The 61,885-nt window shown below is 32.0% G+C and overlaps 2 protein-coding genes across 2 annotated transcripts; both read left to right on the top strand.

Moving 5' to 3' along the window:
- Positions 1-1,253: 1,253 nt before the first annotated feature.
- LOC134727535 (uncharacterized) lies at positions 1,254-16,098 on the top strand. Its single transcript, XM_063591916.1, has 14 exons — positions 1,254-1,361; positions 1,514-1,556; positions 3,949-3,975; positions 5,054-5,323; positions 6,710-7,036; positions 7,709-8,059; positions 8,646-8,699; positions 9,495-9,782; positions 10,584-10,646; positions 12,447-12,504; positions 12,854-13,181; positions 13,610-13,825; positions 14,736-14,862; positions 15,169-16,098. Exons 2-14 carry the CDS (start codon positions 1,514-1,516, stop codon positions 15,810-15,812), a joined length of 2,796 nt encoding a protein of 931 aa, XP_063447986.1. The 5' UTR covers positions 1,254-1,361; the 3' UTR covers positions 15,813-16,098.
- A 16,526-nt stretch (positions 16,099-32,624) lies between these two features.
- LOC134727534 (uncharacterized) lies at positions 32,625-35,068 on the top strand. The gene is made up of 4 exons (XM_063591915.1): positions 32,625-32,796; positions 33,892-33,917; positions 34,578-34,707; positions 34,914-35,068. The coding sequence occupies exons 1-4, from the start codon at positions 32,724-32,726 to the stop codon at positions 35,066-35,068; spliced, it is 384 nt and encodes a 127-aa protein (XP_063447985.1). The 5' UTR covers positions 32,625-32,723.
- The last annotated feature ends 26,817 nt before the right edge of the window (positions 35,069-61,885 follow it).

Here is a 61,885-nt window from a genome sequence, read left to right as displayed (position 1 = left end):
TGGTCCGCATATCCTGCATAGTTTTGGACAATGTTTCGTGGTTTTTGTTCGCATAGTATTGATCACTAATGCATCGTTTTGGTCGGCATGGTATAACATGTATCAGACACTGAAGCGTGGTTATTGTCTGCTTAGCATTGGACACTCATATATGGTTTTTGTCTGTATAATATTGGACAATGTTGTCAACTTGTTTTATACGGAATGAAAGGAAATCCGTCGTTTTTTGATACGTGATGTTTTTTGTTCATTTAATTTTTTGAAAGGTATCTGTCTAGAGTCCAGTTTATTATTATATATATGATACATTGAACTGAGAGTTTTGCTATACTCGACAATTATAAGAAAAATGACAAGGAAAACTCGAAAAACATGAAAAGAGGGAAGTGATATATTTCACTATATTTTGTGTCGTTTTATTCATATAGCTTTTAATATGTTTAAAAGGTCTACGTATTTTCGCTGAAGTTGCTCTTAGATCATTGTAGATAGCCTTTGTTTTGAGCCTTAGGAATAGTGGTTCATGTTTACCATTCCTCTAAAATAGATGCATATTTATCTCAACACATCATCTACGCACAGAAAAAACTGTGCACCTGGAAAAGTTTTAAGTCATATCACATGTATCATTCCCTAGATAAATAAAATTCAAAAATATTCTATATTTTAGAACAAAAACACAATAATTGGTGATTCAAGGTGAGACCCGAGTGGACCATATCAAGTAAAACCAATGAGAAAACTTCACAAGATAGTTTATGTAATTTTATTATCTTATGCAATGATGAATTAACACAAATGCACTGCAAAATTTAGATTTGCTAAAACATACAATGCATACAAAATGTATTCATCTAGGGCATGCCATGCCTTAAAATTTTATTTGAGGCGATAATTTTTCTGTAATTTTGAGTTGAAAATGCACCCATTTTATCCAAAGTGTCGATCCTCATTAACATAACATGCATAATGATCCTGATGAACCTGAAGGTAAATTCAGAAAGCGCACATTATTAATAAAGTATTACTTTCAAACCATTTGGCAGATCTGTTTTTGTTTGTGTTTGCAATATTGAACTGTTCCGTTAAAATGTATATTTAATTCCATATATTGGGACGTGACATATACAAATTACATTGTTAGGCAATCTATATATATATATATATATATTTTTCCATTTGCAAATGTCAAAATGATATTCTATTATATATCAATAGTAATCTCCCCTAATGGCCTTGTGTGTTTGCACAATGAAATGATAATCTATTTTTAGTAAGGAAATAAACACAAGATCTATGTCAAATGATTTTCCGAAAGTTAAATCTTTATTTTGTAAACTGTTGATGATAAGCAATACCAGGTATATATCATTTAGCCTATTCAATTAACACAATTACAATATTAATTATTAAATTATTGTATTGGTTTGAATCGCTTGTCTTTGAAATATGTTTAATATTGTTTTGATGACCTACTTGACTGTTGTGAAGTAAATATCTTGGTATTTTTCAGATGCCTATTATCAAACCTGATTTACGATTTATAATGTCAAACGGTAAGAAACACTTATTTGTGTATTTTATTTATAAATACAAACATGACACACATTGTAATTTAATTATATACATTATTTCATTTGCACGCGGTGATTGAGAAATACACGAATGAGTTTACTGGTTTGTTTTATTTTCCTTGATAAGATGTTATAAACATATATATTCATTGTGAAATATACATTACATGTGCCTATGGTAACATAAGGAATAATACGTTCAATAACATTATAGGTAACACATTTACTTATATCAGATTCATTGATAAAAACGGTTAATGTTTTCTTCTTTTGAAACTACGTATCTTAAACACTCGGGGGGGGGGGGACTTCCTATGTAATGAGTGGTAGGGATGAGCCGCTGGAATAGGTCGAGTTTTCATGCATTATGATATATGAATAGGGTGATGAATTCAGATTAAGTATAGCAATAGGTTAATATTATCACTTGATGGATTATATCATAAGTATCTGAAACTAATCAGATGTCCGTATTTATTTTTGATGCGGTTAAACAGCAGTCAGCTATTTGTCAAACTAATTAATCTTTATTTATTTTAATGTGGGTTTTCCACTGAGGGTAGTTATAGATAGTTATAGTTATAGGGGGCACTTCAAACGTTTTTTTGGTAGTGGTGAGTAACTGAGACATCAAGTACCCCACCCTTTTCATATATTTTTGTTGTCAAAAAAATATACCTTGCCATATACTAATTGACCTATTGATATATTTGGATATTTTTCATCTTCTGGTACATTAGTATATAAAAAAAATTGAGGTCCCGGTCATTGTCATGTTCTTGTTTAGAAGCAACGCAGTCGCAATGATCACACCTTGCTTTTCCAATAAATTCGTCACAAAACACTTTCCTCTATTTACCGCTTTTATATTTTTAACTATGAAAACATTTCAATTTCAAAAGACAATAAGATATATTTTGTCAGATAAATATAGTAACACTCTAGAGAGTGTCACTTTTACTGAGTTTAACATTAATTAAAAACTGATAAAAAGTTGCATTTGCCGTACCCTCTTGAAGGACTCTGACACATTCATCTGGAATTTCTTAAATAATTGTTTTCCTGTTTCATGTATACAAACTTTTGAATGTTGATAAGGTGCAAATGTCAAAATGATTGGATTTATTGCATCTATAACTCATCTCAGTGAAAATACCACATTGAATAAATAGAGTGTATTTGGTTTGACTAATAGCTGATGCATTTACGACTGTGGTTTAACCACATCAAAAATAAATACGGACATTTGATTAGTTTCAGATACTTATGATATAATCAAGCAAGTAAAAATACCAACCTATTGATATACTTAAACTGAATTTCGCACCCTTTTCATATATCACGAAGCTCATCCCTACCACTCATTACATAGGAAGTGGCCCCGAGGTATCAGAAGATGAAAAATATCCAAATATATTTATAGGTCTGTTTTTGTTAATAAATATATGGCAAGGTACATATTTTTGATAAACAAAATATATGAAAAGGGTGTGGTACTTGGTGTCTCAGCCGCTCACCTCTACCCAAAAAAGTTTGAAGTCCCCCCCCCCATCCCGAGCTTAAATATGAGAACCAGTAAGGTCGTTTATCAAATATGTTGTAATCAAACAGAGATTAATAATTTATAAAAGGGGGTTGTATGGAAACAATCATGTCCACTTGTTAAAGGTCAAAATAATAAATGTAAGAAATCCATTAACATTAATGACTTCATGCAGAACACTTAATTTATGTGTTAGTAAATCGAGTACAATCTCGATAAATTTGCTGATTCTCTAGACTATTAACAAATCTGAAAGCAAATCTCTCATTTAAAAATTAATATGATGAATTTATAGATTAGTCATAGTATCTGTCCATAAATAATGCATCAGTTATACTTGAGAACAAAACTATATCAAATATAGTGGTATCACATTTTGACAAGCAAAACATATGACAGTTTAAAACAAGCAATACTACAAATGAAGACACATGTCAAATGTTATGCCTTGGCCAGCCTCAATGTTAGAAGTCTGTCGTAGTACAATACATATGGAAGTTTCTTTTAATTTAGTCAAGCACATATTATTCTTCATTCTATGTCAAATATAAGTCAGATACAATATATGACAATTAAAGTATAAATGGATATTATTTACTGTATCATTGGTAACCTGCTTTCTTGTACGGTCTACACCAAATGATTTTAGACCAATAGCAATACACAGTAAAAACAAATGATATTATATATTAAGTGATTCAGCTATTACAACGACTTGAAAGCAATATTTATGTCGCGTGTTATGTATAAACAATTATGATTAAAACACGAAGAACATAATATACTTACTTGATGATTAACGATTGTTTTTCTTTGTTCTAACGATTTCAGATGATTCTCTTGAAAGTTTGATTAAAGGTAAGTTATTTAAATTTTAAGATACACGAAAATTCGAGAATTGTATCTTGGTAAGGATCTTATACACAACGCTTAATTCAAAATAGCAGATCAAGTTTTAATTGTGTTGGCGTCGCTTTCATAGTTTTTGAGTTATGTCGACCCTTTTTAATTGTTAAATTGCTAATAAGCAGCGTCCATAATCTTAATTTATATTGATGGAACCACAATGCTTTTTCCATCAAAATCAGATCATGCATGATTTAAGGTGGTATTACTTTCACCATTCTCGTGTTCTGTCACTGTATTAATGGGCAATGTGGCAAGTTTGCAAGTTCTGTAATTTATTTCCCCTAATACAGATGTTATGAACCTAATAAACAATGCGTATGACGACCAAACACAGATCAAGGTCGAATTGGATGGTGATACTTCGTAGTTCTTGAGTTATGTTTCTTTTTTAATTGGAAAAGTGCAGACATTTCTTTATCTTAACAAGCAATATTCCTTGTTAATTTTAATAAATCGTGACAGCTAAAATTTATAATTTTATTATCAACATCATGCTAAAAATAACAAAACCCGAAAATGTCAAATCCAAAACCAATTATTAATCAAGATTACATGATAAGTTAATAAGGTAAAACACAAACCATTTACAGTAACCATAGTTTAAAATTTATCATCTGCAACGAAAGATAGTTTTTTATCTTTTTATTTACTTGTCGCTAGTTGTTTAGTGACTCTCCGTGCTCCCCTTTATTTCATTCCACCAAATTATGAACTGTCAAAATCGTCTTGTCTGTGATATAAATGTCATAGTCCCTTTCTCTTTTATTCCACTAACAATCAAATGATCAATTTATTTCAATCCCTTATGGATTATGGGTTTATTTTCAAAGATTACACCAATTCATAGTGTTTTGTTTTTAAACAATCTAAAAAAAATTGAAATCAAACCAATGACGTGTGTGTGCTGTTATATTTTTGGTTACCAACAATGATGTTCCTGACGTATTTGTCGGATTCTTAAACATAGTGTTTAGAAGATGCGTTAGGTTTTTACACTTTTTGAATTTAATTTATTTTAATATTTAAGGTACTGCACGTAAGAGAATAAAGCAGAACTTTTGCTGTTTGAAGCAGTGTCTTGTAAATTGCAATATTGATGGACTTATTGAAACATCTTATCAAGACAAGCTTATTAATTACGCAACATACAACAAAATGAAAGATTTGCGTGGTTCTGTCTTGCAAGTTGAGGCTATTCTGAAAAGAGTATCTGAAGCAGACGAAGAGAAATGTTGGAAATTCCTGAATCTGATGGCAAATGTTACAGGTTTTAATTTAAGAACATTGATAAAGCCAGGTAATTGAATTTAATTATTTGAATTGTTTAAAGTAACATTTTAAAATTTTCCTCCAAATTATAATATTCTTCTTCTATACATATTTAATTCCAATTATGGAACACCTTTTCGTTGGAATTATTTCCAGATGAGGAGTTATAAAAGTTTGTCGCACACATAAAAGTTTCTAGTAAACGAAAATTATATACACTAAAATCCAAAGTTCACGCTTTAAAATTTATATAAAAGGACAATATTTATTTTAAGTGATATAAAATTGATATGTTTTGTTAAAAAACCTAATTAATATGACTAAAAACAATTAATAGTAACTTATATTACTTCCTATACTTACATTAACAAATTATACAATACTTGATGACACAGAATAAGTATCAAAAATGAAAACAATACAACTTTAGTAAAAACGCGAACATAATATATTCCTGGATTTTCATTAAAACAAACACATAATATATTCCTGGATTCTCATTAAAACAAAGTGTTTGAAATGCTTTTGAAACGGAAAGATCCCTTAAGCCTCCGGGTTTTCTATTCTCTATGAATATAATATTGAGGTTGATTTACATCGAATGACCTCGGATAATCCGTTCATTTAATTCATACGATATGAAAGTATGATTGGAACAACCGGAATAATATTATGATTTTGCTGAACAGCTGACAAAAATTATATTTATATTTTACAACGACTGTGTACTTAAAGTGTTGGAAGAACGTCACATTAGAATTGCTGTTATATTTTGACCACTGATCATACAAACATAAAGAAGTTTCTGGTCTTTAAACGATTTGTATTTCGTCATCGGGTTTTTTAGAGTTTGTATTGCTTGCACAAGCTCTATAACAAATTGCCCACTTTGTCGCCTTCATGTTTTTTTTCTTTTTCTGTATACACACTGAGTTGTCACAAGCGACACATGGTAACCATAGGCAACATTCATTGCATTGTCTGTTTGTCTTCGTTATTCGAGTTTTGAATGCTGATTTGTTATCTGCGTCTGTTTTGTTTCTGTACATGCTAGGTGTATAAGAATGCTGAATAATTTAATCAGACTACTTATATTGTACCTTAGTGCTCTAATGCACAAAATGTGATTATGACTTTGCCTCAAACAGTGTTAATGCAGCCTCGAACTTGTAGTGAAATGCACGGTATTGTTCCATACGATTATATAAGACAACGCAGTGACTTTGAGATGAAGACCTGACTTAAAGCGGTGACCTTTCATAATTTTCAAATTGTTAACTTTTACGAAATATTATTGAGCCGATTATTTACAACGAAAGCCTTGCTTATTGAACATGTAAAAATAACGATATGAGTGTGATAGGTTGTAAGTAATTATAATTGTAGCTTCATTTGATGATTCTTGTTATTTCAGAAAATACTATCCCCGAAGAGTCAAAACAACGATTTAAAAATGTGACCAAAAGCTGCCTTCAGGAACATGCAGAACATATAAAAGACCAGTTGGAAATTAAAAGGATCCTGGATACAATGCTAGAATATGACGTCATAACAGCCAGAGAACATGACGAAATTCAAGAGTCGAAAGGTCGCAGAAAAAAGGTCGAAACGTTCATCAACTGTGTTTTTGGAAAATCAGAATTAGATTGGATTCCTAAATTTCTGCATGTTTTAGATCATGAAGGATATTCAAATTTAGCCGAACAACTAACAAGAACACGACCTATTTCACCTATTCAAGGCAAGTTTAATATTATTGATTGTTTCCAATATTTTAAATATTATGGCACTTTATGCGACTGTCATACACATTGATACAAGTTAGAGGTTTAGCTAGCCATCAAAAGCAGTTGAATCCGCCATTTTGTACATACGAAAAAGTATGTAACAAGTTAGTAATATGAAGTCGTTAGCCATTCGTGTGATTCGTTTTGAACTTTTAATAAGGCACTTTCTATTTTGAATTTTACCCAGAGTTCAGTTCTTTTGTTATTTTACATTTGAATAAGTGCTTTGCAGCTGAACAAAAAAAAAGGTTGTAAGGGTTCTTCTTTGTAATTGTCTATTATTCAAAGAAGCAATATCTTTAATACTCTAAATATTTTGGACACACATATCTCCATTCATGCTACTGTCTTAACCATTTTTATGTTATCGTCACTGATAAAAGATAATAAAGTCTAATGAGTAGCAATTCTGACGATTTAAAATCAACATAAATTTCCAGAGTCTTCGCGTTATAACACTTGGTATTTGTATGTTAATCAATGATATCTCATTGATATAAATGACATCTAGATTTTTATTTTTAGGCAACCAGCAATCAATTTATCTGTTCATTGACATTTTATGTAGTTCGATTACTAGTATATGTATTTATTTTTTGTTATATGAAAGTGACATGTATTTATAGATCTTTACATTCCACGTGGACAAACACGGAGATTGACTGCCCGAGTGAGAGCGCTTCCAGAAAACGCAGAAAGACACTTGCTTGCAAATGGTGGTGTTCTTGTAGACGCAGCTGTTCAATCTGTATTTAACAGCCCTCTTCTTAATTTGAGAGAGGGATCGATATATCTCTTACTCAACATTTCAAAAGACAAATCATTTGAAATGCGACATACAGCAACCGAAACGATGACATCCTTAGTACGGAAGATGCTTCAAAGTGATAAAGTAAAAGACAGTATTACAGAAAAAACTTTCGTTTTGATAGAAATTGACGAAACTGCTGAAGATGCATTTCTAACTGAAACATTTGGTAAGCGATCTCTACTACATGTAGGTGAACATTTTATGTGAAAAAAAACCTTTTTGTTTAAACTATATCTGGACATTGACACACGTTGGTCTTCCCGTTTGCATTGATTTACACTAGTCATGTTTGGGTCCATGTATAACTTGCTGTCGGTGTAAGCCAATGCCCTGTGTAAAGGACCATACATTGACATATAATGGTATGGTCTGTCTTGTTAGTAATTAGCATAATTCTCGTGTTGTTATGATTGTTTAATTGTTATATATGACACATATGAATTGAACATGTGTGTTGTGTTACTGCGATAAATACAGAGGGGTCAGATCTAAACTCTCTTTAGAACTTATTAAATATTATGCCATTTAACTATGCAAATCAGTTAGACATTCGTTCAACTTAGGATCGAATTTTAGGCATCATTGGCAGAACCATTCAAATGTCAAAAACCGTCGTTGGCTTTGAGAACATTTGTTAGTTTAAATGGGTTGATTAGTTTAAGGATCAATGCCGATTTTTTTTTTTATCAACCCAAGATCACGGAACACATTAGATATGCCTTACATCATATATCATTGTCTGTTTTATATAGATGAAGAGCTGGTTTTGACAAGTGTTGGACCAAAGTATGAAAAAGAATGTTCCAGTAAGTAACAAATCATGTGAAAATTTCAAAGTTCACAAAGACCCTCTCTTAGAATTGTTTTTGTTTTCGTAATTACAAATATGATTAATACTTAACTGATTATAGAGGTAACATAATAATCCTGAAAGATATACTCAAACTCATAAATTGAAGACAACTTGACATCTCTATAACATTCACAAAAATATAATAATTTAAATGAAGCTAATATTTTACTATTAAACGTTAAGGGTAACGTTATAAAACTTGAATATAAAAAAAAATAAAGTTTTCTATCAAAGGAATAATTTAATTTAGCTGTATTTTGCAGAACCTTCGGATTTGGGGTCTTCAAAAATTGTCAACTTCTTTACTTTTGTAAAATAACCTTTTTGGTAGGAGCATCACTGATCGCATAGTTTTTGTTGTAGGCGAACCGAAACCACCAGTAATCAACACTTCAATGTCTGTTGACATACGTTATTATTGCTATGGTTATAATTACAAATGATTAATTAACTGGTTAACATATTTTTCTCGAAATACTTATGATTGTTATGACCAGTACAATAGATTATCGTACCTTTTTTTTTAGCAAAACCTTTCATAATTTATGATTTTTAAGCTTTACAACTGCGTTTTTTGTTTTTTGTTTTTTTCTATTGGAGCATCACTGATGATTCTTTGATAGACGCAACGCACGACTGTCGTACACTTTTTCTATCCTGGTGTATATGCTGATTGGTTGATTAGACACACATTTATATATTGCCAGTGTAAGTTAAAATGAATCTGGTTAACTACTTTATATTTCAGGATGCATACAAAAGACCATTATAGATAGCTATGATTTTATATTGGATGAGATTGAAACTGATGCTATTATAGAAACATTGAATAAGGTGGACACCGTGCCTGATTTTATTCAACACAAGTGCATAGACAATATGGGTAGTTTATCAAGAACACAAAGAGTTGGTATATTTCTCCAATACGTTCTTACACGTGAAAGTTTGCTTAAAACATTCATGCAGGTGTTGGTTGACCAGGAGATAGACGTGGAGAGACAAATGTGCTCTGAATGTAGTGGAATACATGTAAAGCGTAAGTAAAGGATGTTATACACGTTATACATGTACATACATTAAAGAAAACAAACTTTCGAGTCGAAGTTAGGTAAAACGAAAAACTAATGGAATATTAACATATACACTTATCATCATATTTCTATGATGTACAACCCTTGTTGGAGATATATTATTATATATTGTTCAATCAGCAGAGATCCTTATAGTATAGTGTTTTTATGTCTTTGGAAGGAAGAATTAGTGTTTGATTAAACATATATTATTGGAAAATATTTCTTCGAAAATTCGCATTAGCTTTGAATCAAACTATTCGAAAAATTGTGATTAACAAATGACACCTGGTGAAATTAAAAAAATAGAAAACTTGTTATTCTTTAAATTCAAATGATATTTTCCAAAACAAGAAAATCAAAATAGATACAAAATGTGCCTGTGTAGTTATAAATCTTAACAAATGAAATCACTTGATTAAATGGGTTCAACACACTTCTCTTTGATTAGTTAAATTACCTTCATAAGGAACGACCAAACCACCAAGAATGGAATGACAGGGTTTTTACGAGGAGTGTATGCGTACATGATAAGTACATGGTTAAAAAATAAAACAGGATGATTGTCATATTCAAAAAGCGAAAACTTTATCCGAAGGCACATGTTTCTCATTAAAAATGAATCCCATTGAAGTATTATAAACGTTTTTAATATCTCATATACATGACATATACGTGAAGTTAGTAAATTAAAGGATTTGTATTATTGAAATGATCGATTGACATGGTACCAATGTTGAAACTTTTAGAATATTATTATTTTTAAGATTCGTTTGCGGACAAGAAGAAGAAACGGGCATTTCAATTTCAAATAGAGAAAGATGAATATGGTAAGAAAGTAAAATTCAAATATATTCTCTCTTAGCGGTTTTCTTGATTTAATGAATCCATGATCGTGTAAACACAATTATGAAGGTCAATAATGTATGAAATGTTTAGACAGGAGTAAATATGTAGGAAGGAATGGACCTTACATACCATCGTAATACGTCATAGTAAACTTTACCTGAAGTGTATACAAGTATTTATTGTTTTTCCAAACCATAAAACATCATGCTATTTTTGTAACAATAAAAGTAAAAAATCGATGTCTTATATAAATTAACGTTATGTTACACAAAACAAGACTGATCGTTTTTCCCTACGCCTTTATCACCCGGTTAAGTCAGCTCATATCAGCTCAACACAGTTTAAAGCAAACTCGCCTAAAAGGTTCAAATTGCGGCTCGCGGCTTATATTTTACGATATTAATGTGTAGACAACCTGATTATATATACTTATCGTCCTTCTCTACGCCTATATCACCTTGCTCAGTAGCTCTGTAATTCTCGTATCACGGCTTTGAGAAGAGATCAGGCATTATCAGTGACGTCACAATGTTATAGGAGAAGTTATTTATTTTAACGATATTAATGTGTAGACAAACTGATAATATATGCAACAATTACTATAGATTATCGGGTTTTCTACACATTGATATGGATCAGTTCACATTGATAAGTTGAAGACCTTTATTAGTTTGTAACTAATGAGAAAAATCTTATGTTTTTAAAAATACATTGTATTACATCATATTTAATTTAAGTAAACTAATAATCATTATGTTAGAGTACAAGGTAACACCATATTTCTGTTCAAATGGAAATAACTCAAACTTATTCAATGAACCAGTAATGATAGCATCAACATTTCAATATAACTGTTTTTATAACGTCATTTGTGTTATGACAGTAGCTGTCACAGTCGTTATGTGGTATTTTGTTTTTGTTTTGTGTGTTAATGTTTAGAACCGTTCGGGATTCAGATTTTCAAATATCCAATTCATTATAATACTTTTTGGAATTTTGGATCCTCAATGCTCTTCAACTTTGAACTTGTTTGGCTTTATAAATATTTTGATATGAGCGTCCACTGATGAGTCTTATGTAGACGAAACGTGCGTCTGGCGTACTAAATTATAATCCTGATACCTTTGATAATTATCAATTAGGTAATAATCTCTTACAAATATTCGCTCACAATACAACTTCAGAGCTGTTTTAAGCTTACAGGTTATGCCAATACTTGCTTTACTGTTTACGCAAGAAACTTCGGTTTGCTGTCACTCGACAGCCTCTTGTTTATAATTGTTTTGTTTTGCATTAAGCTGTTGGTATTCTCAATGGAACTATTTTACACATCGGGGCTTTTTGTAATATGCGGTATGGGTGTTTTTCTTTGTTGAAGGTTTATAGTAGTATCGTATTGCTTATACTCCATTTGAACTCATGTCAATAGTTGTTTGCCGCAAAAAGTAAATTCGAAACTTTGACTTGTCTAATTGACAATTGAAACTTATAAGAAATACAACAAATTCTAAAATAGTATAAACAAGTGCAAAGATAAATCAAATCCAACAGAGAACACCATAGAAAATCAATGTTCGAGTACCTTTGATCAACCGAAGATAAAAAAGTACATAAAAGTGAAATGTTATATATATCTAAAGTGTAACTGCATAGGAAATTCAAAATTCATTAATTACTACATATAATACGAAGAGTAGTTAAGCCGTTAATTGGTGTATATGTGTGCTATAATTTTATTATTTACATACACATTTCTTACACTTGTACATTCTTATCTACAGGGGAAATTATCGTGCAATATAAAGATATAGTTCAGGAAACTGACGAACTAGAGTTAGTGTGAGTGTTTTTAGATTTAATGTTTAATTTTCTTGAAACTTTTTGATGTACTAGTAAGTTACACGGTATGTAGACATGGAGCAGAATGATTGCTATGAAAATTCTTGGTTACCTTTTATATTTTCTCATAAGTAATCTAGTATCCAGAATATCATTTTTTTGAAAATATAATTTCCCGATTATGAGATTATATGTCAGATAAATTGTCAAATAAAATAGAGAATGGAATTGGGCATGTGCCACAAAGACAGTTAACCGACAAAGAGCAGACAACATATATGCTGAATAGCTGAATGGTATATTTTCTAAATTATCTTAATTAATGTAAAATTTGTATATCCTTATATAGACATGGCAAAGCGGAAGAACATCTACCAATAGAAGTGACAGTTGTGGCAGCTATTGACATAGGGACGAGCTATTCAGGATATGCATATTCAACTGTAAAAGCCTACCAAACTGATCACTTAGATATAACATGTAATCAGTCATGGAGATCTGGAGGGAAACAACTTATTTCGTCTAAAACTCCTTCTTGTATTCTGATGACAAGAGGAAAGGAATTAGTTTCCTTTGGTTACGATGCAGAAAAAGAGTATGAAAATATAATTGCCGAAGGAAACGAAGAGAGTTATTACTTCTTCGACAAATTCAAAATGGCTCTTCATAAAACAAAGGTAATTATTGACCACATTTTAATTTGTTTACGAGAATGTGCAGCCACTGACAAACGCAAACGCAAGATTGCCCTTATCATTTTAATATCTTTTTGATGGATTGATGAACAGAAATTAAGGTTTCGTATCATTTAAATATTATATTCTGTATTGTAATAATTTGACATACGAAAACCACCCAATTCACAGGTTTGTAATCCAATAATACTGTACTAAATGTCATCGATTTGTAACAATAATTAGAACTTTCTTTAACTAGAACAAATTGTTTTTAATTGCCAAGCACAATATTTACTACTTGTATGATAAATGTATACAAATAACCTACATGTAATGTATTTAAAATTACAACCCAAACAGTCAAATATGGTTGTGCAATCGTACATAGTATGTTTTTTTTCATTTTTGTGTTTAATTCTGTTATTTAGCTTGAACCTGATCAGATTGAAATCAGAGATGTTCGTGACCATACAGTTGTAGCCATAGATGTATTTTCCTTGGCTATTAAGGCTTTGAAAGAAGATCTTGAACAGCACTTAATTGAAAGAATTGAATTTTCTAGTGAGAATATTCGCTGGGTTCTAACAGTGCCAGGTTTGAGAGATTTCAATGCTGCAGAATTCATGAAAAGATGTGCAGAAAAGGTTTGTCAATTTCCATGATTCTATACATTTAAAAAAAGTATGTAGATGAACGTAGCGGAGTGGGAATTCAGTTTTACCCATATCCGTACATTCGGACGTCCCTAAATGGTTTCCGTTCTCTATTTTAATTTTGCCCCACTCAAATATTATTAAATTTATGCACAATGCCTATAAAAAAACCAGATCAAGTTCGGATTATGGGTTTCATCACTTATACCTTTCTAAATTTGTGCCCTTTACCAATGGTGAAGTTAGCTTATTTTTCAGTTCCCTTTCTTTAATCTAGGTTCACATCAACCAAACGTTATTAATCTTATACACTTATTATTACAGATCAAGTTGGCGTCCCTTTCCTCGTTCTAGATTAATGCCCATTTACAAACGAAAAAAGGCTGTTTTTCTAATATATGTTTGCATCGCCCAAATATTATACAACATGCTCATGATGCTCATTACCACAATATACAGATCAATTTTGAATAATATGGCGTAAATTTTGTTTCTACTTTACAAAAAGTTTGCCAATCTCATAGATCGCAAATAAACTGACAACGTCATGGTTTAAAAAGAAAAAGACAAACAGACAAATTATATCACATTATGCTTTTGACCACAACAAACAGATCAATTGTTTGGTATTTTGGTCGTGACACTTTTTACCGTTCATGAGTTATTTATGTTAACTATATAACTTTTTATGCAAGTTGATTTATCATCATGTATCAGTTTATACATCCATATTTCAAAATTGTAAGTTGACTTATAGTCTATATTCCAAAAACGTTCCTGCTATTCTTTCGGGTACATATGTTAAATAACCACACAATGTACATAACTTTAATTAAGTTGAATTCGTTATCGACAAATTTTTCTTACCCAACTGTAATACAACGATCCTTTTTAATTCCAGGTAGGCATTAGAAGAGATCAACTGACAATAGCAAAGGAACCAGAGGCAGCATCAATTTATTACTTATACAAAAGTATGACAGCCAAACCTAAAATGGACAATAAGTACATGGTTATTGATGTAGGAGGTGAGTAAGCATAAACAATCAATTGATGATTCCATAAATTGTTCTTAGTTATGTTGGTCTTGTTGGTTTTCAGTATTTCCAGAATATAAAGTACATATTTCTATGTGAAAATTTTCTGTTATTGTTTGTTACATGCAATGTTGAGGAAAACTTCAGACTGTAAAATCATAATTCCATTTGATTGAAAAAATGTTATCGAATTAAATACAAAATGTATCTGAGAGGCTTAATCTGTCGAAATGATTTTTGATAGTTAACTTCCAGTCCAAAATCAACACGAATAACTATAGACTGTTTTTGTTTCAGGAGGAACTTTTGATGTGAGTGTACACGAGGTTGTTAACGAAAATCATTTACGACAACTCTGTTCACCTTCCGGTGGCCCATACGGTGGCACAACTGTAAATGAACAATTCTTGGAGATATTAACTGAAATAGTAGGCCCAGATGTCATGAAATCACTAAAAACAGAGCATTCAGGAAGCTATCTCGAAATAATGAGGGAGTTTGATTGTGCTAAACGTGTAAAGCTATCGAACCATAATAGGAAAACAATCAATTTTACGTTCCCTATAACAATATTTAATCGGTTATGTAATCGTTATTGCCACCGTCATTTTCAACAAATGATAAAGGAATCTAAACACAAAAATAATATCTCAATAGTTGGGGACAAGTTACGAATAGTGAAAGAAACAATATATTCATTTTTTGTAACGTCTGTTGATGAAATAGTAAAAGAAATATCCAGAGTCTTAAAACATGTGGACAGTGAAGTGAAAAATATATTGTTAGTTGGCGGTTTTGCTGAATCTGAAATATTACAAGACAAGATTAGAAAATCGTTTCCCGAGAAAGTGCTAGTAGTATTTGAAGAATCTGATCTTATTGTTCTGAAAGGAGCAGTCTTATATGGCCACCAACCACATATCATTGACAGAATTATATAGCAATTGTGTATGACAAAGTGTATGATATGTTGCTAAAATGACAAATAAAGGATACACAGAAACAAGTTTTGTCAGATACACACGACAAAATAAAGGATTAGATATTAAAACATATACCCCTAAATATAACGCAATAGTATTTATACGAAATTGAAATACATGCAGAAAAAAAGTATCAAGTGTTAGTGACTTCTGAGTATTTGATATAGCTCATGAAAATATGATCAAACTATATTTCAAGAATTCTGACACTTACACTATGTAACTTATCAAATTGTTGTAATTGAATTAAAGTATGCGAAATATTAATTGTAAAACTTATTTTTTTTTTATAAATTTACAAGTCCGTTTAATTTCCATAAAAGATTCAACACACCTGTAACTAGTAAAGTTTTACTCAAAGTAGTCATATTAATCTGAATAGTTCATCAATACATTTTTAGTCATCTCGTCATTTTCAAACTTATCTATTACGTCAAGTTAAGTACTGTTTAAACAGTTCCTATGCATTCAAATCAGATCTTTTCACCGAATGTTTGGCATTTTTAAGTTATTGTTTAAGAAAATAGCATATCACAAGCAAGTGTCGAATACATACGGCACATACATTAAAAGACTTAACATGAAAAGATATGTTTTTCTTTAGACTTTTCAGATAGTATTAAGATCCGAGGGCGGGGAAAAAGGAGTAATTTTCACTATGAATATTCAGTGTTTGACAATGGAGAAAAGATAATTACTACCAATTCATTTAATATCTGATAGATAGTTGCCTAATGACAAATTATATAACATCTCCACATTTTACACGATAATGACTTTTTTTTTCTTTCTTTTTAATCTTTGGATAAATGAAAACATTTCATTGACTTGGTTTTATATATAAAATCAATGTTGTCCAATTTTGGAGCTCTAAACTAGCTAGCTAGAAATATTTCAAAATGTATTGATTGATTATATAATCCCGTTCAATTTCATTTTCTGCAGTCTTGTCTACATTGCACGTAGGTGCCAAGGTTTAAATGTTGAAGGCAAAATAATAATAAAACATAATAAAAAGTAACATGTCAAAAATAAGGGTACAGCAGACAACATTGTGTTTCAATCGTAGTCACTATAAAACAAATAAATAATAACAAAAAAGCACCAAAAGACATAAAGTAAAAATCTATTTTCCCAACATAATGTTGGCTTTTTGTAATGGTTTGTGTCCCAATGCATGTAAAGGAAGTCAATTTGGGAGTTTTGTGATCGAATGGAACGTTGTCGCATTTCGAAATGTGAAACCAAAGGCTGCAAAACTTGTGAACTTTTAATAACAGATGCTGAATTCCCTAGCAATTTAACTAAGAAGTAATATTTTACCAGAAGTTACAATTATCTGAATAGTAAATCGATTCTTTTGCGGATTGTAATACGATCGGTATACGTAGGTGAAACCCATTAAAACATTTTTTAGAAAATTATCCAAAAAGACTCCCAAAATTTCATAAATTTGGTGTAAAATGACATTGTGCATGGATATCAAAACCAAATCCATTGGAAGTAAGTCATGATACTTTTCGGCTTCAATTTTTAAAACAGAATGATAAAGTACTAACGACACGCACAACTGTTTTGACAAGGTTTTTATTATAACAAGTTGTCAAATTAGAAAATTAAAGTGTGGCAGGATAAAAAGATACCGTTTTCCCTAAAGACAAAGCACATCAGCAACAATGAAAGACAGGAATACAAATATTTACAAAAGCACAGTAACAAAACGAAGGAATGTATAAGTACAAAGTCACGTTATATGTATCAGATAAACAGAAACAAAAGTTCATACAGATATATTACATAAGCAAAACTGAAAGACAAGATTCCATTTGATCATATATATTATACAAGATATAATATAACAGATCATACAAAATCTTCAAAATACAATACACAAAACAAAGTATCTGTGTGATGAAAACTAATCGCGAACCAAAAAATATTTATATAAAAAAAAAACATCATACAAAAATATGTAGGAACTTAATCAACATCTGAATTAATAAAAATAAATTATTTCAGAGCTACATATAATGCATTTATGTATGATGAGTTAAAATATACATATTTCGAGCACATATTTATATTATTTCTATGTTTAATTAACAACAACATAACCAGATAACAACATGTCAACCTTACGTACACAGAATATGATATTGTTGAACGATTTTGAATTGTAAATATGCAATGTACTATTATTAATAGAGTCGTTTGGGCATTTGATATTCATAATCAATACATCAGATTTCTATTTATATTGCTCCAAAGTCAACTTAGCTTCCACAATTCTATTTGATTTAACATTTTTCCACATGTTACGTTATAATGGGATGAAGTGATGCGAGGTAAGTGAAGGGCTTTTATGTAATATATTTGCCATTTGTTCATGTTTTTACGTATGTTGGTGTTATGATATCTCTCATTGCATTGCATTATGCAATTACATTACATTTTCAAAATAATTGTTTAGCCCCTGTTAAAAATAGAGAAGATTTTTCTTATATTAAAAAGTATTACACACAGAAACGGACTTAAGCATTTGACAAAATCATATGAGAATAACAAATATAACATCAAAACCAAAAACATAAATTTGGGATAGGTAAGTACCATGACATGTCTTATAGCAATGTGAATTTACACTCCAAAAAAAAAAAGAGAAAACAAAAGACACAAAGGAAACACAACGTTAAAATGCAACACATACAGAAACGAACTATTTTATAACAGAGGCCATATTCCTGACTTGGTACAGGGAAACATGGTGGGTCGAACCTGGTTTTGTGGCATGCCAAACTTTTTGTGTAATGTGTTTAGATTTAAACTATTCTTTTATTACATAAATACAAACATTTGCATCTTTGTTTTGTAAATGCTAGACATTGATTGAATGCAGAGAAGAAAATACTGATATATTTTGAAAATTTTGCCTGGTAATATCACTTAATAAAACGTGGACTGATTATGCCGTTTTTTTCCAGTAAAAACAATATAATAAGATTGGTTTGGAAGTTATTTGGATAGGAAATAAGAAGTATAGTAATGAGGTATTATGCCAAAATAGAAACCTTACATGGGGAGAAACCTGTTTTAAGTTACTAGGTATAAGCTTTGATGTTAATCTTGATAGAATTGAAAAATTTGCACAAACAAAATGTGTTATTAAACAATGGTTAAAACGAAATATTACTGTTATTGGTAGAATTACTGTAGTAAATATTGCCTATTTCAAATCATTGGTTTGTATCTTTTCCAAATCAAGTGATGATATTTAAAAAAAATGTTATTCAACTTATTTACAATTTTATATGGAGTTCACGAACTGATAGAATTAAGAGAGATTTTTATCAAAATGATATTGGAGTTGGTGGACTTAAAATGATTCAATCTTAGTGCATTTAATTTAGCACTAAAGTGAACATGGCTAAGGAGATTATTCAAAACAAACAACAAATGGTAGAATGTTTTTTTGTCAAATGTTCATGTAGAATTTGAAAATTTTTATGGTTGTGGAAGTGTTTATATACAAAAACTACAACAAAATATCAAAAATAAATTTTATCAAGATGTTCTGAAATCCTGGCAACTTGACAGAGATAAAGATTAATATGACAGTTGGGAATGCTTTCTTGCCAGTCCAATCTGGCGTAACATTAAAATAAAAGTATCAAATAAACCTATTGTTTTATAAAGATTGGTTTGAAAATGGTATAAGGTTTATAAATGATACTGTTAATGAAAATGGGACTTTCTTCTCACTTCAGAAAAAAGAAGAAATGTATCAGATAAATGTGAATTTCATGATAGTTATCAAAGGTACCAGGATTATAATTCAGTACGCCATATGCGCGTTTTGTCTACATAAGACTCATCAGTTTTGTAAACAGAAAATTTATAAAAATGACCACATTATAGATATTCATGTCAATACCGAAGTGTTGACTACTGGGCTGGTGATACTTCGGTGATGAAACGTCCACCAGCAGTGGCATCGACGAAGTGGTGTAAATAGTTATCAAAGGTACCAGGATTAAAATTTAGTACACCAGGCGCGCGTTTCGTCTACATAAGACTCATCAGTGACGCTCACATCAAAATATTTATAAACCAAACAAGTAAAAAGTTAAAGAGCATTTAGTTCAAATTTTCAAAAAGTGGTGCCAAATACGTCTAAGTTAATGTCTGCCTGGGATAAGAAAATCTTTAGTTTTTTCAAAAAATTTAAAGTTTTGTAAACAAGAAATTTATAAAAATGACCATATTATAGATATTCATGTCAATACCGAAGTGTTGACTACTGGGCTGGTGAAACTCTCGGGGACGAAACGTCCACCAGCGGTGGCATCGACCCAGGAGTGTAAATAGTTATCAAAGGTACAAGAATGATAATTTAGTACGCCAGACGCGCGTTTCGTCTACATGATATATAATAGTATTATATCTGCTTTACATCAAGCATTAAAATCATAAATTAGAAATATTTTAAGTTCAATTCCATCTGCTGTTAAAAGACTTGTTAAAAGTTCAAAAAAATCTAAAGATATGTCTATTGTTTTAAATAAAAAAAAAAAAGTGTTCCCACTAGTCAGTAACGATGGACTAAAAATTTTGGCTTTGATCAAAATCATTGGCATTTTTTTTTACAAACTGCCATTTGTTGTCACAAAGAATACCAAGTTACAGTGTATACAGTATAATTTCAATCATCGAATCTTAGCTTCAAACAAATTTCTTCATCAAATTAAGATTTATGATAATCCAAATTGTACCTTTTGTAATTGAGAAATTAAAACATTAGAACATTTATTTTGGGAATGTGAACATACACAATTATTATTAGAAAAGATTGAAATTGGTTTCTGACCAATGGAATTAGTGTACATTTTACAAAAGAAATTTTTATGCTTGGTAACATTGTAAAATTATCGGAATACAATGCAGAAAATACTCTTTTTCTTACCATAAAGCAATATATTTATAATTCCAGCTGGTTTAAAAAAAATACTGTCAATAAACTCAGCAAAAGAAAAGATGAAATATGTGTATGCAAAGGACAAAAATATTGCTTTGTAAAACAAAAGTAACATCAGTTTCTTACGGAGCCCTGCTAGGGACATGCAAAGAAAAAAAAATATATTGTGCGCACAACTTAAATAAATTGTGCGCACAACTTAAATAAATTGTGCGCACAAAATAATATAGTGTGCGCACAATTTAAATATATTGTGCGCACAACTTAAATATATTGTGCGCACAACTTAAATATATTGTGCGCACAACTTAAATTTATTGTGCGCACAAAATAAATATATTGTGCGAACAAATTAAATTTATCGTGCGCACGAAATCCTTTGACCTTGTACATGGTACGGGTCTTCAATGTCTCCTTTTTGTAGTGACAGAATGGAGTAATGCATAAGGTTTCTTTTGAAATGGGACTAGAATACATGGAAATATTCATCACTGCATTTGTATCAACTCCTGACAGGAATACTAAAGAAGTTACGTTTATTTCGTCTGACACTTGGTTTACCAACAAATGCGTTGGAAGCCTCCACTTTATATCAGAGTGTATTGGAACGATTTGAACCAGACTTGGCAAAAGAGCGAGGAAACTATCAAATTTATGTAGACATTTGATACTATGGTTTTACCTGTTTTTTTTGTAACAAATATAAGAAAAGTACTTTTTGCACTGATGCATTATACTTTATGTCTAATAATCTCAATATTTTGTTTATGTTGATTGACTCTGAGTCTCAAGACTGACATGTAACTCAATTCACGACTTTGATTTTGTTACCCTGTTTGACGATAGAGATGGTCGTTATATTTAAAAGTCTTTACATCCGTTCATCCGTCTGTCTCTGTTTATTGTAAATGTTTTGGTTATAGTTTATGATGAAGTTTTAGTGTCACCAAATTCAATGAAGTATGTGGTTTCTTAAAAGGTATCATTGTAAAAGCGTAGAGTAATTCAAATCCACTGAAAACTGAATACACGTACACGTTATTTTGTTGTTGTTGGTTTTTATTTTATTAAAGATGAATATGTTTGATCATGATTACGTACGGTTCTCACCCAAGATGTACTGTTCGTTATTGAAATATGACGGTGTGTTCAGTCTAAGAAATTCACCAGGAAGTGTGATCAAATAAAGATAAAACTGGGTACATATAAAGCAGAAGAATCAATATGAGTGCCAATGAGACAGCTCTCCACCCAAGTCATAATTTATTAAAAGACTTTAAGTTAACAATCATTGGTTATATTACAGTCCTTATCACGGAGCGTTGGCTCACACCAAACAGCAAACTATACGGCCCAAAATGACTATAACAAAACGATAAACAGATATGAACCACACCAATAAACAACAATCACTGAATAACAAGCTCCCGACATAGAACAGTATTCTTATTATGATTTAAATTTTTGAGCGTTGTATACAAATGTTTCAGGTCAAGTTATAGTTTCATTCTGATTAATAGAAGAGGACAAGAGGTCACTTATAGTATCTATTTTTGATCGATTTCATTATAAAATTTTACAGTATGCTGTTCGTACTCATATGAAATTGAAATGTTACGAAACAATTTAGGAACAGTCAATGAAATTCCTCAGTTAAATATTTTGAAAAACAATTATGATTCATTTTTTCCAAATATGGCCCGTTTTGGGGTATCATTTATTCAAAACCTTGTGGCCCGATTGATCTCCATCGATCGAAAGAGACAACTACATAATATATATACAATGCTCATACAAATACGGGTTATATTCTTCTCATATATTTTTATGATGGTATGATACTATACCCCTAACGGGAAGGATTGTGCTTGATATTCATATGATTAAGACATAATCTTTCAATCAGTTTAATTGATGTGTTGAGCTGGCATATCAGTAACTGCTAGTAGTCCTTGTGTTTTAGTGTATCATTTTCATTTTGTTAAGTTTCATTTGTTACCTATTCTGACAACGGACACGGGCTTCTTTACTGTCAGTATTGCTGTGTGTGTGTTTTTTTTAATCTGCATTGGCTAGAGGTATAAAAGGAGGGTTGAGATCTCACAAAACATGTTTAACTCCGCCGCATTTTTGTGCGTGCCCAAGGTCAGGAGCCACTGGCATTTGTTGGTCTTGTAGGATTTTTAATTTTAGTTTCTTGTATATACTTTGGATAGATAAAGGAAGAGGTGGTATGAGTGCAAATGAGACAACTCTCCATCTATAAGTCACAATTTATAAAAGTAAACCATTATAGGTCAAGGTACGGTCTTCAACACATAGCATAGGCTCACAACATACAGAAAGCTATAAAGGGTCCCCAAAATTACTAGTGTAAAACCTTCAAACGGGAAAACCAACGGTCTAATATATATAAAAAACGAGAAACGAGGAAACAACTGTTAAGTTTAGTATGACGTCCATTATCACAGAACTAGTTCATATTTTTATTTATAGGCCAGCTGAAGCACGCTTTTGGGTGCGGGATTTTTCTTGCTGTATTGAAGAACCAAATGTATCTGAGAAACACACCTTATATGATTTGCGCGCCTTATAATTGTTTTGTACATTAAATGAAGTTTAACTATACCTTTATCATCGTATCTGAAAAACAGACCAATTCTGAGATATTTAACATTAACCAATAAACCATGAAAACAAAGTCAAGGTCAGATGATACCGACCAGCCAAATATATATACATAACAATCATTCCATCAAAAAAATATTGTTAATTTATTCCTTATAGTATCTGAAAAAAAAATACCAAACAAGAATCAAATTACATGGACCAATGAACCATGAATATAAAATCAAGGTCAGATTAATATAATTGCAAGATAGACAATTTCACCATACAAACATTCTATACCCCAAATATATGTCTAACTAAATACTTATAGTATCAGAGAAATACACCAAAACACAAACATTTCACTCTACTGGACCACTTAACCCTAAAAATGGAGTATGCCAAAGTCAGATGACACCTGTGAAGTGAACATTTAGCCATTAAAATCGTTCAATACAACCAAATATAGAAGAACTATTGAATTTGGTAACTGAGATTTTGTCTAAACCACGAACACTTTACATGTAAAATGAGGTCATGGTCAAGTGAAAACTGTTTTCCGAATTTTGGGAGCACACCATATTATTTGAGTGCGCACAGTATATTATATTGTGCGCACAATATATTTAAGTTATGCGCACAATATGTTTAAGTTGTGCGCACACTATATTTAAGTTGTGCGCACACTATATTTAAGTTATGCGCACAATATGTTTAAGTTGTGCGCACACTATATTTAAGTTGTGCGCACACTATATTTAAGTTGTGCGCACACTATATTTAAGTTGTGCGCACAATATATTATGTTGTGCGCACAATATATTTAAGTTGTGCGCACAATATATTATTTTGTGCGCACAATATATTTAAATTGTGCGCACAATATATTATCTAGTGCGCACAATATATTTTTTTTTCTTTGTATGTCCCTAGCGGGGCTCCGTAGTTTCATAACATTTTAAAATAATCAAATAATCATTTGAGGTTTTCAGAACAGTAAATAATACGAAATGTGATAATCAGTAATATATAAGTGCAATAGTTTTATAGTTATGCAAAAAAAAAACATCATTATTACTCAATAGGGGAAAAGTACAAAAATATAAATAGTATTTGACTGACTTTTTGGGTGCATTATTACATATGTATACAAAAAAATCTAGCACAGTATTATAATTCAAACATTACTATAAATGTATGTATTTTAACATAACATCCCAGTTTCTTTGTTCTAACAGGGATGGTCTGAGCCGGATCCCCCCTACAAATCACCCAGTTTGATAATCTTTGTTATCCATGATTTCCTTTGTTCTATAACATTTAGGCGGGAATTTCAAATCTACTATTAAACTTATAATTTATTATACGGTAAAAACTATCTATCAAAATTCACGTAGAAAAAATCCAGTGTATATGCTGGAATTTGAACTCAAGACTTTAGCATATCAATCCACGACACATACTACTACACCAGGACTATCGGATACGACCTAACAATAATTTAACATACTTTAAGGAAGCAAGATCTTTTTATAAGTGGGGCGAGTTGGCAGACCTTTTTCGTTAATAAGTGAGTTTTCAGACTGATTGTTCAATTTGATTTTACCCTTTTTCAAAAGTGGGGCGAGTCGGTAAAAAGATTGGGGTGATCTAACACTGACACGTCGCGTCCTTGTGAGTTAACTATTTATTACCTTTATATTTGTTCTGTTATGCAGAATTATAATTGTTTAGTGTGTTTGAAATTTTATTGCATCCTTATTTGTTATTATTATTTAATTTGAACTGTCTATTTTGTAAGGTAATTATCATTGTATTTAGAGAACCTAACTGAAATTGGTGTAATCCAAACGAGTTACACTCTCTAAATAAAGATGTTATTATTATGATGTTTATTATTATCATTGTTATTATTATTATTGTTTTATATATTAATCATTTTGTATAGAAGAAGGCCTCTCAGGTTTTGTTATAGTGGCTTATTATAATCAATTGTAATATGTCTTGTTTAAACAATAAAATTACCGTGCCTTGATGGTTTTTTTTTATACCATGTTGATGAATATATTTACAAAATGATAAGTGATAAGAAGAATATAATAAACAGTCAAAACCAGGACTTCGATAATAAAATTTGCAACTCTGAAAATATCTACAATGCAATTTCCCATCAGAACTCCTTTTACGGCCTAAACAGTTTCAATAAGTTTCAACATAGTTTAGTTTGAACAAAAACTATGTCCTAAAATGGAAAGTGCATATGTATTTCTTTTTCTTAAAGGTAAAACCATTGATCTGTGCGACATATATTTTAACGTTTGTATGCCCCGATATACACTGCAAATATGTAATACCCCTACATGTGTACCTTGACTTTAGGTTTACCACAGATTTTGTATTTGACTGTATGTATATGTATATATGCTTGAAACATACTCTAGTTATGTCTCTTCAAGATGAAACATAGAATCATATCTGAAAACCAGTACGTAAACAAAATTGATTATCTGTATATATAAGACTTACACCAACCCGAAAGAGGGTTGGTTTGAGAAACAGGTGTATCACAAAGTGCAATTTAAAGACGTGAATAGTCTTTGATCACTGTACTAGATAAAGAAAAACACACACGATACAACACAATTTATATTCTATATGACATGCAATTGACTACACTGTACGCATGTTCACAATTGCCCCATTGGTATAACTTTTAAATGAGTGTTATTTTCTTTTCAAATTACATTAGTTCGGCGGCTACAAGCATATATCAGAAGAATCATATACAACCTGCTACTAGCATGAAATTTAATTCAGATAGAGAGGCATTTAAAAAAACTGTCTCATTTTATTGTGCAGAAACATATCTTTGGTGTCTCTCATTGATACAATATATAGGACGTGTGTCTAAGTAATGTCTTATTTCTGGCATATCCTATATGGCGGACATATTAATATTATGTTTCATTCTAATATTCGGTTTTTTTCAAAATGGCCATTTCTATTTTCATTCAATTTGAATTTTACAAAGAAATGCATTATAATCAATGGAAATAATTATTGTTGTCTGTTGCCTATATGTTACAAGGGTGTCAAAATTGGATCAGAGACACTGATAAACCTACTGGATAACCTAATGTAAATTAAAAATAGATGTTGGACGATTGTAAATGAGAAAACTTTCCGTAAGTTCAAAGTGGGATCCTGTTTTTAATTGCCCTACATATGCAGTTTGTTATGAATTAATGTCTGTGTCTTTGTATTTTGGTTCTTTTTATTTTTTGTTAAAATCTTTAAACTCATTTTCATAATATGTTTACAGCCAAAACATTGTCTTCAACAACATTATAGTAGGGCCTGTCTATAGCTAAGGAGTATATCAACCATTTCAAACCTTGTACTTTAATGAGCCACACAACGGTTGCCACATGCGGAGTATTATCTGACTATTATTTCGAGACATCAAATTCCTGGGTTCCTGTTCAACAGTCTTTATTTTTCTATGTTGTTTTTTGCGTACTAACATTTAGCAATGACGTTGTCAGTCTATTTTTTCTTGAATATGAGTTTGAATGTCCCACGGGTATCTTTTTTCTCTCTTTTACAACCATTGGGTCGATGTCTATGCTGGCATACATTTTGTCCCCATGGACATCCAAAGCCAAGTAGCATCATATGCTGTATTACATGAAGATCAAATAGAATACTGGATCGAAAGTCGCCAAGTATAGCAAGGTCCGGAACAACCGTCACGATGGACATGGTATTATCTGATATTGCAAGTGTCCCCTATTTACCGGACATGACTACTAGTATATCACTAACATGATGCAGGTAGATCATAAAGATTATAACAACAGCAGTAAATTCACTTTGTCTACAGTAATTTTAGATTTTGATGAAACTTAACACCATTATCTTTTTTCCGAAATTTGAAGCCCATTGCGGCAAAACCGGAAAAATAACAGATGCTCCATTCACTAGCAATTGAAATAAAAGGTTTTATTTTACCAGAAGCAACCAGGATCTTAATTGCAAAACATCAAATGTTATCTACTGATTAGAGTGAAACCTTTGCGGACTGGTATACGTTTGTAAAACGAAAGTAAGGCTCAATAAACGTATGTGCGGTCATAGTTGATCGAACATTAACCATATTGTAAAGTACATTGTTTACCATCAATTCTACCAGCCCAATCATTGAATTTATTTATCCAGGTTTGAATCATCGAAAATATATACACCATTACTATCAATTCTTATCTTACTACTTCCTTCGCAGACAAAAATAAAAAGGACAATAATGGATTCGGCAAATGGGAACATCAACACCATATTGTGGCACTGACAAAATGGATTAATATCCATACTTGACAGTCCTTCATGAAGCTCGGTGAATGTGATGAACACTTTCAACCCTGGTTAATCAAATTAAAATAGCTTTCTTTCTAGCGCATAACATAGTTCCGCATCAAAGTAAACACGTTTGAAATTTTCCTATTAGAAACGAAATTAACACTAAAGCTCGGTATTAAGATATTAACACATATAATGCCTACCCATGTTAAAATAACCTTAGCGCATGGCATGAAAGAATAATTTCTTAATGCACACCAGTACAAACTAACGGCTATCATTTTGGATATAAAACTATTACCCCCTGATTGCACCTGTTCTGGTTCTCCATTCATATATAATTCGAAATGTTTTTTTCAAAGGTCGGAAATAGCATGAGACTAAATCCATCAATTAGGAACACAACTTCAATATTTTCAATCGAAAGTTATGTCAGGCAATGGATAACGCAAGATCAAAGACTTAAATACTCTCTACAAATGGATAAGGATGTGAGTTTGTTCATACAAATCGGAATTAAGAATCTGAATGGCTATAATGATATCAATGTTACATCAAACTTGAATATGGGAAAACACTTGTCCTACTAGTATCTTAAATTCAAATATGATTTAGTTCTCGCAGATAAAGTCCCAAACAACATATTTGTTTGTGTATATATCACATTAACTATACTGCTTGAGAAATTCACACAGTATTGACTATTCAATCGAAACCTCAACAATACTCCCACGAAACTTATTAATAAAGAGTAAATCCTGGATAAATATAAGTCTACTTTATGTTTTTTTATAATATCAACCAACGACAAATAATTTTATTTGTCAGTACTGTATTTGATATTTAAATTGCATAGGTGCCCTTATAACAGCAGTAGATTGATGGGTCGTCAGCAATAAAAGCCAACCTTCAATTTAGTGTGGAACGACCTGTTTTAATTTACAGATTGCGTGCATCAGATGTGGAAACTAAAAAAATTGAAATACACGTTAGAGTATATATAATCAAATAAAATTGAGAATGGAAATGGAGAATGCGTCAAAGAGAAACAACATGACCATAGAACAGACAACAGCAGAAGGTCATCAACAGGTATTCAATGCAGCGGGAAATTTCCGGACCGATCGGATGTAGGCGTCCTTTAGCTAGCTCCTAAACAAAAATATTTACTAGTTCAGTTATAATGAAAGCCATACTAAACACTAAATTGTACACTAGAAACTAAAAAGTAAAAAATAATACAAGACCTAACACAGGCCAGAGGCTCCTGACTTGGGACCGGTGCAACAATGCGGCGGGGTAACTATATATAGGAAGATGTGGTGTGCGTGCCAATGAGACAAATCTCAATCCAAATAATAATTTTAAAAAAAGAAACCATTATAGGTCAATGTACGGCCTTCAACACGGAGCCTTGGCTCACACCGAACAACAAGCTATAAAGGCCCCAACAATTACTAGTGTAAAACCATTCAAACGAGAAAACCAAAGGTCTAATCTACATAAGAACAAGAAACGCGAAACACGTATAAATTACATAAACAAACGACAATACTGTAACATCAGATTCTTGACTAAGGACAGGTGCAAAAAATTGCAGCGGGATTCAACGTTTTAATGGATCCATCCAAGCCTTCTCCCTTTTTCTGAAACAATTGCATAACATCACAACATAGAAAATCACAACATGTTTATGAGATCTCAAACCTCCCCCTATACCTCTAGCCAATTAATCTATGAACTAATATAGAACACCAACTTCTGATGTTACAAAATAGAATTGGACATCACCTTGCATAATCGTAAAACTTCAGTTTGTTTATAACTCATTCTAGTTCTGCACACTTTCCATGCCTCGATAGATTTTCACTAGTTCAAAAGACTATAACATTATGATTGCCCGAATATTAATAAAGAACAGATAAATTGAAAATGAAATAAATGATCACCAGCCGTTCAATTACAAACTTTACTTAAATAGGACTATTCAATAATCCTATTTAAGTAAAGTTTGCCCATACATCATCCGAAATTCTTTTGAAAAAATTATGACGGAATTATATTTCTCACCATAAAACCAATAAAGCACAGCATAATGCATATCAATCTCTGCCTCATAATCCTGCCAACCCAACCACTTCAACTTGTGATCTCAATATGCAACATCGACTAGATCTACATTATTAAAAAGAACAAAATGCAATTTTTACAACAGTTTATCAAGTTTCAACTGAATATTTGACATTTGATATTACAAATATAATATATTATCCTATATGTGGTCAGCACGCCGCTATGATCGGAAACTCTGACTGCCAAAGATGGAATGGCATATAGGATAATATATTGTATCGTGGAAAAGGCTACTAAATCCCGGCCTCCTGTTTATTTGAGCTAGTGAGGGTTTCATACATTAGAAAGATAATTCACAACAATTATAAGAAAATCCATTATGCATACATATTCACAACAAAAGTCATTTATAACACGACAAAAATATTTGAATAAATTTGTTACAACATTTGGTAGAAACATGACGATCAGAAATCAATTACATTTCGATCAACATGTTTTTAATTTTTACATGTTGTTTTGTACTTTATTTTTTTTCTTTTTAAGATCACTTGGTATAATAGTAATTAAGCTACTGTTGATTCATTAATATATGTTGGATACAAATTTTCGTGGTTTTTGTTGGTACAGTTGAACCAAGTATTCAAATGTACCACGAATAACATATGTTTGATAGGTTTTGTATTTAGAGGTTGGCAAAACTACCAAATCAAATATCTACGAATATTCAAGTTTTCAGGAATCCATTAATATGCAAGAAAATAAATAAATTCACAGTACAATCATCACCTCTGGTTACTAGTAGTTGAGAATCATGGCCTTTCTTATTCTTCATCAGTTAAAAAACGATTCCTTCAGCTTGAAGGACGAGGTGTATCTTTTTAACGTACTAACGCTAATCAATTGTGTCTCATATTCAACTTATTGTTGCGACTTTTTTTCTGATAACAGCACCTTTATTATTTAGCCCCGGTCACAACAGATCGTACGATTTTTAGTCGTGGAAAATCTATTAAATAGTTGTCATGGAACTGTAGTGCAAAATGTCATTAAAATATTTCGAGTGGTCACATCAGCTACGACATGTCCACGATGGTTACACGATGGGTACAAGACAGAAAAAAAATTGTTCTGTCGCGGATTTGTTGCAAGTCGGTCGTGCGATAATCATACGTCAATCGTGATTTGATATTGTCTATTTTTCCAGGTGTTTTTTTCATCGTATACGCGCGTTACTGTCGTGTCACTGTCGTGTCACTGTCGTGTCACTGTCGTGTCACTGTCGTGTCACTGTCGTTCCATTGTAGTGCCACTGCTGTGCCACTGTGATTCGACTCTCTGCAAAAGTTCGCGAAACATGCCAGGGTTCATCCACATGAATCTAACGAAATCACCGGCAGAATCTGACTCAAACTCTTCATCACGGTACTTTACTGCCAAAACATAAAGCGCCGTACGATCCAAGGCTTACCGACCAACGGAGTGGCGTTTCGATGGTTCCTATACTGTTTACAGGCTCGAATCAACACTAACAAGACCATATTTTGTTCTTATAAGAGTCCGACCTGGTGTCTATTCAGCAGGGTTAGGCATAATCGTTCTGATGGAATGGCTATTATCTGTAAACCGTCGACGGTTTGTTTTCCAAACATTCATTCCTGTCGTATTGTATTCATCAAAATACAACGAAACCATTTTGATGGACGAACGTATCCCTGTCGTACGACAGACAATTATTGTTGTGCGACCATCATACGAAATATGGTATTCGTGAGACAATAGTGCGACTGTATCACGTAAGTCTTGCGACAGTTGTGAGATTGTCGTACGACAGTCGTGCGACGATTATTTGATTCAAATGGTATTGACTGTTACTCACGACAATGTTTTTATCGCACAACAGTCGCAAGACGGTTGTATGAGACTTTCGTGACAGCCAGAAGACAGTGACACCACAAAAATTAGTAGAGCAAAACGGTACATTTACAATTTTCGTCCCACGATACACGACAGTACGTGCCTTGATGCGCAAAATATCGTGCGATTGTTGTACGATTGGTGTACGACGACCAAAAGTGACCCGCGATTTGACAAAATTTTATGTCGTTGAGCTGCGTAGATATGTCGTGAGTTCGTTGTGACAAGAGATTTAGACCCAATTGTGTGCAAGTTTAGATTACCACCTAATTATGTACACTACTATTTACATATATCTATACAGTCAATATGATGATTTAGGTGATTGGTGGAAATTAACTTAAAACGTAGGGACCTACAAAATTAATTCCTCAAGAGATTTGTTAATTAATTGCAGAATTCGGCATAACTATTAAATCTTCCAATATAAAGATGATGTTACTAGAACAAAAACAATTTTAATTCACTTGTCCTAAGTAGATGGGTATTTTTTTCAATTTTTTTAACGAATATGTCAAAATATGCAAACTACTGATAACAGTGTCAAGTAGAATAGAAAGGTTGAACTGGTTATTATTAAAATTGTCAGCAGTACTATATAATTTTGTGAAATGTTTTCTAACTTCAAAAGAAATTGCATTTTTTCGACCAGCAATTCCTGATCAATATAATTTTACTTAATCACACATTGAAAGACATGTACTTGTATTAACCATACAGGTATTTTAGTCAAAATATTTTTAAAAAAATCATATAAAAATGTATAAAATTAATGTTTAATAACATTTCCTGTTGACAGCTGTTCCTTTCCTTTTGATGATGATTAACAAAATAACATCTACATTCTGATTCGCCATTATTTTTCACGTATTGATTAATATTTATAGAAAGACCAAAGAATTACATAGCTGATTTTGTATACTTGTTTATTATTAAGCAAGATGGAAAAACGCATCAAACTGCTAGTTATCTGTTTTTGTGTGATAATTGCTGTCTTTGAAGCAAAAGGAAAAGGTGAGTTTTTAATTTTAAGATATCTTGTATTAACATATATTCATCTTGTGACCTCAAAAGTGATAGGCATACGTATTTCTCCAAGACAATTTTTCTTATCAATGTGAATTGAACGAATTGTTTTCTTCGTATATTTCTTAATACAGCAGCATCGACAAATTAACACTTCGCGCCAAATTTTATCACACGAACGGCGACGTTTATTGCCCATCCCTTTAACATAATTTTATCGAGATTCATTAGTAAACTTTCCGTCATGTATTGTGGTACAACTGTAGATTCTACTAACGATAAAATGTAAAACTAGGCCATTGAAAGCTGAATTATAAATAATTCAGTCTAGGTGGTCGAGCGGTCTAGGGCGATGGACACAGCGAAGGCGGTGTTTTCCCGATATCCAAATATCATGAGTTCGAATCCCGACGAGAGATGAACAAAACAGTTTACACCCGAACATTTGCAATATTGACATTGCGGTGCTGATACTTTTCATTTCTTTCTTTGTCTGAATTTCCTAACTTTGTTTATAAACTCATAAACTGTTCTCGGCAAATGATGAGCCGAAAGATTATGATGTCTAAATGTTTTGTTTCTAATCTAAGAAAAGCAAATAAAATTTTGCTCGATCACATAGATCTTTTTCAAATTGAAAACTTATCTTAGTTGTGGTCAACACACCGTTCTTTTGATGGATATCAATTCTCAATTGCGTGGTTTATAGCCAATATAGAAACTATCTGATTATTAATACTTGGCAATCAGTATTTCGATTAGTTTTATTTGATGTGTACGGTATAACTTTTATAGTCTTTGTTAACTTAGGACATCAGTAGAGAGACATGCAGTTATGGTAGATCAGGTGTTTAGATAAAATCGATCAATGATGTATGTGAGGGGTCCTAAAATATGTCATAAGACTCAACAGTGACGCTCAGATCAAAAACGTTATAAAGTCAAACAAGTATAAAATTGAAGAGAATTGAGCACCCAAAATTCCCCAAAAATGTGCCAACAGGATATTTTCTATTATCTAAAAGTTGTACACTGTAATATATCATGTATATCAATTACTCGATTCATGATATTTTTTTTCAGGTGTAGCACCAGCAGTAAAGGATGAGGTACTGCTAATTTCAAATAGATTTCATGTTATTTCTAATAGACAAAAAAAATCGTAAAAATAAACGATCGATAAAAAAGAGGCAGAAGATACCATTGGGACACTAGGACATTCAAACTTCTCAATCGAAAATAAACTGACAACGTCATGGCTAAAAACGATACAACAAACAGATAAACGACAGTTCACAAACACAGCATAGAAAACTCAAGAGGAGCAATACGAATCCCCCAAAAACTAAGGATTGATCATATGAGTTCCAAAAAGAGCACTTATGGTCTGAAACATTAATTGCCCTCGGAACATATAAACAACGGTTAAATGGCACTCACAAAAAGGGCCTTTAAATTGTATATCTTTAGTGATGTTTTACGTTTGATTCGTGATCAAATGATTATCACCTGATATCAATAAAACCACAAACAGAATTGCTATTTATAGAAAGAGACGAATCGATTAGTTAAATAGACATTTACAGTAAAAGCCAAGAAAAGAAAAGCACAATATTGAAAAAAAATCAAATATCGAACAAACTCGTGACCGACAAACATCGATACTTTACTCGTACGTATATACGGAAGTGTAATAATTAGTTGTTTTGTTGCTCGTGTTATATATCTTTATAGAGTTTTTAGATTACTGTATGTTATTAATTTTTCAGCTTCAACCATGTAATAGTTCAAAGGAATGTGGCTATAACCAGTGTTGTGTCGTCGAAAATCTTAAAGGACGGAAAAAAAGATCTATTAGTTTCGCCGGAGTTTGTAGACCATATGGGCAAATCGGTTCAGGTAAACAATTCTTGCGTTTACACTTATTGTAAAACATCGATTTTGACAAGTTATTGAAATTCCGTGATGCTTAAAATGCAATGGCTGCTTATATCAGTCCATGTTTAAAAACCGATTAAAAAAATTAAGCATAATAAAAATATCATTTAATATTTGATAAAACTGTACATTGATTAAAACAAAACATTGAAATTTATATATTGTAGTCTGTGTAGTAGAAAATCAATATGTTAATGCTAATGTGTTTCGAGGTTGGTGTCCATGTAAAAATCCATTCAATTGTAATGGATCAGGGATTACTGAAGTTCCTTATGGTGAAAAAGGTGAGAAATGTATATGTAGTTCAGATATTAGACCGTAATTAGAAGCTTTCTTCATATTCATCCTGAAAAAGAACAAGAATTAATACATGTTGTATATCAGGGAAATTGTCGCTTATATATAAATGTTCCTAATAAAATTGATATCATAACATAAGACGGTTTACTGCGCACTTATAAAGTTACGGAAATTTATCGAACTAGATATAACGGATACAACAGATACAGTTAAATCTGCCTAATATATTGGCGTGAATCTAGAAATTGACAATGAGGGTCGGTTGAAAACAAATCTTTACGACAAAATATGTGATTTCATATTGGGAACTTTCAATTTCTGTGTAACAACATTCCAGCATCGCCTGCATAAGGAATATATATTTCCCAAATGATACAATATTTCCGGGTTTGTATTTCTTATCAAGATTTCTTTGATTGATGGTTGCTGCTCACAAGGAAGCTATTAAACCAAGAGTTCCTAATGGCGGTGTTTAAATCATACATTCGTAAATTTTACGGACGCCATCACGAGTTGTTAGACTGTTATTAAATATTAGTTTCACAAATTAAAGCGGATATGTTCCTTATGATATACTACAATTCCGTTTGCTGTTCACGAATACGACTTACCGAATTAAACTTATAACAGGGCTTGTACCAACATGAGCGAAATGACGGGTGCCACATGTGGAGCAAGTTCTCCTTCACCTTCTTGATCATCTGAAATCACTCCCCCAGTTTTTGGTTTAGTTCGTGTTGCTTAGTCTTTATTTTTATATATTGTGTTTGATGTACTATTGTTTGTCTGTTTTGAGTTCCTTTTCAGCCACGGCGTTGTCAGTTTTGTTTTGATTGATGAGTTTGAATGATCTTCTGGTAACTTTTGCCCCTCTTTTATCATTTTTCGTCTTAAAGATACTTTCTGAATGAACTTAAGCCTTGCAAAAGTTATGCTTTTTCTGACTGTTTACGAAGTCTTTACATAAAATCTGTTGAATGCGTATTATTTTATTCTTAAGTCTAAGAGAACATGAACTTTTTATTATTTGTCGTTATTGGCCTTGATTTTCGTAACTATGATTACTCTCAGATCGGCACTAAGATATATTGTCTCAATATATAAAAAAGAAGATGTGGTATGATTGCCAATGAGACAACTATCCACAACTATCCTTCAATGCTAGTTATACCAAATCTTCTAATTTTTATACTTTTTAGTTTTCCATATCATCACTTATGGTTTTAGTATTATAATACTTGTATTATGCTATCAACTAATTTATCTTTGTATGATAATGAATTGTAAAAATAAACAAGACGTCATTATTAACGTTTCTCAATGATAATCGTTTACGATCCCGGTCTTTTTTTATATAGAAAAACAACGAAATACTGATACTCAAGAAAAAATGTTGCAATTTGTATTTATTTTGATTAAAAAGTGTTTTTCTGTTAATGTTTACTTTACAGATACTTGTAATCGTTTTAAACCACTAACCTTATATACATTTGTTTGATATATTTCAGCTTTTTTATTTTTCCAGTTGATTATAGGAACTTGCCTTTTAGGATTTACCTCGGAGTTTAGTACTTTTGTGATTACTTTCTATCGTTTAAAACAACAAATTTTAAAATATTGATTACAGAGAAACCAAACCTAAAATAAATTAATAAAAAATCTATATTCAGAATGTATTTACGGTAGTATGAAAAGATTTATTACTGTCTGCTATTTTGAAATATGTTTATCTAATATTCTTATGCTGTAGGGACATGTGGATAAGGAATAGATGACGACCTGTTGTTGGACTCTTAAATATCAAAGAAGATTGTGAGAAAAAAAGTCTTCTGTCAAATATCTTATATGCAATTTATTTTGTTTTAAAATGGAAATTATTATATTTGTAATAATTTGTATTAAAAATTGAATACATCTTTGGACTGTAAACGCATGCTCTTTTATTCTTCTTCTAAGCTATCTTAAGCTTTACGAATGCCACCTTCTTGATATCTTATTTGTGATGTTGTAGTCTAATATTCATAATGCCTAAATACCAACTCAAATTTTAAAGCATGCGTAAGAGGTGTTATATCACCATTGTTTTACCCTATTAGTCTTTTGTTTAAATCTGCTCTTTTCATAACATGGTGCAGAATTTATCTTTGTTTCATTAAAGAAATAATTGGCATAATAAAGTTTTATTCTGTCCAGTATTATAGACAACAATTCACAGAACATATACACATGGAAAAAAGTATTGCAACACCAAATTGAAATTGAAATTAAAAAACGTTCTTTATTTTTTCATGATATAATTTGTCAAAATAGAAGTAGTCAAAAATTATTTAAATATCACCTGAGTTTAATCAATAATTGTTGACTGGATAAGTTCTTATCTGCACATGCAGCTATTGTACCCGTAAACAGCAAAACAGATCTTTTTATCCTCATTGTTTTCAATACTTTAAATAACCAAGTTTATAAAGTTATGTGATTGACACCTTGTAATGGGTCCTCCACATGTCTTAACTGCAGCAATAAGGCAGATAATCAGAATCAGAGAAGCAGGAATGTCGCTGTAACAACCGCACGTTTTGTTGGTCATCACCATTCCACTATAAGTCGTTTTGAGAATAAAAATCAGCCAATAAACTACGAAAGCCGAGAAGGATCATTCAAAATTCAAAATTCAGAATTCAAAATTCAAAATTCAAAATTCAAAATTCAATATTCAAAATTCAAATTCAAAACACAAAACAAAACATTTTGCGAAAACATAACACGTGTTTCTGGTATGAAGAACTGTTATCCTGACACCTTTTATACAGTTCTATCAAGAATTGATCTTGACAGTTATACCCTAGAACAGCTGTAGACAGTTCTACATAGAACTGACCAAGGTTTAAGACAGTTCTACGACTAGAATTGATTTAGCCAGTTCTATTCATAGATAAGTTTTAAGAACTCTTTGCCTTATATATAAATAAGTCAAAGTAATATAATATGTAGTTTGCATGTGGCTTTAACAACGATTGTAATAACACTGAATGGTGACCAGTTAGATGCCCTAACTGCAATTGTAACGGTTTATTTCTTCCTCTGTGATATTTTATCCTGAGGATGATTTGTCACGGTAATTTTTTTCCTGGCATGGTATTTCACAGAGGAGTGAAAATCTATCTGTGTTATGCGGATAGTATGTACCGGTATATATTTGCCGTATCATATTACACAGAACCTTGTGAAATATAGTCCCATTAACTAGTATGTAAGTTACTCTCAATTAATATATACCTGACTTTAATTATAAAATGTTTCACAAAGGTAGAACAAATTTGCATAATTTATCCAAGGGAGGTAATTATGAGCAATTTATATTTTAAAAATATTAACATAATATATTCCTGAATCTATTTCATAGTGAAATTTTTCTTTGAATCTTATTTTTTATATATTCATTTATATAACAAGATGACTTACAACATGAATTTTTAATAAGACAGATAACATTTAACAGGTAAATACTATCCACCTGTTAAAATTGCTTTTGTTCCCATATATTGTTACGCTATAATTTATCTTATTTCCATATTATCAACAGCAACATCTTTGTCCCCAGACTACATTTGTATTTATATAGTTAAAAATATCATCATTATCAAATTCTTCCATTACAGCTGTTAACAGTAGTAATGCAACTATATTTCTACCTTTACGTTTTAATGTATATTTGTACTGAGATCTGAAAACAACTCACTTTTACATGTATTTCCCTTACCTTATTTAATCATATTAATTCACAATTACAATCTTTAAAATTATTTCTGGTTTTCTTTCTTACGTTTAATGATAATTTTCTTTTTAAAAGAATGACATTTATTTGAATAATAATTTGTGCAATAATTCCCATTATAATACCTTTTTTTTACAAAATAGGTTTAATTTAAATACACTATTACTATTTCATAGTGTTTGTAAATGATAAGTTTGTTTCTAATAACTATTCAATAAGTTAACTACCCAGATAGAATTTCATGGCAAAGGAAAAAATATCCCAGGGAAATATTTTCCTCCGGATAAAATAATAACAACAACTACTGTGACATTTTTTCCTCCGGATCAAATTTCACCCGGATATAATTTTGCTTTACACAATGTTGTCATTCAGAACTGTTCTACAATCCTGACAGGTTTGGTCAGTTATACAGCTAGAACAGTTTTAGACAGATGACCAAACCTTTAACACAAAAAAGACTGAAAATAGACTGACACGATCGCAGAATATTCTCGATTAAACTAGATCGACACTGCCGATCAGATCAATTCTATACCCGATTGCTCAAATTTCCACGATCAAACGTACTAGTAACTAAGATCTTGATCGGGCCTGTTTGTATTTGGGAATTTCTACCCAACTGCTACCAGACCGTAAAAGTCTCAAACTCGACCATTAACGACTCCATCACGACTTCATCACGACTTATCATGAAATTTAAGCACTAGTTCAATATATTTTAGATGATCTTGACCAATTTACGATCTGTACATGCTCTTTGATCAACTTTCTCGACTAAACCAACAATCTTCGATCTCAACCCGATCCTGACCAGACATGATCGACCTGATCGTATAATAGTATTTGTCGGAGAAATAATCGGTATTGGTCGGGTGAGAACATATTCAGTACAAAACGTGCAATAAATAAAATTTCTAATTTGTTAGCCCCCGCCACAAAAGAGGAGAATTTAAGTGTAAGCCTTGTCCGTCTCTGCGCCCAACAGTTCGTACGCTGTCTAACTCTAGTTTGCCCCAACCAATAGTATTAAAGACTTATATGCAATGCTTTGCACCACAAAACACAGAAAAAATTAATCTAAGTTGTGTCAAATTTTCCGTTCTATCGTTATGCCGCTTTAGAAATGAAAAAATGCCGAATTTTTCGTTTCCATTCTCGAAGTTATTTTTGCCTAAACAAAATGTTTTGAAACTTACACAAATATTTACTATGTCAACGAGAAAAACAGCAAAATGTCTATTGCAAGCTTTCAGTAAGAGGAAAAACTTTTTATATGAAAATTGTCTATAACATTTTATTTATTTTTGTTCTTCATACCATTGCAATTTATGTTTAAATTGACTTAAAGGATCGGGTGTTCTAATTACGCATGTCACATAACAAATAATTTACTTACTAACACAATACTTATAACTCCAAAACTCAAATCAAGTTGGAATAGCGGGTCATCATTCATGTATGTGTCCCGTGGACAAAAAATTGAAGTGTGGCGAAGAAAATGAACATGAAGCAACGACACCGAGAAATATGTGTGAGACTTCAGTTGGCTGATTCTTGTATGAGAGGCCTGAGAGACAACTGCACGGTGTTTTTTTTTTGTTTCTTGTATAGAAAAAATGCCTTACTTTGGCAAAAGGGTCCCAGTGAACTGAGAATTGGAATGCAGTAAAATAAGTTCTTCACAAAGCACAATATGAACGAAACTTAAGGCTCTGAGAAACCTGTGTCGCTCACATGTGTCTAATGTGGTTTTGAAAATCATGTAAAATAAGGTGAAAGTCATAACAAATAGAACAAGATACTCATATTTCGCGGATGAAGACCAAGTTTGGTTAAATTTGGCCTAATAAATTGTAGTTAAATTAATAGCAGGTCAATCCTGTAGAGTAGTCTTACATTAGCTACTGAAGACCACTTATCATTATTTAAATATCAAGTGTTCAAGTTGTGACCATTTGAAATTGTTTTTTAACATTTCCCATGGACTTCTATACAGAAAACCCCTATGTAATATTTTCGTCCTGAATTACATGCATGAATAATTGCCACTGGACGTTAATCAAATAATCAATCTACTTTTAGCCATGGCGGCAATGTTGGTTGGATGACAGGATCATCGGATACATTTTTAAATCAAGATACCCTACTAAAATTGTGGCTAAGTTTAATTCTATTTGGCCCAGTTGATTGAATGAAGAAGATTTTTGTAAAAGTTTACAAAATTTGTTAACAATTATCTATAAAGGGCACTAACTCCTTAGGATCAATTGACCATTTTGGCTATGTTTGCAATTCAGGGACAGCAACCCAACTACGGATTGTCTGATTTGTCTATAAATTTCAGGGAAGATATATATAATAACCACATGAAATCTTTGAACGCATTTCAGATTTGCTCTATATGCTTTAGTTTCAAAGATATAAGAAGAAATCTGCATTTTACCCTTGAGTTATATTTTAGCCATTTCAGACATGTTGGTTGGTGGGTTAGGTGATCCTGATATATTTTAAAAACTAGATATCCTTATGATGATTGTGGTCAAAAGTGATTTGATTTGCCTCAGTCAGAAAACTTGCATATTCGTGGATATTTACTTCCGTGGTTTAGTGGAAGTCTGCATGCGTACAAGCCTATATAATTTGACATTCGTTGATGATATAATTTCGTTGTTCACTTGTACCAACGAAATCCACGAATATATGTATCCAACGAAGAATAATGAATTTAAAGTTATCCAAAAAAACTGCATTTACCCATACGTTATATTTTAGCAATGGCGGCAAAGTTGATTGGCAGGTGGGTTCGTCGGAACTAGATACCCCAATGATGATTGTGGCCAAGTTTGTTTTTAATTGGCCCTGTAGTTTCAGGGAAGAAGATTTGTGTAAAAGACGACGACAGATCCAAATGATGAGAAAAGCTCTTTGATGTCAAGTGAGATAAAAATGAACATCTTGATTAGATTCACAAGAACAAGTTATTCTTAAACTAAATGAAACCAATATTGAACTCTACGCCAGGTCGGCTGTTGACCTCAATTTACTTGAGAATGCAGACGCATGTTTTAGTGCGTCGGCAACAAGTTGAAGGTGAATCAATTGGAAATAAGATATAATAAGAAATAAGGGGACGACCATTTGATATTCTGCACTATTGAAGCAAGATTTTTCATTTTCATAAAACCAAGGATCTGATTATTTATTTTCACAACTATATTTATAATATTCGAAAACATACAATTTTTAAATTATTTGTTTATTATAAATAATACATGTATAAAAAATTAGTCAAGTTATTATGTACCATTTAATCAAAATAAATCATCATCCTCTGCAGAAATGAATCTTCAATAATCTGAACTGCATATACATGTATGGCATACATACACATTTTTAAAGTTTAGTTGTTTCTAGCACTTTTCAAAAGAATTGGCAAACATGCAAAAACTTTTTTAAGGGTTTTGAAGCCACTGAACTCAAAAAAGCTATAGAACAATTAATGCAAAATTATGATTTCTGGGTGTTCTCCCTTTCGTAATCTGAAGATGCAAGTTCTGTGTTAATAATTTGTTGACCATCTTTTGGTCTCAAAGCAAAATGTATAGATTCAGTGTAAGGCTTAAGTTTCTAGGGACAACCTCAAAAGACCAATATGCATGATAAAGCAAAAATATAATTCACATAATTTAGTCTGTGGCTTCTGTTTTTAGTAGAGGAGCATTATGTTTTCTGGTCTGTGCGTCCGGTCGTCCTTCCGTTCGCCCGTCTGTCCCCCTCCAGGTTAAAGTTTTTGGTCGAGGTTGTTTTTGATGAAGTCCAATCAACTTGAAATTTAGTACACATGTGCCCTATAATACGATCTTTCTCATTTTTATGCCAAATTAGAGTTTTGACGCCAATTTGACGGTCCACTAAACATAAAAAAATATAGTGCGAGTGGGGCATCCGTGTACTTTAGAAAAATCCTCCTGCCCAAATGGTCGTCCCCTAATGCCGGAATGACAAGCTAGGGGATCTAGAATTTTGGAAAGGGGGGGACGAAGTTTAAAATATTTTTTTTAACCTTTTTTGGCTAAAACAACATAAAAAAAGGGTAAAATACATTTTTGCAACGGTGCCTGACGAGGGACATGTATATTTATACTTTAAGTGTAAGGGTTGGACATTTTTATGCCGTATTCACCAAATTAATAGTCTATTATAAAATGATTGGATGGATCCTATGGATGAAAGCTACATAAATGTATTCAAAGTGGGACTTACCAGTGAAAATGTACATCGAAGATTTTCATTTGTTGTATGTTTAGGTAGCATAACTTCTTGTTGTAAACGAGATATAAGCCGGGCTGTTCAATTAAATTTACTATAGTAGAATTTAGAATGGGAATGGGGAATGTGTCAAAGTGACAATAATTCAACCATAGTGAAGACAACATCCGTAGCCCACCAAAGGTTCTTTAATGTAGCCAGACACTCCCACACACGAGATAAGAAAGACAAACAAGCAATGTTTATCCAACTTGAGTTAAGAAAGACAAACAAGCAATGAGTATCCAACTTGAGTTAAGAAAGACAAACAAGTAATGTTTATCCAACACGAGTTAAGAAAGACAAACAAGCAATATGTATCCGACTCGAGTTAGGAAAGACAAACAAGCAATGTTTATCCAACTCGAGTTAAGAAAGACAAACAAGCAATGTTTATCCAACTCGAGTTAGGAAAGACAAACAAGCAATGTTTATCCATCGCAAGTTAAGAAAGACAAACAAGCAATATGTATCCGACTCGAGTTAAGAAAGACAAACAAGCAATGTTTATCCAACTCTAGTTAAGAAAGACAAACAAGCAATGTTTATCCAACTCGAGTTAAGAAAGACAAACAAGCAATATAAAAAAGAAGATGTGGTATGATTGCCAATGAGACAACTATCCACAAAAGACCAAAATGACACAAACATTAACAATTATAGGTCACCGTACGGACTTCAACAATGAACAAAGCCTATACCGCATATAGAAAGATTTTTGTTCTTCTCATATATGTTATGATGGTATGATACTTAACCCCTAACGGGAAGGATTGTGCCTGATGTTCATATGATGAAATCATAATCTTTCAGTCAGTTTAATTGAAGTCTGGAGCTGGCATGTCAGTTAACTGCTGGTAGTCTGTTGTTATTTATGTATTATTGTCATTTTGCTTATTTTCTTAGGTTACATCTTCTGACATTAGACTCGGACTTCTCTTGAACTGAATTTTAATGTGCGTATTGTTATGCGTTTACTTTTCTACATTGGTTAGGGGTATAGGGGGGCGGTTGAGATCTCACAAACATGTTTTACCCCGCCGCATTTTTGCGCCTGTCCCAAGTCAGGAGCCTCTGGCCTTTGTTAGTCTTGTATTATTTAAATTTTAGTTTCTTGTGTACAATTTGGAAATTAGTATGGCGTTCATTATCACTGATCTAGTATATACTTGTTTAGGGGCCAGCTGAAAGACGCCTCCGGGTGCGGGAATTTCTCGCTACATTGAAGACCTGTTGGTGACCTTTTATTTGGTCGGGTTGTTGTCTATTTGACACATTCCCATTTCCATTCTCAATCTTATAAAAGGCCCCGATAAGACAATGTAAAACAATTCAAACGACAAAACTAATGTTTATCCAACTCGAGTTAAGAAAGACAAACAAGCAATATGTATCCGATTCGAATTAGGAAAGACAAACAAGCAATGTTTGTCCAAATGTTTGACATCCAACAAGGGACATGAAGGGTTTCAAATCAACCAAAGGCTACGAATGAGTCTAAAATGACAATCAATTTATGATTGACGGTCAACAAATGGAGACATAAAGGCCACACCCGTCAGGCAGGTTGCAGTCGTGCCTTGAAAAAACTTGAAGTATTCAATATAGCAGTCCGGCGAAACAGACACTCTGGTCAGATATGGAATTTGCGTGTAAACCGTTAACCCAGCCCCCCACCCCCAAAAAAAATATGCCCGTTTTTATTCATCATGTTCATTTATTGCTAGAAATGTTTGTTTCTAATAGCCAAAAAAAAAAAGGACAAGATTATTGTTTTCATTGCAGATATATACAGCCAGAATTTTTGTTTAAGGCAAAACACTGACTGCCTCTTTATATCAAATGGGTCTAACCTTAGAATCAAAATCTATTTAGAGCTTACTTACTGGGGATCATTTTTCGGCTATGTTATTAATAGACTGGGGCGTATGGGGTTAAACATTGCTTTCGTAGGTAAATAATATTGATGTGCAACTTTTTTTATCACGAGAGTGTACTAATATAGTATTTCTTTCTTTCTGTTAAGTGACATTTTGAAATAAAAGTCAATATGTTCTTACTAAATCCTTTGTCGCTTTGATGGTGTCATGCTTTTTAACTCAGCCTAATCAATGTGTTACTTACAGTAATTTGATGCCTGCTCTATAGTCGAGTTGTTGTCGCCTTGATACATTATCCATTTTGAATTTCAAAATGTCTTGAGTAACGCTTTTTCGACGCACGGGTCAACTCCATCGTAGCGAATCGCATGACTTTAACATTATCAATGGTATATTACAGTCAATACGAGCGAAAAATATCTTATAAGTAAAGAATCGTCGCTTTAAAATTAAATGCACGGGAAATAGCAAAGTCCACAGTCTAGTTTGATTAATCAGTTTACACCCACAAAAAAGTGCAAACAAAAGAGTGGGGCGTACGCCCTCTATAGGCCCCCTCTGGATCCGCCACTGCAAGCACAAATTTATAGGAAAGAAATGCTGTATAAGAAAGAAGATATCATGAGAAATGATCTTGCAATAACCTACTGAAACCGAGATAATTACATAGTAGAAATAAATTGAAATATTGTAACGTGATGGGGAGGAGCAAGACCGACACAGACGGACGGACATAACCATACTATGACACTACAATACGACAATGTTTCCTATTACAAATGTAGCTAGAAATACTGCTTTATAGTCGGGTTGTTGTCGCTTTGACACATTATCCATTTCCATTCTCAATGTTATGGTAATTCCTATGAACTAAATAATAAGTTATCTATTTATAAGACATTGTTTTAGTTTATTCACAAATTTACATTATTTCAGATGCATTGACAACGCTAGCAGGTTAGCTTCAAAGTTTAAACATATAAACTTTAAAAACCAAGTCCTACCGTCTCTTTACAGATTAAAACAAGGAAAATCCTTACAGTCATGAAAGTACCAAAGCTTCTAGTATCTTGACCAACTGACCTTTATCATAGAGTTTAATTACTTTCTCTATAGACAAAACAAATAGGCATAACTAATTTTTATCACCCTACACCCCAAGACATCGTAACTTGTCTTAATTATTCTGACAGTTCAACTTTAATTGCAGATAATAAAACTAGCCATTTGTCAAATAAGCCTTGCGTCATTAATTTTTAATACACAAATATAAACAGTAAAATGTTTCTATATTAAAAAAAAATAATTGGTTATTAATATATTGCAAAAATGCTCTTGTTTCTTTTATTTAAACTTATCAAAGTAGTGTTGAGTGGAAACCGTTTTTCAAAGAGTCCTAATTATCCTGATTTTTGTTTGGTAGTTGTTGGCTAATTTTGTTTAGCCTTTTTCTAATTATTATTCTTTTATTTACTTCAATTAATAAAATAGTATACATTTTTTAACATTATAATAAACTATATAACATCTAAACTAGCAGCCATTCTTCACAGAGGTAAGTTGAGGCGCAGAGACCAAGTGACAAAGAAACGGCGGGAATCGAAATCGGATTTTTTGATGTGAGAATTTTGAGTTTTGAATTATGAATTATGAATTTTGAATTATGAATTTTGAATTTTGAAATTTGAATTTTGTGAATTTTGAAATTTGAATTTTGAATGATCCTTTACGGCTTTCGTAATAAACAGTGTTAAAGACCTTCCGATATCATGAAGACGCCCTATACCATCTGCTAGGGAAAATCAAGCATAATGAAGGTTGGTCAGAAGGAAACCCATTGCATACAATACAATCCTAAAAATAGAGTAGTGAGCGTACATGAACCTTTTAACAAGAACTGTTCGAGATCGACTAAACACACAGTTGTCCGTATCCTATGTTGGGCGGAGCTCGCCAAAATTGAACATTAGCATCGTGGAGGACGATCCATTGATCCCATGGAATTCGGTTCATCTTTCTTGGCCCGATCGTAGCCAGGATTTGAACCATATCTAGCATAAATGGGACACTATTGGGTGGAAAGTGCGTGGACACCCCAGTTCAAACACGTCATGAAATAAACAATGCCCTGCATCAGAAATGGTAACTGCTACCTTAGCAACAAATTAGTCGATTTATGGTAGGAATCAAAAGACGTCAAGAGGCGGTAATCCGTTTGAAGAAAGGCTGAGCACAAAGTGCTAACTCTTTGGTGTATAACGATGAACCACAATGTGAACAATCATCTTAAGATTTATTTTTATATTTCAGACATTGTAAAGTTCGACTACAGTAAAAATTGTAAAATGCATTTTTTGGTACAAAAAACACGTTATTTTGTTATTAAAATTGTGGTTACATAATTCATTTTTTTCCCAACATTTTTTTGTTCTTTAAAATGCCAATGTTATCATAAACTAGGTTACAATATCATTTTACAAGTACTTTATCATATTCCATCCAAAATAAAGGGCTGATTTTAAAACATCAAGGTGTTGCAATACTTTTTTCCATGTGTATACATTGCATATAGGATAATGTGCTTTGTTGCAGACTTATATTTATAATTTCTACCCAACTTTGAATGCGTTTTTCTTTTTTAAATAACCATCATCAGTTGGATGAAACCATAATTGTAAAAAATGTTGTGTCTATATGAATAAAACATGTTTTATCATAACACCTTAATTGAAAATGTTTACCTTGACCTATAATAATGGTTTACTTTTAAAAATTGAGACTTGAGTGGATAGCTGTCTCATTGTGACCAGTGCCACATCTTCCTATATCTATTCACAGAACAGCACAATTTGTCATGATCAACTAACTCGAGGAAGGTAAAACCGTTATAGTTTTTGTATTGAAAGGTCAATTCGGATAACGAAAGGGTCTTGGGTCAAAATAAGTCTGTTTTTGAGATATTCATTTGACGTGACTTTGTGCTTATGTATACCATCATACTTTGATGAACTCGTGTTTTCTCTGAACAAAGAATATACCTTTTTTTTGGTTTTGAATTACTCAATTTGGCCTATGCGTGTGCCGCTAGTTCAATTTCATTATTCTTGAACAGTTTAAATGTGTTTATCATACAATCTAAGTGCAAATACCAGGACTGAGACAATGCAAGAGCATAACGAGATATGAAAAAAATAGTAAGATTTGTTTTGTTCAATTATCAAGGAAAGTATAAGAGTGAAAAACTAATTCGTTTTTAGCGTTCAGTTTAGTTTAATTTCATCAAATAAGCTATGAAACATCGTTAATAGATTTTTCAATTGCACCCCATTTAATCTGTTTACATTGTACATGTGACCTGCAATTAAGCCCTTTAGCTAGAGAAAGATTACACATGAATGAGGAGTCTTTAGGTATAAAAAGGAATATATTTTTAACATTGAAAGTGAAACAAGGCTAAACTATTTGATTGACTGATTTGATCCACAAAACTTATTCTTAAAAGGTATTATTGATTAACATATAATGTGTATAATATGAAACAAAACAGACCTAGAAAAATCGAACTGCAGTAGTTTGCTATCTGTTTACATCGAGTTATATGACCATCGGTAGTTATCGGATGTTTCCTCAATGATGAGCTAGAATATGGCGTCAAGCTATATATATATATATTTAGACTAATATCCACACTAAATGCCGATTCATATCATCGACCCTATTCATTATGAATTGTTTATTTTCTAATTTTTATGGTTAAGATATACTTTATATATTTAGTATATTTTTATTCAAATATGAGAATTTTAGTCCTATTAATGAACATGCATTTGACAGCTGATATAATGCCCCTTTAATAAAGGGATCAATTGTATAGTATATGTTATTCAGGTTAAGACAGGGTACTTACTGTGACTTTCCCGGCATAGTACTTTTTACTGAAATACCCTGTCAGGGACCTGACACATATACATTTTATTACGGATTAAAGAAAACTATTCATAGTTTTTCAGATACAACTCTTTTTTTCTTCACTGTGACAATTGCAAGATTTTTTCTACGAAAAATGTGTAATGGGCACTTTTGTTATCAAATTGACTTTCTTGGTTATGCGTATCGCTCAGTATTTACTGTGGCTACCAAATTTTAATGAATCGTCACCATATGTTCACAGTTATTTTTTTGAATAATAAAAACATGAAAAATTGTACAGTTTGTGTGTTTTTTTTATGAAATCTGAAAACATCGAAAAAAGATTATAAAAAGGAATAAAATGGTATGGGTTCAAGCGATGTTAACATTTTAAAAGTGTTCACATGAATCAAAATTAAAGTACTGATTGAGGCCGTAAGTTGGATTTTTTTTACAGACTAGCAGTTTCTAATCAATAGCGTTTTACATAATCGCACAACGAAATACTTACCTTACTTAACTTAACATTCAGTTATGTCATTGACATAAAAATAACATAAAAAAACTTAATATTGACAGCTGTTTCATTCATTTGATTATATAAGGATAAGCAAATATTCATTTACATCCTGATTTAGCAGCAACATCCAGGCATTAATAAATATATTGAAAAGATTAAAGAATTGCATATCAACTGGTTTGTATACTCGATTGTCAAGATGAAAGCCCGCATTGGACTACTTGTGTTTTGTTGCTGTGTGATTATAACCCTTTTCGGAGTAATTGGAAACAGTAAGTAAATTTCTATATTTTGAGATTTTTCGTAAATGCTGGATTGAAACTTTTTTTTATGTAAACGATATTTAACAAAAAATTGCGGAAGACACCCGATAAACCTTAAATATATAGGTTTTATCAATTAATTTAATATGACGATATTAGTTTCTGTTCAGTTTAAGTAATAACATATACGATAAAAGATAACTGCAAATAAGGATATTTTTTATTGATTCATCTTTTTTTGTGTGTATAAGTTTCATTGTTTACCTGTTACAATGAGCCGTACATAACTGTATTTTAGTATTGCGTAATCGTTTTACATGTATATAATTATGTAATATTACACGAGGTTATTTGATTTATTGTATACTTATTTTGATATTTGTTCAGCGTGCTTGTTTATTTACCATGCACTCATAGAATATGTCTATTTTGGTTTAATCAAAAGATAATGTGTCATGAAAATATCTATGTTTGTTTTGTTTGGGTTGTGCGCTTTTTTTTTCTTCTTTTTTTTTCGGGTGTGGGGGGGGGGGGTAATTGTTTTGTCTTGTTTTTTGTCTTGTTAAACTATTCTGTCAATGGTTCTATGTAGCCTAATTTACTCGCTCCAAGTTTTCTTCTTTTTTTTACTGTTTAAACCAAGTATAATACTTTTCCAGGCGATGCAACCAAAGCGAAGGTAAAGTAAAACTTATTTCAAATAGATCTCATTTTTATTTACTAATAATACGTAAAAAGACATCACATTGATACATTAGGACTTAAAACTGTAATAATAAAAACCCCACTTTAACAGGCACTTCAAAATTATATCTTTTTTAAACTAAGCGGTTGATTTATTTTCCTATAATAGTCACGCAGTATAAAAAAAAACCATCAGAATGAATATGTTTTCCAAGGAAAAAATGACGAACTCATTAGGTACATAAAAAATAATCTGGTATCTGAAAAAGATTAAACATGACCAATCTGGATTTTGTCATCAAGATGTGTACCAAAACGTACAAACAATACATGGGTTTCATCATTCACACACTACCTTATCTAAACTGAAAGACGGTTAAATGAAAAGAAAGCTACTGAAATATTTCAAAACATTAACAAAGTCGTGTCCGAAAATCAATGATAATCTACTTACTTGTGCGCATGCGTAAATTTGATTAATTGTGTGCTGTGTACTTACTTTATTGATGTTTTGTTATATTTGATGTCTTGTATTATTTGTTCTTGAATTGTTACATGCATTTGGATAAGAATTTCAAATGCAATTAAGTGCATAATTTATTTGTTTAGCCTCAACGATGTAATGGTTCAAACGAATGTTGGTTTAACCACTGTTGTGTCAATAAAAATATTAGAGGACGCAAAAGAAGATCTCTCAATTTTGCTGGAGTTTGTCAACCATATGGTCAATATGATGCAGGTACACCTTTTTTACGTATGCATTTTTAAACAATGATGAATAGTGATAAATTTGTGAAGCTTGTCTCATTGGAAATCATACCATTATCATGATGTGTGCAAGGAGAAGAACGTGTCTCCGTGCTTATTGTGTATTATCTTCGTTTAATATTTTTCTATTAAGCACTACTCGAATACAAAGGGAATCATGATAAGAAATTCACGTTCTGGTATAACGTTTTAACTAGGAGATACAAACTTTGAATATGCAGGTTCACATTTGTAAACTGTAATCATCCTTGTTGTCGTAAAAGGTCTTCAAAACCGACCCTTATTGTAGATTTTTAAATGTAATTCAAGATATGAGGAATAGTTGAATGATAATGTTGTATATAAAGGCAGCGGTAGTATACCAATGTTTAAATTCTTTATCGATTATGAGAAGTAAAATTGAGGGAAGCACATCAACTATACTTTAAGAGAAAAACAATGGAACAACAGAAACACCGAACCACAAAATACAGTAAAACAGACTATTTTATATCAACTGTCATATCCCTGACTTGGTACAAGACATTTTCAGAGAAATAATGGATTGAAACTGGTTTAATGGTTAGTCAAACCACTTTGATGGACATGTTAAAAACTACTGCTAAAGCTACGTGACAGATACCTAGTATAAACGAACGCAAGAGCACAGAGACACACACAAAAATATGTAAAGCACATTACAACATGTAAACCGCAGAATAACAACGGTTATCTCCCATGAATAACAACTGCACAGACTCCACAAACTGTGCGTCAATTGAATGGATCACAAAACGAGGCTAATATATATTATCACAGGAAATGTGTATCTTATTTTCAAGTCAGATAGGATAGATCAGTTCAACCTAGTAAAGAACCTTTAATGCTGATGATATTAGTATAGACGAGACTTCCATACTTCCTTATCGGTATAACATGACTTCACTTCTTCAATCATATGTATGTTATACTAAACTCAAAAACCGAATAATCGAATCAGCAAGTCTCTCTTTCAGAAATATTATGACTGTGGTTTTTCTTAATATTTTTAGCAACATACATGTTTATGCTAATACTAGGAGAGAGTACGAGAATAGAGATATTAAAGACAATGGTATGTTGAAAGGTTTTGTAACACGAACAAAGTAACGAAAACTCTCGTTCAGAATAAGAAGACTTGTGAACAATTACACTACATGTACACCAAAAGAGACAAAGGCAACACTAGTTACAAAGTCATAAATAGATTGAGAGAAAACAAACCTGGTTAAAAACTAAAACCGAACGACAAACATTAACTTTTAGAGGAAAACGAAGGAAAAAAGAAACAAACTATTTGATAATAACTGCCATACTCTTGACTTTGTACAAGACATTTAAATAAAAAAAAATGACTTTTTGACTACGCGAACCTCCCGCATATATGACAATGTTTAGAAATATCGCTAATATGGCAACACTACGTGACAGAATTACAGAACAAACACACAAAAGAAAAAAGTAAGAAGGGCTGTCACCATTGATGGGGAGTTGTCTTATTGGCAGTCATACCACATGATCTATTTTTATAAACCCAACGCTGTTGTCGAAATTGATATGGTTTTGAAAATTTGTTTAAGTCTTATAAATTGAGAATGAAAATGGGGAATGTGACAAAGAGACAACAAACCGACCGTAGAATAGACAATGTCACCAATAGGTCTTCAATGCAGCAAGAAACACCCACACAAGGACGAGTCCTTCAGCTGTCCCCTAAAGAAAAATATATTCTAGTTCAGTGATAATTGACGTCATAATAAACTCCAAATTACACATAAGAAACTAAAATCAAAAATCATACAAGATTAACAAGGCCAGAGGCTCCTGACTTGGGACTGGCTCAAACATACAGCAGGGTTAATCATGTTTTTTTATATCTCAACCCTCACCCTATACATCTAGCAAATGTGGAAAAGTAAATGCATAAAAATCTGCATAGCAATTCAATTCAAGAGAAGTCCGAGTCCCATGTCATAAGAGGTAACAAAAGAAAATAAACAAAATGACAATAATACATAAATAACAACAGACAATACTGACATGCCAGATATAGACCTCAATTTAACTGATTGAAAGATTATGTTTTCATTATATGGATATTAGGTACAATCCCTCCCGTAAGGGGTTTATTATTATACCATCATAACATATATGAAAAGAACATTACCCATGCCATGCCAACATGTGTTTAATTCCGACGCAAAGACCCTATAAGTGAATCAATATTAAAGCCAAAATATGCAATCTTTAATGACCTGACAACAGTATCGTAACTTTACCTCTACTTAATAAAGCTGTTTAAAGGTTTTGTTAGCTTCTGAGGTGAATACTGACACTTTTGTGCTTTGTAAAGAATATAACCATAAAATAGTGTATGTGAAATACCTGAACTTATAAAAAGTTATGTTTACTTTTCAAAGTTTGTAAACAATTTTGAAAAACAACCTTATAAATTGGAACGGTGAAATTAAATGTTGTCTTACCCAAACACATCTGTACTTTCCTTCGTGTTTTATTATGGAAAACAATACCTGATAAGAATATTAATCTTTACATCTGCTGCTTCTGGACGGCTGCTGTTAATATAATTTTGTCATGAGTCGAGTATGTTTCAACCTTGAGTCATGCCAGAATTAATTACATGGATACAGATGAGGCTTGAAATTTTTTAGAGTGCGAATAAAATGAAAAATTGATAAACATAGTGTTTTCATGATTTTAATTTATTCTTCTTACTTTTTATTTATTTTCAGACCTCAAAAATAGCAAGAAAAGAGATGAATACGAAAACACACACATAAAAACCTCTCAATAACTTTTCAAACTATAGATCTCAATTTACAATGTTTGACATCACAATTACAAACTGATAAATATCATTGCAATTGCTCAATTTAAATCAATTTGTTTCATTACATTTTTAAAAAATCAAATAATTATTTGAGGTTTTATGAACAGTATATCATACATGTTTACGAAATATGATAATCAGTAATATATAAGTGCAATAGCTGTAGAGTTATGCAAAAAATTAACATCATTTCTATAGGAAAAAAGTACAAAACTATATATAGTATTTGACTGACTTTTAGTGTGTATTATTACATATATTTACAAAAAAATCAAACACATTATAAGAATTCAAACATTACAACAAATGTATGTATTTAACATAAATCCCAGTTTATTTGTTCTAACAATGGTGATCTGAGCCGGATCACCCCTACAAATCACCCCAGTTCGAGGATCTTTGTTATGCATGCTTTCCTTTGTTCTGTAACATTTTGGCGGGAATTTTAAATCCACTATAAAACTTATAATTAATTATACGGTATGAACTATCTATCAATATTCACGTAGAAATCATCCAGTGTATATGCTGAGATTCGAACTCAAGACCTTTAGCATATATAGCCATGGCACACACCACTGCACCAGAACGACTGGATACGAACTAACAGTAATTTAACATACTTAAAGAAAGCAAGATCTTTTTATAAGTGAGGCGACTTGGCAGACCTTTATTCAGTGGGGTTTAAAGGGAAATTCCGCGATTTTTTACTTATCATCTAATTATGTTCATCTAAACATAAAAAAACACATTTGCAAAGTTTTTAATTTATATCCCTTCTAATAACGGAGAAAATCAAGTATTTGTAACTATTTTTGTTGAATTCTCGAGTGGGTCGTGACGTTTTAGCCCGATTTATTGAATTCTGGGAAAAAATCAAATCTGGTTAACTCTTATAGCTTATCGACAATATACGTAATTGAAAGCGCACAGCTGACGAATGGGCCTAGTTATTAACCACAATATAAGTATGAACGAAAATGAATATGCATATACCGTTTTGTATTGATTGATTAAACTCCAATAAAATTATTTCTAGTAAATGTTTTTGAATAAATTTAATTAATTATTGTTGAGATTTTTTTTCCTAAAATATTTATTGAACATTTTTACTGATATTGAACTGAAAATATTTCAGTTCTATTTACCGTTATTGTTTTGATAATCATTTCAATGCAACTAATGTGTGAGCAGAGTGTGTATATTATTTTGTAAAGGTCACTGTATATTTCTCGGCTTGAGGTCAATTCGTTTACCTTGTAGCTATTTAGCCGCAGGTGTGAGTTCAAGCGTACACAGGTATAAATGTTGTTATTAGGAAAAGATAAACAGACCGGATTATAAAGAGTATGCTGTCACGATGTTAATACATTAATATTTAATACACGGTGAGAATAAAGATACAATAATTAAATTGTGTAAATTAATTGAAAATAAAATTCAGATTCGTAATTCCGAAAGTGTACAATAATGAAAGGAAACAATTTTTGATTACTTTCTTAGCGGCAATTGGCGTAAAGATTCAATATGAAGTACAAAATATTAGTTTTAATCTTTAATAAAAACTAAATGCAATATTACCGAATTTGATATACCATTGTACATCTGTTTGATATCATTGACTTTACCGGGATTTCTTAACTTGTATCAAAATCTGGCTGTGTTTAAATGCCTATAGAACTATTGCAATTTTAAAGTTTTTAATTGACAAAAAAATACAACATAAAACATGCATGATTTTTTTTTTTAGTTTCTTTTTAACATTTTATTCTTACATAATTAAATTCATTTGACAATCATTTACGAAAACTTTTTTGAAACAATCATTATTAGTATACATGTAAGTTTCCTGCCGTATAAGAGCCATTGAGGATGAGCTCCAGGAAAGCAGACTAGTAGCGTTTCGTTTGTTTGTTTGTTGGGAAAGGAGATGATATGCAACCGCTTGTACAGATAAACGACAGAGTAACCATACACGCATTTATAGTCAACACAATCAGAAAGAGTTCCCATATCGTTAGACGGAGAATATGAAGGCTGCCAAGAATGAACAAGTGACATGTCAATCTCTGAACAGTTAAAAACGGACTATCGACATCGACCGCTTGTTCTTGATATTTGAAACTGTATACATATATACGTATACGTTTATGATAGTGATGAGTTCTTGCGTCTGACAAAAACTAAATTCCTTCATGGTTATATCTTGCCATACGATTATATTGGTTTGTAAGGTGATTACTCAAAATTATTATTTGAAAAGCCCTGTTTGTGAGATGTAGATTCATTTCAATACAGAAATTTCGTCTCTTTATTAAGTTTCACAAGTGTATAACATGGAGAAGCTCTGAAGGTCCATTACTCCCATTTTGTTTGGGTATGAACCATCGATGTTTACAGCAATATCAAAGAATAAGATGATGATGGTAGAAAGAACTATGGGCGTCATGTGGCAAATATTACATGCATATCGGACAATGAGTTGTCAATCTGTATGAAAAGATTTCCAATACAACCATATTATTGAGAAGGAATGTTTACATGCTATACTCTCGTACTAGTATTACAGGGTTCTTGTGGCGTTCACCTTAGACACACATCTTTTTAACGATGTTTAAAAAAAGACAGAACCAATTTAATGTCATATTTTCCTACTTTTTAAATATAACTAAAAGTCTTTTATCTGACAAGAATACCCCTATTTAGCGGACAAGTATTTTTTTCTTTTTCTGTTATTGAATACCAAGAAAGAAAATAAATCCCGAAATTAATTTGAAACTTTGATACTCAAAAGTTTCCCAGCAAAATATTCACATCCTATGGGGATAATTAGTGTTCGTCCAGTGGCATATATAACAACTGTGATGACCAATTCCTTCCTTTGTTCGAGAAAAATCTTATTGAAATATAAATCTGTGATTTTACTATGTCCACAACTTCAATGAACCAAAGCAAAAGTTATACATCGACCTGTATTTAAATCAAATTTGTTCTCTTCTTCTTCTGGTATACAATAGTCTATCGACATTCGATGATTACATACTGTTGGCATACGTGGACTAGTCTATTTACAACACTTTTACCCCTATTTATTCAAAACATATGTTTTTTTTACTTATGTTCAATGTATACATGTATTTATTTTAAATTGCGCTATAGTTCCGTAACTTTCTATCCTGTCGTATAAACGAATTGTCGGCAAGTGCGTACATTTTTTTAAATCAATATTTCTGGTATGTTCCAATCTGTCCTTCACTATTGACAATGAGTATATATTACATTTTCCCAAATTCACCCTTGGAAAAAATATTTAAATAGATTTTAATTTCATCAAATCTTATTTTTTGGGTATTATTTATATTTTTATGAATAAGTACCGATTATCAGGTTGTCTGCATATTGTAAAATATCAGCTGCGAGACATAATATGAAGGTTTTTGTCGAGTGAGTGCAGCGAACGAGATCAAAAAGCCTTCATGTTATGCCAAGCAGCTGATATATTACGATATCAATATGCAGATAATCGGATAATTGATTTATCGGGCTATATTTGCGTGTTTTGTAAGTGTTTTCTTTGTTTCACCAGCAACCGAAAGATGACTTGATAAGTTCGGGTCAAAGTTATTAACGTCGGTTCAAACATAATGACGTTGCTGATATGTCCGGGTCAAAGTTATTAAGGCCGCGTCAACGTATTTGACGTCACAAAGCCGTAATACGGAATAATATTAAGAACTGAACAGAGTGATATAGACAGTGGGACGACCGATAATATTCTTTACACCAAACATGTTATTTATAAACAAGCGTATGAGTTAAGTAATGACAAGTAAGACAGAGTTGTATATTATACATCTGATAGTTAAAATGGAAAGTTATAAGTTATCAGCCGTGTACACTGATCAATACCTGCAGAAGTGAAACGATGCCTGAACTTGCAAGCCTGACAGGAAATCGATTAAATACCTGGACGTGTCACCTCACACCCCTCACAATACCTTTGGAAGTAATACTTTTAGCCATGCTGGTGATCAGAAGAGGGAAGATCAAAATGTATTTGAAAAAAGTTTATTACTTTAAAGAATTATGAACAAATTAGATTTTCGAAAACAATTTTCACGGAACACTTATTAAGGATTTCAACTTTTCACCTAATTCCAATATCAAGTTTAAAAACAACAGACCATGGTAATTAAAAAAAAAAGTAAGAATATTTTCCGTATTAAGTTAGTTAGTCGGATAAATCAACCGTACGATTGAAAAGATATCGACACGCAATTACGACTACAGCGGTTACTATAGTTTTGTTTCTTTGTGGTTTATAGACATATCGTTTTTATTATTAGGGAAAGAAGACAAAATGGCGGAACGCAGATAATTGATACTCTAAATTTATAATCGATGGTGATCGCTTATCTAGCGGAATAAAACTTTAATATCTATAAATTTGAGCATTTTTATACAGAATGAACATAATATCAATTTTTGATTTTTTTGCAAAGTTTCCCTACCTTTTTCGTTAATAAGTGAGTTCTCAGACTGATTGTTCAATTTGATTTTACATTTTTTCAAAAGTAGGGCGAGTCGGTAAAAAAGATTAGGGCGATTTCTTTTTATAAAGTAGCGATATAGCGGTGACCGATTGGCAAGTAGGGCGAGTTGACATTGTTTGATATTTATAGCTACTCATCGTGTTCGGGGGTCATGAAGGGTATACATTATATAATAATACATAAAGTATATTATAATGGTTGTATGGCGTTCTGAACTAGATATTTTGAATTTTTGGACATCACCTTGCATTATCGTAGAACTTCAGATTGTTTATAACTCATTCTAGTTCTGCACACTTTCCATGCCTCGATAGATTTTCACTAGTTCAAAAGACTATAACATTCTGATTGCCCGAATATTTATAAAGAACAGATAAATTGAATTGAATGATCACCAGCCGTTCAATTACAAACTTCACTTAAATAGGACTATTCAATAATTCTATAGCTATTTAAGTAAAATTTGCCCATACAAGACCCAAAATTCTTTTGAAAAAAATATGACGAAAATATATTGCTCACCATAAAACCAACAAGGTACAACAAAATGCATACCAATCTCTGCCTCATAATCCTGCCAACCGACCACTTCAACTTGTAATCTCATACCTTAGCTTTAATGTCATCAATATGCAACATCGACTTGATTTACATTATTGTATATCTTTCTTAAAGGAACAAAATGCAATTTTTACAACAGTTTATCAAGTTTCAAATGAATATTTGATATTTGATATTACAAGTATAATATGTAGAATATAATTGGTCAGCAGGCAGATATGATCGGAAACTCTGACTGCAAAAGATGGAATAGCATAAAGGAAAATATATATCGTGAAAAAGGCTACTAATTCCCGGCCTCCTGTGTATTTAAGCTAGTAAAGGTTTCAGACATTAGAAAAACAATTCACAACAATTTTAAGAAAATCCATTATGCTTACATATTCACAAAAAAAATCATTTATAACACCACAAAAATGTTTGAATAAATTTGTTACAACATTTGGTATAAACACAACGATCAGAAATCCATTACATTTCGATCAACATGTTTTTAATTTTTACATGTTGTTTTGTACTTTAAGATCACTTGGTATAACAATAATGAAGCTACTGTTGATTTATTAATATTCGTTGGATACAAATTTTCGTGGTTTTTGTTGGTACAGTTGAACCAAGTATTACCTTTGGTTAGTTGAGAATCATGGCCTTTTTTAGTCTTCATTAGTTAAATAAAACGATACCTTTAGCTTGAAGGGCGAGGTGTATCTTTTAACGCACTAAAGCTAATAAATTGTGTCTCATATTCAACTTATTGGTGCGGCTTTTTTTTTCTTATAACAGCACATTTGTTATTTAGCCCCGGTCACAACAGATCGTACGATTTTTTGTCGTGGAAGATCTATTAAATAGTTGCCATGGAACTGTAGTGCAAAATGTCATTAAAATATTTCGAGTGGTCACATCAGCTACGACATGTCCACGATGGTTACACGGTGGGTACAAGACAGTACAAAAATTGTAATTGTTCTGTCGCAGATTTATTGCAAGTCGGTCGTGCTATGATCATACGTCAATCGTGATTTGATATTGTCTATTTTCCCAGGTGTTTTTTCATCGTATGCGCGCGTTACTGTCGTGTCGCTGTCGTTCCATTGTAGAACCACTGTTGTGCCACTGTGATTCGACTCTCTGCAAAAGTTCTCGAAACATGCCAGGGTCCATCCGCATGAGTCTAACGAAATCACCGGCATATTCCGGCTCAAACTCTTCATCAGGGTACTTTACTGCCAAAACATCAAGTGCCGTTCGATCCAAGTCTTACCCACCAACGGAAGGGCGTTGTGATGGTTCCTATACTGTTTACAGGCTCGAATCAACGCTAACAAGACCATATTTTGTTCTTATAAGAGTCCGACATGGTGTCTATTCAGCAGGGTCAAGCATAATCGTTCGGATGGAATGGATATTATCTGTAAACGGTCAACGGTTTGTTTTCCAAACATTTATTCCTGTCGTATTGTATTCTTCAAAATACAACGAAAACATTTTGATGGACGAACGTACCCCTGTCGTACGACAGACATTTAATATTGTGCGACCATCGTACGAAATATGGTATTCGTGAGACAATAGTGCGACTGGATCACGTGAGTCTTACGACAGTTGTGAGATTGTCGTACGACAGTCGTGCGACGATTGTTTGTTTCAAATGGTATTGACTGTTACTCAAGACAATGTGTTTATCGCACAACAGTCGCAAAAAAGTTGTATGAGACTTTCATGACAGCCAGAAGACACTGACACCACAAAAACTCGTAGAGCAAAAAGGTACATTTCCAATGTTCGTCCCAACACACACGACAGTATGTGCCTTGATGCTCAAAATATCGTGCGATTGGCGTACGATTGGTGTACGACGACCACAAGTGTCCCGCGATTTAACAAAATTTCATGTCGTGGCGCTGCGTGGATATGTCGTGGGTTCGTTGTGATAAGAGATTTAGACCAAATTGTGTGCAAGATAAAATTACCACCTAGTCCTGTACACTACTATTTACATAGATCTATACAGTCAATATGATGATTTAAGTGATCGGTGGAAATGAACTTAAAACGTAAGGACCTTATACTTTAGAGATTTGTCAATTAATTGCAAATACGGCATAACGATTAAAACTAAAGATGATGTAACTAGAACAAAAACAATTTTAATTCACTTCTCGCGATCGTAAGAAGATGTTTTTGTTTTGTTTTTTTTTTGTTTTTTTTTTTACAAATATGTCAAAACATGCCAAAAACATAGAACAGTGTCAAGTACTTTATAATAGAACGGTTGAACTGGTTATTGTTGAAATTGTCAACAGTACTATATAACTTTTGTTCGACTAGCAATTCCTATGATTTTTCTGTTGACAGCAGTTTCTTTCCTTTTGATTCCATAATCATTTATAAAATAACATATACAGCCTGATACAACAACGTCTTTCATGTAATAATAAATATAGAGAGAAAGACCAAAGAATTACATAACTGATTTTAAATACTTGTTAATTTTTATCAATATGGAAAATCGCACCAAACTGCTATTTGTTTGTATCTGTGTAATAATTACCCTCTTTGAAGCAAAAGGAGAATGTGAGTTTTTAATTTAAACAAATAATATATTAAGATCTATTGATCTTGTCACCTAAAAAAAATGAGCATATGTAAATATTTCTAAAACCATTTTTCTTATTCAAGTGAATTCAACGAGTTGTTTTCCTTATTTTACTTTTTTCTGAAAGCAGAGAATTTCAGCAATACC

The sequence above is a fragment of the Mytilus trossulus genome, chromosome 8 (genome assembly GCF_036588685.1).
Source record: "Mytilus trossulus isolate FHL-02 chromosome 8, PNRI_Mtr1.1.1.hap1, whole genome shotgun sequence".
Lineage (NCBI taxonomy): Eukaryota > Metazoa > Mollusca > Bivalvia > Mytilida > Mytilidae > Mytilus > Mytilus trossulus.
The sequence above is the reverse complement of the archived record's forward strand: the minus strand, read 5'-3'. Positions and strand labels throughout refer to the sequence as shown.

Coding starts and splice junctions, on each gene's coding strand:
- LOC134727535 (XM_063591916.1), top strand. CDS start 1,514: ATGCCTATTATCAAACCTGATTTACGATTTATAATGTCAAACG. Junction 3,976..5,053: donor TCTTGAAAGTTTGATTAAAG/GTAAGTTATTTA, acceptor TTAATATTTAAG/GTACTGCACGTAAGAGAATA. Junction 8,700..9,494: donor GTATGAAAAAGAATGTTCCA/GTAAGTAACAAA, acceptor TTTATATTTCAG/GATGCATACAAAAGACCATT.
- LOC134727534 (XM_063591915.1), top strand. CDS start 32,724: ATGGAAAAACGCATCAAACTGCTAGTTATCTGTTTTTGTGTGATAATT. Junction 33,918..34,577: donor CACCAGCAGTAAAGGATGAG/GTACTGCTAATT, acceptor TTAATTTTTCAG/CTTCAACCATGTAATAGTTC. Junction 34,708..34,913: donor ATATGGGCAAATCGGTTCAG/GTAAACAATTCT, acceptor TATATATTGTAG/TCTGTGTAGTAGAAAATCAA.